Consider the following 54,042-nt stretch of genomic DNA (forward strand, 5'->3'; position numbering starts at 1 on the left):
GTGCCCATGTTTACCATGCAGCCTGTCTTAGCAGATCTTCTGGGAAGCAACCACACCGCTATCCGAATCTCAAGGACACAAACTCATTTGGGATGTGTCCATCTGGTCCAACCTTAGCTTGTCTAGACCAGAGAGCTGACTCCTGGAGAGATGAGATTTGGTCATACCGGCAAGAGGACAGGGCTTCCTAGGTGGTGCTATTGGTGAAGAACCCAGCCTGCCAATTCAGGAGACACACGATAAACGGGTTTGACCCCTGGATTGGGAAGGTCCCCTGGAGGAGGGCATGGCAACCCACTCCAGTATTCTTGCCTGCGAATTCCTATAGACAGAGGAGCCTGGCAGGCTACAGTCCATGGGATCAGAGTCGGACAGGACTCAGCACGCACACGCATCATGCCCCTGGTGCTGGAGATTCCACAAACCACCTTGCATTCCATCCTCCCCACCTTTCAGATCTGAGCTCAAACAATAGCTCCTCAAGGCCTAACTCTCAGACAGGACTGCGCACGCATACAAACCAGGGGCCAGTGTTGAGTCTGGGTGGGTCCGTTTTCCTGCCATCCTGATGCCCTGCTGCTCCTTGCGTGTGTTCCTGCCTTGCTTTTCCTCCGCCTGGAATGGCTCCCCAGACCCTCCCCTGCTTCTCCCGAGTCCCTGCCGATGGGTGAGTGCTCGGAGATGCCTTCCCCATGACCCTGTCACTCTCATCGCTGGATAACCCCACCCAGCTTTTTCTGCTCACACAGGGTTTATTGCCATGCTGCAAGACACTCGCCATCTCTGACCCCCAGCAGAATGTCAGCCCCATAAGAGCAGGGACTCATGTCTCATTTGGCACACCAGAGCCCCAGTGTGTGGGTGTGCTTGGCACAGTAATGACCCCCCCAAAGACACCCACAGCCTAACCCCTGGAACCTGTGGATATGTTACATGGCAAAGGTGAATTAAGAGAACATAAGGGGGCTTCCCTGATGGCTCAGTGGTAAAGAATCCACCTGCCAATGCAGGAAACACATGTTCGACCCCTGACCTGGGAAGATCCCACAGGCCTCAGAGCAACTAAGCCTGGGCACCACAACTACTGAGCCCATGTGCCCCAACTGTTGAAGCTCACCCACCCTAGAGCCTGTGCTCAGCAATGAGAAGCCACCGCAATGAGAAGCCCGGGCAACTCAACTGGAGTACTCCCCGCTTGGTGCAACAAGAGAAAAGCCCACACAGCAACGAAGACCTAGTACAGTCAGAAATAAATAAAAGATTTTAAAGACAGCATAAGGAAGGAAGGTTGCTAACAGGCTGACTTTAAAACCAGATTATCCCAGGTTATCCAGGTGGGCTCAGCATAATCCCAAGAAGTCAGTGTCAGAGTGATGCAGCGTGAGAACAACTCCACCGGCCGTTGCTGGCTTTGAAGATGGAAAGGGCACGGGTCATGGGCTGGAAGTTGGGAAAGATAAGGACGCAGATTCTCTCCCAGAGGCCCAGGAGAAGCAGAGCCCTGCCTGCGCCTTGATGGTTAGCCTGGCGAGACCCATTTTGGACCCCAAATCTAGGTTATAACCTTTAAGACACTAAGTTTGTGGTCATTTGGTCCCCAGCTCTGATCCTGCCCTTTGCCCTCCCTAGGATGAAGTTCGAGCTTCTAGGCTCCCATCCACTGCACTGCAGGGCTGCCCTGTCCTTCTGCTTTCTACAGTGAGGGAAGGCTCTCCATCGGCACTGTCCAGAGCAGCAGCCAGTGGGCACTGGAAGTGCGGCCAGTGTGGCTGAGGAAGTGAATTGTTCATTTCACTGTTGCCAAGTTTTTGTTTTTTGCCACACCGAATGGCATGCAGGATCTTAGTTCCCTGACCAAGGATTGAACCCATCTTCCCTGCAGTGGAATTACAGTCCTAACCACCGGACCACCAGGGAAGTCCTAAAGGTGGTTGTGTTTATTTTGTTTCGTACTTTTTTGGCTGTGCTACATGGCATGCTGGATCTCCCCCAACCAGGGATTGAACCCATGTCCCTGCATTGGGAGCACGGAGTCTTAACCACTGGACCACCAGATAAGCCCCCCATCCCACCCCCAGATTCTCTAACACCCAGGTCAGTTCCCACCTTAAATATGGTGGAGCCTTAAAGGGGGTCTGGGATTTGTGGAGGGTGATTTAAATGCCCCTGCCCTAGCTCTCCCTCCCAAATGTGGTGACGTCAAAGCAGGCCGGAGTTGGTTTCACAGCTACTTCTGAGAGCCCTGGAGAAAGGGAAATGTCCTTGGCCCAGGGGAACTGAGACTTCGAGGGAGGCCACCCCCTGAGCATCCCAGGACCCCCAGAGGGACAACCGAGATACGGGGATGGGGTCCGGGGATCCAAACCAGCTGAGCGGTGGTGCTGAGTGTCAGATTCCCAATCCCCTGCCACCTGCTGCCAAAGCGGGGAGGCACCAGGGAGAGTAACAAGGAGCTCCTCCCCAACCAGGCCCAGGACAGAGAGCTCTTCCGCAGACTCCAGGACAGGAGCCATCAGGTGGCCCACAGACCCGGCCTTCAGAGGCGAGTGGAACTGAACCTGAGACAGAAAGCAGGGAGCCTGACGGGGTTCTCAGAGGCGCGAGCGGAGGGGCAGCTGCTCCAAGCAAAGTCTCCTTTATTAAACTCGTGTGGGTGTGTGTGTATGCGTGCACATATGTGCGTGTGTGTATGCGTCCATGTGTGTGCACACACATTTCATGCCTGGGGCACCACCCCGTAGAGCTGGTGGGGAAGTAACTTCTGCTTCTCGTTGCAACTGTAGATCCAGCGGGGGCGGACGAACACCAGGGACGGGTTGTCCGTCAAGGCCTGCAAGGGGCGGGGGGCAGTGGGACGGGTACAGGCAGGACCGTGTCAGCCAGGAGGGGCTGGGGGATGCGCTGGGGCAGGCGGGGCCTCCCTCTCCCCGCCCCTCCAGCACTCACCTCCTCAAAGCTGGGGTCCCACTCCTGCGCGGTGATCACAAACTGGACCCGCTCACTCATGTAGTCCTCAAGCTCCCTGGCGGGAGACGCGAAGAGGCGGAGAATCGGCGCCCCTTCTCTTGACGCCCTCCTCCCCAACCACTCTGAGGCCGTCCTCTCTCCATGCCCACCCATCGCCCCTGTGGGCCACCCGTGGGTCCCCCACTCCCACGTGCCAGGCTCGCCGTATCCATGAAACCGCCAGCTCCTGCCAGCACCAATCCTTTCATAAGGGCGGTGAGGAGCCTCACTTTAGAGAAGAGGAAATGGGGGTCAAGGGGTCGGGGGTGGGGAGTTTGGGGGTGTGGTGTGGGAAACTATGCATCCAGGGCCCCAGCACAGCGAGCAGGGCTGGCACGGAGCTCCACAGCCTGTGTCGACCCTCAGGGTACATTCCTTCTCCATCTTCCCCATGACCTTCCACCCCCCCACCCCCTGCCCCTGGAGACTGACCCGTTGAAGGCTGTGACATAGCGGCTGAGCGTCCGCCGCTCGTCCCCTGGGAACTCCCCGTAAAGGAAGAAGCGTTTGCCCTGGAAAAAGTCTGCAGGGGAGAGATGGGGCGGGGAGAGCTGACGTGAACCCCTGGAGTCCCGGGGTGCCAGCCAGGAGCCACGGTACACTCAGACTGGACAAGAAGGCAGGCGCAGCGGCTGGATGGGGTGAGGAATGTCCGTGGACACTCTGACTCAGAAGCCATCCCTGACAAGCAGTGGTTCTAGAGAGGCCTAACGGGGTTTTGTTTTACATTGATGGTAAAAGATACTATTAGTGGCAATGTGTTTCTTACACCAGGTCAGTCAGTTCCTTAACTTGGTCTGGGTTGGAAATTTCACATCCTGCCACTTCCTCGACTGGCTGGCCCACTCCTTTTAACCAGTGCCTTCTCTGGTGCTGCCCTTCGGGGTGGCTCTTCGTTCCAGTTTAACATGATTTTCTGTTAAGTTGCCAAGGTCACGTTTGGGGCTTTGGAGGAGGATCAGAGTATGTTCCTGCCCATCACTTGTGAGGAACCAGGTGGAAATGGCTTTTTCCGGTGGCCACAGACCCTCACCTCCACTCAGAGCCTCTGACTGTCCGGCTCTCCTTTCATTCTCTTTTGGCTGCGCCACGCCACACACGGGATCTTAGTTCCTTGACCAGGGATCAAACCTGAGCCCCCTGCACAGGAAACCTGGAGTGTTAACCACTGGACCACCTGGGGAGTCCCTCTCCTTTCATTCTTGACCAGAAGAGGCTCCGCCTGCCCCCACGTCTGGGGTGATAAATAGCAAGGCGGGTCCGAACAGAGATCGGTGCATCTGTATTCCCTGAGCCCCACCCCTCACCGACAAAGCTGAACCCGGGGGTGCAGCCGGGGTACCTGCAGATTCTTAAAGCCCCCGGGTCGGTCTTGAAGCCAAGGGAGTGGGAGGCCCCTGTTGTCAGGGGGTGAGAAGCTAAAGGGGGTCTGGCGGGGGGCTGGGCTGTGAGGGAGGTGGTCACAGCGGAAGTCAGGACGGGACAGACAAGAAAGGATGCTGACAGGAAGGGAACAGGCCTGAGAGGATACGGAGGTGGCAAAGGTCAGGGAGGAGGGCGAGGAGCCTGGGAGACAAGTCAGAGTGGGCAGCGGCCATCCCGGGGGGCCTGGGGCAAGTCACCTCAGACAAGTGACAGGGCAAACCCCACATCGGGAGGAGGGGTTCCCACCTGGGAGCTCGGGAACTGGCAGGTCGGGAGACTCCGGAGGGCCCTCATGGTCCGTGTTCTCATCTGTGGATCCCGCGTACGGGTCCTCACCATTCTCCTCCTGACCAGGGGGCTGCCTTTCTTCCTTCTGCTCGGCCACCCTGGGGAGGCCAAGGAGGGTGGGGAAGGAGCGTGCAGACTGGCTCCCCCTCCACCCAAGGTCGGGGCCACCCTGACCACCCAGCCCCACCCTACCTTCTCAGCTCGTCCTCGGTGTCCCCAGAGTCTTCTGCCCCGTTGTCCTGTCCTTCTGTGAGCAGACGCTTAGTCAGCTTGAGGCCTCTACCTCCCAGCCTCACACCTGAGCACAGGTGGGATGTCCCAACACCCAACTCAATCGGCCCCCAGATTCAGTTGGGGGTGAGGAGGCAGCCTCCCCCCCGCCCCCGAGATCCACTGTCTGGGATCCAGCCCCATCGCGCTGGACTCAGGAGCTCAGACTTGGAACTCCTTCCCCTTTTAGATGAGGGAGTCTGGGTCTTCAGCCGATCCTCCCTCAGACTCTGACCTGACTGCTCCGCCTCAGTGTCGTCATTATCTTCCTGGGCCCCTGGTGAGGCTGGTTTGGTCTCTTCTGGGGTTGGGGGTCTCTGGGGTGAGCTAGGTCCTGCTGCCTGAGGGGGCTTGGCTTTGGTCTGGGGGCGCTGAGGAGGGAGGGTGGGTCAGGGAGGAGGGAAGGGGCAATGAGGGTGTGAGTGTGTGCCCGCAGGAGACAGGAGTAGAGAGTTTGGGGTACCATGTCCCCCCGACTCCACCCTCCCCCATGCCGGGCAGGGGACATGGACCTTTCGGGGAGCCTTGGGGGCTTCATTCCCACTGCCGCCGCTGTGAGAGCCCCCCTCGTCCTCGCTGCTCGAGCCTGACCCAGCCATGAGGTACCTGGGGGAGGGATTGGGCCTCAGACCAACAGCAGACATGTCCTCCAGGGGAGGTGGGGAGGGGGCTTAAGAAGCAGCAGGCGCTGGAATTTACTATCAATAAACAAATCCTCAGGGTGCAGTTGTGGTCTCCCTCCTGGTCTGCCCCTTCTCCCAGCTCCAGAAGGGCCCCGTGGACCTTCAGCCACCCACACCATAGACTACAGCAATCCCTGGTTTCCCCTCCCTCTGAGGGAAGAAATGTCTCATTTCATAAACAAACAAAAGAAATCAGAAATAATTCTCTCCTTAAAGCATCAAAGTCAGTTTCTCATTAGAATGTCTACTGATTAAGGGGAAAATCTCAAAAGCAAATTTCCTATGTGCCAGGCACTGTTGCCAACACTTGACAGGTTCAGAGTCGCTGAATCCTGAAGCGGGTGCTATTTTTAGCCCCATTTTACAGATGAGGAAATGGAGGCCCAGAGAGATCAAGCGGCCCCAAATCCAGGGCAGAGTGCGCACGCAGCAGAAGCAAGTGAACCTGCTGGCGGTGCTGCCCTGGCCCCCACGTTAAGACCCTTCTGCACGTGATATGGTTGTTTCCAGCCTGGTGACACCCTTTTCTGGTAAGTCACCCTCACTGTAGAGCCATGGCTCGTGGGAAGACTCAGAAGGCTTAAAGTGGTGGGGCCTTCCCTGGTGGTCCAGGGGCTCAGACTGCTAAGGGAGCCCCTCCTCCCGACAGACGCCAGGCTGACCCAGCCTCGGCTCCTGCCTCTGCTCAGCCTGGCAAACCTCTTCTCCTCCTGGAAGAACCCTGGCTCACTGCCGTTGTCCCTGTGGGCCCTCCAAAGTATTTCACAATAAGTCTGGCCCCTCATCAAAGTCACAGGCTCTCAAAAGGAGGGACCGATGTCTGGGGTCCAGCGGTGGGCAGCCCAGCCTGACACCGCACAGGGGTTTCAGATGAATGAATGTCAACAGGTCCCAACACTTCATTCTCCGCCCTGAGCCTTTGTGAACGCTGTTTCTCCAGCCTGCAGCCTTTTCCCTTGCTAAGCAGACTTCCCAGAGCCCTCCTGGGACCCCTGGGGACGCCCTCCCTCTCCTCCCCATCTCCCAGCCCTGCCCCTCCTCCTCTGGGAAGTCGGCTGACTCCGGGCTGGCAGGCCACAGCCTCATTTCTCCTCAGATGCCTGGCGCTGCCCGGCACGGGGATGAGGGGCAGGGCTGGGGTGTGCGTGTGCGTGTGTAAACCACACGTGTGCAGAGAGGCCTCACCTCCGCGAGGGCAGCCGCCGCCGCATGCGGTGACAATCCAGCACCCACTCTTTGCGCACGATTCGGCCTCCGAGGCCGAGGACCTGGCTGTACTTGGGGGTGTTGGCAAAGGCACAGCTGGTGGGGAGCAGAATGGAGGGCGGTCTGAGCGGCAAAGGCAAAGAGACAAGGGGCACGGGAGAGAGACAGAGGGGCGGAGGGAGGAAAAGAAAGAGAACAAGAGGCAGAGGATACAGAGAGGCGAGGTGACAGAGAGAGAGCAGGACGGAGCAGATGGAAAAGTCGGAGAAGGGGCAGCGGGGAGTGACGGGAGGGGACGCGGGCCTACATGAGGTGCGTGCTGTCTGGAGTCCAGTCCGGTCGATACTTGGCCCCCAGCTCAAGGGCCTTGTCCCGGAGCTCCGAGCGGAAGGGGTTCTGGAAGCCACTCAGCACCACCACCACACCCTGGAGGATCTTCCCCAGCTCCTGCGGGCCTGCTCGGGGGGCCTTGGGCTCAGCGCCTTCTCCTCGGGGCTTCCCTGGTGCTGCCCCTCGTGCTGGGGCAGGGGTGCGGGGAGTGGCTGGGGTACGGGCAGGAGCTGGCACTGGGGAAGCCAGAGAGTGGATTCAGTTAGAAAATGTAGGGCTACACCCCCCCTCTCCTCTTTCACACCCAGGAGTTCAGGCTCCCAGCACCTCCTCTCTCAGACCCAGGAGTTCAGACCCCCAGGCCCTCTTCCCTCAGACCCAGGATCCCCGCCCCTCTACCCTCAGACCCTCTGTGGGAACAAGGAATCCAGTTTGCTCACATTTGGGTCTTTTGAGGGCAGGGAGTGAGGGCTGAGCTGATGGTTTGCTGGGGGTCTTCTTTTCTTCTTGGTTTAAATCCAGCTTCCTCTTGCCTTTGGGGGACTCCTGAGGCTTAGGGGGTGGGTTGTGCTGAGGCCTCCAGCTCCTCTCCTCCTTTTCTGCTCCCCCAGGGTCTGGTGATCTCACCTTGAAGGTGCTGCCTGCTGCCTTGGAGGCCGGGGAGGCTGAGGAGGCAGCGCTGGAGGCCTGCAGTGTAGCCGCTGCATAGCTGGGTCCTGCCGGGTCACTGGCTGCCACTGCAGAGGGGGAGAGTGGATCCAGGATGAGGGGGCTGGACCCTCAGGCCTTCTGGGTCACAAAGTGTTGTTCCCAAGACCCAGCAGTGACCAAGGGTCCAGGCCCCAGCCCCCACTCCCTCAGGCCCAGGATCCAGGCCCCCAGCCTTTACTTGCTCAGGACCCAGGCTTTCCGTCCTCACCTGGGGGTGTCTTGTTGATACGACTGAAGAAGAGAGCCCCAGGTTTCAGGGAGCTAGCACTCTCATCCTCCTCCTTCACACGGAACTGGCCGAGCTTGGTCACCTTCTAAGGTCCCACAAGGTCAGTGCAGTGTGGAGGGCTGTTGGCAGGTGAGGGTGAAGAGGTGGGGAGAAGGCTCTGGGCAGGGGCAGGCAGAGCTTACCTGGGATGAGACCTCGGCCTCGTCTTTGTCTGGGGGGCTGTGAAACCGTACAAAACTCAGGCCATAGGGGGCATCCTGGGAGAGGAAGGGTGGGAGTCAGGGAGTCTGGCCAAGGACAAAGGCTTGGCCCCCATCCCTTTCGTTTAGAGAAACCCCTTTCTGACTCTTTCCCTCCAATGGATACACACATCTGGGGAGCTGCCTGGTTGACCATGACAAGGATAATAACCACAAGCTGTCACTGAGCCCTAACTTGGGGTCAGGTTCAGCACAAAGCCCTTTATATGCTCAGCCCTTGAGCCTCAGAGCAACTGCCAAAGGCTGCAGGGTGTCTAGGCAAATCCACCCTGCCTGCCAATTTCCTGCCCAAGGAATGGGAAGGAGGGCCGTGTGCCACTTCCGTGAGTCAGAAATGCTCCCGGCTCTTTCCTCCTCTGCTGGATGGATGCAGAACCATGAGATGGAAGGATCCTGGATCCCAGGATGGCCAGAAAGGTGAAGTCACTAGCCTGAGATCACAGAGCTAAGGAGTGCAGCAGCCAGGTTTTAAACCAGCGTTCTGACTCCAGATCTCACGATGCTAACTCTGAGGCCCCGCTCTAAGAAGCCACACATCTCCCACAAGTCAGCAGATCCCCCTCCCAATTCTCGTGAGACCTTGCAGGTCACCCTTCCCAATCTCCCTGCAGGAAGCCAAGATTCCTATATGGGGAGGACGGAAAGCCAATTTCAGAGAACGCAGGGGCCCAGCCTCCTTGTAATTCCCCGGGGAGGCGGACTGTCCGGCCCTCCCAGCCCTCGGGGACTCAGTATCAGCCTCTCGCCTCTCCCGTGGTGCGGGACCAAGGACCCCGCTCCCACCCTGGGTACCTTGCTGTAGGGCTGGCTGCAGACAATTTTGACTCGGTCCCAGCGCTTCTCTGCTGCTGCCCGGACCAGCTTGTCAGGCCCAAAGATACGAACGCGGTTGGAGTTTGAGCCACTGCGACTCTCGGCAGGGGACATGAAAGACGAGGTGACCAGAAGGACCTGGGAAAAGACAGAGTGGCTAAGGACCAGGCCTGGCTGGTGGCAATGACACCTCCTAGGGAATGGAAGAGCGCAGGGGCCTGAGCAGAGACTAGGGGGTCTCCAGACCCAGCTCTACCTCAGCGCTCAAGGCTTTCAGACGCTTCTCTTCTTCCTGGGTGTCCTGTCGGTCATCCCTGACACAGGCCTCAGAGGGATCCTTCTACTCCCAGACCTGAACCACCCTTCTCTAAATTCCTCCAGAGTCTTCCATATCTGGACATGCAGAGGGCTGCACAGCCTTGGGAACCCTCCCAGATCGGCAGGCCCCAGCAGAGGATATTCACAATGACTTTTCAGAAATGCACAACTGAGGGAGCAGAAGGGAAGTGTTAGGGCCCGAAGGAACAGCCCAGAAACCAAAGAGTAGGGGAGACACACTCACTATTAATTGACTGTCTCTGGACTTCCCTGGTGGCCCAGTGGCTAAGACTGCATTCCCAATGCAGGGGGCCTGGGTTCGATCCCTGGTCAGGGAACTGGATCCCACGTACTGTAATGAAGACTGAAGATCTTAGTGTGTCATGACTAAGACCTGGCACAGCCAAACAAATAAATTAATCAATTAAAAAATTTTTTTGACTGTTTCTCAGTTCAGACCCATCTTTGAAAAATAAAAAAATCAAATATATAAAATAATAAAGGAATATAATGGAAAAATCAAAAAGAAGAAAAAATTTAAAAAACTTTTTTTTATATTAAAAAAAAAATTCCACACTGGTGTCTCAGCTCTGGGACGCTGGAGACATTTCTAATTGACAGCTGCTCCTTGTCAGTCTCCGCCAGCAGGGGGAGCTAGAGAGAGACAGAGAGAGGCTGCAAGGCTGAAGAAGGGAGGTGGATTCTTGCAGATCAGGTGGGCAGCATCTCAGGTGTGCTTTGCTGCCGCTTGTGCAGCAGTTCTTCCCGGGAGGTTGGGGGTTGGGGGTGGGGGGTGGGTGGAGGGAGTTGCACAAGTGAATTCAGTTTGCAGCATCCCAGGACCTGCAGAACTAGCCTCACCGCACATTCTCAGGGTAGACCAGAACCAGCTAGGGATCACCCCCTCCTCAGGATCTGAGTTTCAGCCCCAAGGGTTCACCTCCAAGCTTCAAAACACCCACATTTCAACAATTCCAACCTCTTCCTTTTGTTCCTCCAACCCTAAGGGTGGTGGCTGCTCCCAGCAGTTGCTTCTGTGTTCTACCTGTGTCTTCTGGCCTCTTTAGTTCAATACTTAGTTACTAATTCTTTATATTAATTCTCTCTGTTAAACTAACTGGTGTGATTTCTGCCTCCTGGTGGGACCCTGACTGATACAGTGGGTGGCACTCATGTTGGTGTCTGCCTTGTTACTGACTTCAGGTGACAAAGAGCCTGATTGAATCAAAGGGTTCTACACGGCAGGAATACTTTGGCCACCTGATAGAAACAGCCAACTCGGTGGAAAAGACCTTGATGCTGGGAAAGACTGAGGGCAAGTGGAGAAGTGGGTGACAGAGGATGAGGTGGTTGGATGGCATCACCAACTCAATGGACAAGAGTTTGAGCAATCTCTGGGAGACAGTGAAGAACAGGGAAGCCTGGAGTGCCGCAGTCCATAGGGTTGAAAAGAGTCAGAAGGGATTTAGTGACTGAACAACAACGTGATGTGAACAGGGAGAACAGGGAGTTCAAAGCATGAGCTCCAACTCAGGAAGAAAGGCATCTTTAATTACCCCAAAGATGGTTGATTTTATGTAAAATTTTAAACAAGGAGGCCATTAGACTGGGTGACTCTAAAGCCTTAGGTAGCTTCAGTAAATCAATCAAAATTTAAGCAAGAGTCGATGAACTCAAATATAAGAAAATGTAATCAACTAATCATGAACAGCCAAGTCCCTTGATTTTCCCAAGTAAGGCAATCGTTTAAGTTCCAGGGAGGTGGGGTGGACTGGGACATTGGGACCGACATGAGTATCCTCCTGATACCCTGTCGGGCAGAGATGGCTGATGAGATCCTTCTGTACAGCGCAGGGTGCTGCACTCAGGGCTCTGTGCTGACCTCAATGGGGAGGAAATCCAGGAGGGAGGGGATATGTGTGCACGTGCAGCTGATTCACTTTGCTGCACAGTGGAGACTAACACAACATTGGAAAGGAACTGTAGCCCAATAAAAATGATTAATTTTAAAAGTTCACGCTCAAGCCAATTACATAATTGCTCTGCTCTGCTTTCCTGTTTTCGCTCTAAAAACCTTTGTCCTAGCCCACCCACAAAGCACCTCTAATAATTTTTTAGTTTTGGCTACCTAGTTTTTGATTCAAGTTGTCGGCTTAAATAAACTCTTTAAAACATAACGTGCCATCAATTTGCCTTTTCGCACCTTATAAAACCTTTATTATTGTTATTTTTCATCACACTGCACAGCCTGTGGGATTTTAGTTCCCCAACCAGAGATGGATTGAATCTGGGCCCCTGGCAATGACAGTGGCATCGTAAACACTGGGCCGCCACGTGTGCATGCTAACTAAGTCACTTCACTCATGTCCGACTCTTCGTGATCCTATGGACCGTAGCCTTCCAGGCTCCTCTGCCCATGGGACTCTCCAGGCAAGAATACTGGAGTGGGTTGCCATGCCCTCCTATCCTAACCACTGGACCACCAGGGAATCCCCTAGAACCTTTAGAATAAGAATGTGTGTTCAAGGAAAACCTCACTGGTTGGAATGTACCTTGCATGATGGAAAAAGTACTTGATAAAATTCAACACACATATTCATTTAAAAGACTGGCAGGACCTCACTGGTGGTCCAGGGGCTAGGACTCTGCACTTCCAATGCAAGGAGCCTGGGTTCGATCCCTGGTCAAGGAACTAGATCCTGCATGCCACATATGACCACAACTAAGACCTGGCCCAGCGACATAAATAAAGACTGGCAACATCAAGTATAAATAAGGGTGTGGAGCCCATATACTGCTGAAGGGAATGTAAAACGGAATAAACCACTCCGGAAAACTATCCATTTCTAATAAGGCTGCAGAAGGAAATGGCAACCCACTCCAGTATCCTTGCCTGGAGAATCCCATGGACAGAGGAACCTAGCAGGCTACAGTCCACAGGGTTGCAAGAGTCAGACACGACTTTAGTGACTAAACCACCACAATACTAGAAGCTGTAGTCTGGGCTTCCCTGGTGGCTCAGATGGTAAAGCGTCTGTCTGCAGTGCAGGAGACCTGGCTTTGATCCTTGGGTCGAGAAGATCCCCTGGAAAAGGAAATGGCAGCCCACTCCAGTATTCTTGCCTAGAAAATCCCATGGACTGCGGAGCCTGGTAGGCTACCGTCCATGGGGTCGCAAAGAGTCGGACATGACTGAGCGACTTCACTTTCACTTTTCCAATAAGGTTAAAACAGAGATCTACCTGAAGACACTGCAATTCAACTCTTTTAAGTATTTACCCCAAAGAGATCTCTATCCAGAGGCTTGTACAAGAAGGTTCACAGCAGTTGTGTTCATAATAATCAAAAAGTGGCGGGGAGTTCCCTGGCGGTCTAGTGTTGAGGGGACTTTGCACTTTCACTCCTTTGCACTTTGCACTCCTGGGGTCTGCGTTCAATCCCTGCCTGGAGAACTAAGATCCTGAAAGCCGCGAGGTGCGGACAAAAATAGCCACCAAAAAGTGGCCACAGTCCAGAGGCCCGTCAACAAGAGAATGGAGGGAACACGTTGAGATCTCCGCTTCCAGTGAAACTTCTCAGCAATAAGGCGGAACAGGCCGCTAACCTACACACAATATGTTAGACCCTCAAAAACCAGTATAGAGCAAAAGAAGCCAGCCACACACACAGAAATACCTGAAGACGGCATACTGTAACGCCACTTATATGTAATTCTAGGAAAGGCAAAACTAGTCTGCAGTGACAGAAAAGAGGTGTGGCGGCCTGAGCTGAGGGTGGGAGAAGTGACCCAAGTGACACGAGGGAGCTTGCAGGTAGGCCGGTGATGCTCTGTGTCATTTTTCTTTTCTTTTTTTTGGGGCACACTCCAAAGTATGTGGGGCCTTAGTTCCCCAACCAGGGATCGAACCCAGGACTTCTGCAATGGAAGGCAGAGTCTGAACTGCTGGAACACCAGGGAAGTCCAGTGTTTTATGTCTCGATCTGGGGGATGGTTACCCAGGTATGTACATCTGTCAGAACGATGACCTGTGCGTTTTATTATACGCAAAATATACTTCAATTAAAAACAATTTCTCACTGCGAGGAAAAAACCATTTCTTGTAGAAAACAGATTCATTCACTTAAAATTATAAACTCTCTTTTTCACAATATGTTTGCTGCTGCTAAGTGGCTTCAGTCGTGACCGACTCTGTGCGACCCCATAGACGGCAGCCCACCAGGCTCCCCCGTCCCTGGGATTCTCCAGGCAAGAATACTGGAGTGGGTTGCCATTTCCCTCTCCAATGCATGAAAATGAAAAGTGAAAGGGAAGTCGCTCAGTCGCCTCCGACTCTTAGCGACCCCATGGACTGCAGCCCACCAGGCTTCTCCATCCACGGGATTTTCCAGGCAAGAGTACTGGAGTGGGGTGCCATTGCCTTCTCCCACAATATGTTTATTTTTCCCCAAAACATTTGGCTGACTCACCAGCTGGCTCATTATGATCTCCCCAGTCCTGCTTGCATTAATTTAACTCATTTAAAAAAAAGGGATTGGGTCAACATTTAAAATATTCGTAATACAGCAAGAGACTCATACACTTTTGTCACGAATCAAGTAGCTCACAGAGGCGCCCCAAGCAATTTGGAATGTCAATTTGCCGGGACATCTTGGAGAAGTTCTGAGACCAGATAAAAGCAGTTTTGCTCTCAAGCAGGGAAAGGGAAAGTGTTAGCTGCTCGGTCCTGTCCGACTCTCTGCGACCCTATGGACTGTAACCTGCCAGGCTCCTCTGTCCATAGGATTCTCCAGGCAGGAACACTGGAGTGGGTTGCCATTCCCTTCTCCAGTGGATCTTCCTGATCCAGGGATTGAACCTGGGTCTCCTGCATTGCAGGCAGATTCTTTACCACTCAGCCCCCTGGGAAGCCCAAGAATATTGGAGTGGGTTGCCATGCCCTCCTCCAGGGTATCTTCTCGACCCAGAGATTGAACCTGGGCCTCCTGCATTGCAGGCAGATTCTTTACCAGCTGAGCCACTAAGATGCCTGAGTCGTAAAACACAGAGGTGCCTTTGGTTCTTTCTGCAACTGTGATGCCGTTTTGGCACACAGTTTATCACCTGGGTTGGCTCTTTATCTCTTTGAGCCCTGGGCTCCTCTGAAGGGCTGAGGTGGCCCAGGGGCTAGGAAACCCTGGGGTGGCAACGGGGGCATCTGGGGCAGGGATCAGTGGGGGGCACACCTCAAGGCCCAGCTCACCTCATAGTCCTGCTCCCCGGCACCTCCGGCCGAGCTGCCCACCAGTACCTCCACGAAGGCCGAGCCGTCATTCCCGATGTCCACGCTGTGGATCTGTTCCTCCTTCTCCAACTGCAGGGGAGGCAAGGCCCAGGTCAGTGCTGCTCTGTCCCACGCCCCACCTGGCTTCCCTGTGGGACCTCAGAAGATGGACGACCCCCATCCGGGCCACCTTGTCTCATTGCCAAGTCAACTCAGTGACAGAGGGAGCAGGGCTGCAGGCTGCCACCGTGTCCCCTGTACACAGCACAGGATGTGGAGTCAGAGTTGGAAAACAGACGCTGACCGATTGTCTACAACCCGGCACCCACGTTGCCGGCTCCACCAGACTCTGCCTGACCGGCTTCTGACCCGGCACCACGGAGCTCTCCTTGGCGGTGCTATGCAGACAAAGGGCACACCAGTTGCCCCTGCCAGCAATCACACAGGATCCCATGGATGCTCCGAGGGTAGGGGCCTGGTCTGGTTTGGCTCACCACAGACTCTGGGTTTGAGTCCCATCTCTGCCACTCCCTAGCTATAGGGCCTTGTCAGCTCAGCTCTTGGAGCCTCAGTTTCCTCATCTGTAAAGTGGGGATGATCACCCTATGTAGGATTATGCACATAAATACCACATTCACAGGGCATGGCATACAGCAGGCACCCTGTAGCTACCAGTCAGGAAGTGTTATTAGTCACTGCTCAATGATTATTTGTTAAAAAAAGGAAAGAACTGAATTTCCCTGGTGGCTCGGGGGATAAGAGTCCGCTTGCCAGTGTAGGGGTTTGACCCCTGGCTCGGGAAGATTCCACATGCCACAGAGCAACTAAGCCCATGAGCCAAAACTACTGAGCCTGTGCTCTAGAGCCCATGAGGTGCAACTGCTGACCCATGTGCCGTAACTACTGAAGCCTGTGTCCCGTGCTCCGAAACAAGAGAAGCCGCTGCAATGAGAAGCCCACTCACTGCAACTAGAGAGTAGCCCCTGCTGGATGCAACTAGAGGAAGGCCACGCTAAAGCAGTGAAGACCCGGCACGGCCAAAAACAAGAACTGACTGTAGGAGGTCTTCCCCCAAAGTCTCTGACAGTCCCATCTGACGTAAACGCATAGAAAGTCATGTGGGCGTGGAGGCAGCTACAGGGGCTGAAGCAATCTCCTACTTTCTATCCTGGGGCTTTTAATATTATTATTTATTTATTTGGCTAACTTGGGTCTCAGTTGCGACACTGGGGATCTTCATTGTAGGATCCTTTGTTTGGATGACCGAGTTTAGTTACTCCAAGGCACATGGGATCTTAGATCCCGGACTAGGGATCACACCTGTAGCCCCTGTATTGCAAGGATTCCTAACCACTGGACCACCTGGAAAGTTTCTGGGGTTGTTTGATTTGGCTCACAGAATTAGAAGTGACTGTGATCCCCCAAAAGTTCCTAGTCCACCGCCCCACACAGCCAGGAACATGTGATGGCCCAATTTGCAATGTCACCTCCCAGCTGGGAGGTGGCCTGGAGACTCTGCTGGCACCCTGCTACAGACAGGAACGTCCCTACATCGGAGGAAGGAGCCTGGGCTTGTGAGGAGGCCAGCCCGAGTTCAAATCCAGCCCTGCCACTGCCAAGCTGTGCAGTTCTGGGTGACATAAAACCTCTCTGAGCTGCAGTTTCCTCATGAGTGAAGGGGGGGCTCCCCACTTCTGAAAGGAGTTGACGGGACACGGAATGCTAATCATTGCAACGCACAGCCACTGTGGCCGCACCTAAGTGTAAACAGTGTGGCGGCCCTGTAGTACCTGTAAGACCGCCGACACCTCTGGGAGCCAGGATCTATCTTTATCTCCACTTCATAGGCGAGCCACTGAGACAGGAAGCAACTGTGTAACTTACCAGATGTCATGAGGCTGGGCTAAAGCCAGTGACAGCTGGGCTGCCTTCCTTCTAGACATTCTGGGGGAGAATCGTTCCCTCATCTTGTCTGAGCTTCTAGAGCCCCCTGCCCTCCTTGGTGGTGGCCCCTTCCTCCAGCTCCAGAGCCAGCAGTGGCATCGCTCCAGCCTCTGCTTCCATCCCCACAGCTCCTCTCTGGTTCTCCTGTCTCCCTCCTTCCCTGATAAGGACCCTTGTGATGACACTGCTTCCCCCCAATTCATCCAGGCCCGTCCCCCCTCCTTGAGATCCTTACAGGGACTTCTCTGGTGGTGCAGTGGCTAACACTCTGCCCTCCCAATGCAGAGGGTCTGGGTTTGAACCCTGGTTGGGGAACCACATCCCACAAGCTGCAGCTAAGAGGTCACAGGCTCCAGCTAAAGGACTGTGCACACCACAACGAAGACGGAAGATCCCGCACGCCCCAGCTAAGACTCAATGCCGCCAAATAAGTATTTTTTAAATATGCTCACAAAGTCTCTTTCTCCATGTAAAGGACACATGCATAGGTTCTGGGGATTAGGATGCAGACAACTTTGCGTGTGTGCACACTCAGCTGGCCAGTCATGTCCAGCTCTTTGCCACCCCAGGGACTGTAGCCCACTGGGCTCCTCTGTCCATGCAACGTCCCTGGCAAGAATACTGGAGTGGGTTGCTCTTTCCTTCTCCAGGGGATCTTCCCAACCCAGGGATTGAACCTGTGTTTCCTGCATCAGCAGGCAGATTCTTTACCACTGAGTCACCAGCGAAGACTGTGACACCTTTAGGGGGCTGTTATTCTGTCTACCACGCTGAGCAAAGCTCTTCCTGGGCCGGGCATCACTGAATCCTCAAGACCACAATAGGAGGAAGGGTCAGTTAACTCCCCCAGCCTTACGGATGGGGAAACCGAGATGCAGACAGGAAAATCAATGCCTCACGTGTCACACACAGGTAATGACCGGCAGAGAAATTCAGACCAACTGCCAGACTACACGCCAACAGTGCTTTCCAACTCCACAGTTTCAATCCTTGTGGTAAAACCTCAACATCTTGGAACGTGCTTGGTGGTCCAGGGGCTGAGACTCCCACCCTCCCAACACAGGGGACCCAAGTTCCATCCCTGGTCAGGGAACTACATCCCACATCCCACAAGTAAAGGATACTGCACGCCACCAGTAAGACCCAACTCAGCCAAATAAGTAAATAATATATATATTTTTAAAGTCAAAAAACTCCTTGCCACCGCCTCCTCTCCCACTGGAGACATTCCTCACTCCTCCTGACTGTAACATCCTCCCCAGCGCTCGTCATCGGACATACGTTTGACTTACTGATCTGTCAGTCTTCCCTTGCAAATATAAAATCTCCACAGGTCAGATGTTTGTCTTGGGATGTCTGCGGCACTATGTGCCTACAACAGCGCTGGGCCTGCAGAAGGCGCTGCGATGAATGAAGCCACAAATGAATCCATCCACCCTCAAGTCTCCAGGGCCTGTCTCTGCGCTGACAACTCCTACAGCTCTGTCTCCAGCTCCAGGCCCAATCCCTAACTGTCCCTTGGATACTGTTCCTTGTGTGTCCCAAAGCCACGGCAAAGCTGGCATCCAACCAGCGGATGACCTTCTCAGGCTGCCCCCCGGCTCTACGTCCTGCCATGTCCCCGTCGGTCTCCCAGGCCAGAGAAGCCTGAGCCTCGTCTGGCTCCTCTGGCTCTCTCACTCCCCACTTCCTGTCTCTTCTTGCTCCCACTGCAACAGCGGTACAGAATTAAATGAGATGTTCCTGATCATAAAAGAGCCCAGCAAGATCATCCAGTAATACACACGTGAATCCCCCGCTTTACACAAACACCTGCATGGTGACACAGCACTTCTGAAAACATTATGTCACCACATTTTCACGGTAACCCTGGGCTCCCATCACATTATCTTCCACGGACAGATGAGAAAACAGCTTCTGAGAAATGAAACTATTTGCCTGAGGTCACAGGGAGAGTAAGAGGGAGAGATGGGGACTTGAATTCCACCTGAGATTAATTTATCAGCCACCTGCATCTCTCTCTCAGTTGAAAATACCGGCTCTAGGCGAATTGTATAACCTCTCTGGGCCTAGCTTCTTCATCATACAAGGGGATAATAATAGATTGGAGGTGATGGGATTTTTATAAGGATTCAATGAACTAACCCATATGAGGCATTTAGAATGGTAACTGCCAGGGTTTTTTTTTCTGGGGTGGGGGGCATTTTCCCAAGTTGGGCATTGAACCTGGGCCTCGTGGCATGGAGTGGAATCCTAAGCACTGGCCCACCAGGGTATTCCCAAACAGTAGTAACTCTGAATAAACCATTAGCTCTCATAAATCTGACTATACTACCTTAGGGAACTATGAAATATTAAAAGTCCAAAAATAACTCACAAAATCTTGTGACTTTGAGTATAATTCCTGGGAGGAGAATTCTTAGCTTCTCTCTAATTTGCAAAAAGGTTTATGAACCAAAACATTTGCAGAGCCACAGGGTAAGACAGACGATAATATATTTAACACAATCTGGTAGGCCTTGTCCCCAGCATCACTCCCCAAACACCCTTACATTGGAGGGATGAATGCGGCCAAAATCAAGAAGTGGAGGACTTCCCTGGTGGTCCAGTGGTTAATAATCCATGCCTCCAACGGGGCAGGGGGCTGGGGGCAGGTTCAATACGCAGCTGAGGAACTAAGGCTCCAAAGCGTCATGTGGTGTGGCCAAAAATTAAAAAAAGAAAAAGACAGTGACTTCCCAGGAGGTTCAGTAGATACGACTCCATGCTCCCAATGCAGGGCGCCCAGGTTCCCAACCCTGGCCAGGTAACTAGATCCCACATGCCTTAACTAAGACCCAACGCAGCCAAATATGAATAAATATAAAAGAGAAAAGAAGTCAACATATGGACACATAGAAGCAAGAAAAAGGTGTCTAGAGCACCCACACTGGGTTCAGCTCTCAGCACCGCCATGTATGAGGGGTGATAACAGCTCCAACACCATCTGACACCCTGCAGAGCCAGATCACGCAGGGCAACCCCCAGGCAGCCCCTGGGAACACGCTAGCTCGCTTCTCCCACCAGTTCCTTATACCTGATGGGAAGAGCCTGTTGGGAAGTCTGTCACCATCCTGGGTCAAGCTCCCCTTTTCCCTTTGCTCCCTCCAACTTCACCAAGCTTGTACCAAAGCACTCTGCATTCCACAATGGTCACTAAGACTGGCCACTTCACTTTGGCCCTTCCCAGGCCTCAGTTTCCCCATCTTTAAAATGCGGTTGATTGCCTTAGATGATATGAGACACCTTCCAGTCCTAAGCTCAGGGCCTTGAGAAGGCAGAATGCGTGGCAATGGTTTACTCTCTTCCAACTGAGGATGATAAGGCTCTGAAAAGAGCAGCAATCTGCCTGGACCACACACGGATTCATTCCTGGCCTAGTCCTTGCATCACCCATCTCCTCTGCTAAGGGCACAGGGACACTGCTCATTGTCAGGTGAGGTGGTGGGGACCAAAGAGACAGTGCCTCAGCTCACTGCCAGTTAACTCCAGAGTAGAGTCCGGACCCTGGACCTCAGCTTTCTATTAAGGAGATGGAGGGAGGGAGACTTCTCTGGGGGTCCAGTAGTTAAGACTCTGAGCTTCCAGGGCAGGGGGCTCCAGTTTCGTTCCTGGTCAGAGAACTAAGATCCCACACGCCACCCAGCAGAGAGGGGGGGAAAAAAAAAGATGGTAGGGGGCAGCTGGCAGAATCACCTGGAGCACCACAGAGATGGTCTTCTCACCCGCCTTGGCTGCCCGCCATTTACGGTAAGTGTCTGCCTTGAGAAGGTTTTCTGCACAGTAGGTCTGGAGAGAAGAGTAGAAAAGTGAACGTTAGGGTTCAGAGGTTAGAGCTATGTCCCCAGCTCTCAGATTAGTCTGAGAGTTCTCTCAAGCCCTCTGATATCACCGAGGTTTCAGTTTCTTTATTAATCCCCCCACACTCTGGGGTTTCAGGAAGAATGGATACATGTATATGTATGTGTGAGTCCCTTTGCTGTTCACCTGAAACTTACAACATTGTTATCTGGCTGTACCCCAATACAAAACCTTCTAGTGTTAAAATAATAAATCCCCCCACACTCTACCTCGAGTCCCCTCCAACATTCTCCCCTAGAAATTCACCTCTGCTCCTTCCCAGGAAGCAAAACACCCTCCTTTTCTCTCAGCAAATTCCTCTATCCACATCTCTCCAGAATTCCCTATGGCCTCCCAGAAATTCTCCCATGACCCTCCTAGAATTCCACAAAGTCCCCTTTGTGAATGGAAAACCAAAATGAAGTCCGTATTGCTAAAAGTGTTCTCTAAAATTGACCGGGGGGCCACTGAGGAATTCTGACCAAGCAGGTCGCAGCTACAGTGGAATCTGACCTTTTAACCACTTATTGTATTCACACAGGCATCCAGAATATGTGCCAGAACCTCAACGTACGTGTCAGACCCTTACCCTCTGGTAACTCAGGACTGCTTCTTCTTTAAAGCCAAATATTTCTTTCCGTGTATCACAGTCAATTAGAATTCTCTCCACACGGCTTTAACAACCTGCTGACCTCTGTCCTCACAAGCCCCTGATTCCCTCTGCCAACCCTCCGTTTACCGGAACCTGTCTCCCAAACTGCAATTCTTAAGGACCCCAATAAAGCTCTTTCTTAGCACCCCGCATACGGAATATTTTTCAACACCTTTGAGACTCCAAAAGTTCTAGAGCCCGCTGACGAATTCCTTTACTTCTTCCACCCTCCCCCACGCCAGTCCCTCACCGAGTCCTGGCTACTGCAGGACACCACATGGCGGAGGCGGATCTCCGGCATGTCAACGTCGTGTGGGCTTCGCCTGACCCAAGAGATGCACGAAGGTCTGAGTTTGGGGGGCTCACAGGGGGGTGCGCCCCGGGCGGCCTTTACTGCGCAAGCGCAGGAAGCTCGGGCCTTTCAAACCGCGGCGCGCCGGCGGTTACGTCACTAGTGCGCATGCCTAGTTCATCTCTCCGGAGAGCAGCGAGAGGCGCCGAGTTCCCTAGCAACGCGCTTTTCCCGCCTCTCTCTGGCCAACCGCTCTCTCGCCCCTCCTCCCGGTCACTTCCTAGCAACCGGCTTGGCCCGCAGGATTGGTCCCCAGCAGAAATTCGCCATCCTCAGCGCCCCAACTGAAGCCTGAAAAACAAGAGGCCGGCAATCTTGAGTGGATTTTTTCAGGAAGCCGGGAGCCTACCGCAACAGGATCCCCTCCATGACTGGCTGGCTGGCTACCCTCCCCACGCCCAACACACACAGACACACAGACACACACACACACACACACACACACACACACACGAGAAAATCTCTGATCCCTGAAGGTCAGGCCTGAGGCAGAGACAGTGTGTGCTGCTGCTACTGCTGCTAAGTCGCTTCAGTCGTGTCCGACTCTGTGCGACCCCATAGACATCAGCCCACCAGGCTCTGCCGTCCCTGGGACAGTGTGTAAAGGGCCTTAATAAAACACAAAGTATGTGCTCGAACCAGACACACACCCAGCCTTGACTGCTTCCAACCATGCGTCACTTTTCCAGTGTGAACTTGGGCATCTGACCACTACCATCCCCATGCCCTGAACAAGCACCCCTCTGTTCAGTCTCTGAGAGATCCAAGTGCGTCGTGGGGTGGCGTCAGAAATGGAGAGAGACCAAACACAGAAAAGGGAGTATGAGCTATGCATGCCCCCGCAAAACAAGCCTGGACTTGCTGGGCACTCACAGGAAGAGCCTCACCCACACTGGGCACCTCTTGGGGACAGAGAGAAGGGGGAGGGTACCTGAGTCCTAGCAGCTGCTCTACCCTACAGGGAAAAAAATGACCTGATTCTGATCTTGGGCTTCACGTTAGAAAAAAAGGGGGTTAGGGCTGGGGCAGTGGGACCTGAGGGAAGAGAGGGTTGGAAGCCCAGATGTCTGGGGCTGCATGGAGGAGGGGGGTGGGCACAAGATGCCACTGCTCCTTTTGGATTCTGGTTCCCTCTCCCCCACTCAGAGCTGCAGAGACCTACCCCCAGGGCTTACATCATCATTTCTTAGCCTAGGGGTAAGGGAGGTCCAGACCGCCCCATCTCAGCTTCCTATAAGAACAGCTGGGGACCTCAGGCCTTCAGGGTCACTATCCATCCATCATGAAGCCTTCCATGAAACCTGAGACCTTCCTGGTGGCCTCCGCTCTGCTCTGCACCCTCCTGGGTCTGGGTAAGTGACTAGGGCTCTGGACTCCTGGGATCCTTAATACAAGGAGTATGAGAGAACATTCTGCCAGGTCCTCAAGGGAAAAGGGAAAGAGGAGGTGTCTTGGGAGTTGAAATTCATGGAGAAGGCAGAGTGTAAAGGAGAGAAAGCCTAGGTCCCCAAGGGAGGAAGAGCTAAAAAACATGTGGGTTTAAATCTCTGAGAAAAGAGGGGTTTGGATGGGCTCTGGTCCCTTTATCCCAGGCAGTGTCTCAAAATAAGACACCTGAATTCTAGAAAATCACATGAGAGTATGATTAGTATTTTTAATTAGTATGAAAAAAAATGAGGTGAGGTCAAGACATTTCCTTTCTCCCAGGACTCTAAGCAGTTCAGGTCCCCGGTGTCCTCTTCCTTAGCTGTAGGAGTTCAGGCAGCTCCACTTTCCCCAGGACCCAGATGCCTTGTGTCTGGGCCCCCAGTTGCCTCCTCTCTCAGCACCAAGGAGTCCAGGCCCTTATCCTCTTAGTCCTCGATCTTTCTTCTTGACCTGGGATGCAGATCTCCTCTCAGGTACCCCTGCCTGAGCGCTCACTGCCCACCAGACTAAGACAGCCTGGTCCCCACAAGGAAGGTGATCCCACTTCCGAGAACCAGCTGCACCTGAAGTTTCACAAAAGTCCATGAAGGACTTCCACAGGGGTTCAGTGCACAATCTCCCTGCCAAAGCGGGGGACATGGGTGCAATCCCTGGTCCAGGAAGCTTCCACGTGCACTGGGGCAATTAAGACCCTTCAGCACAACTACTGAGCTCATGCTTTAGAGCCTGTGCTCTGCAACAGGAGAAACCAGCACAAATGAGAAACCCCAAAACCGCAAGTAGGAAGTAGCATCTACTCACTACAGCTAGAGAAAAACCAACAGGAAGCAGGCACCCAGCAGAGCCAACAATAGAAAAAAGAAAATTAATAATATAAAAAATATTTTTAAAGTCCATGGTATTTTCAGCAGGATCCCTCAAGGTTTATTATGGGGTCTAGCATTGAAAGTTCCCAGCCTTGTAATTAGATAAACTTGCTCCCTGATTGGAGTTGCTTTCTGTCCTGCCGCAGAAAGCAGCTTTGCTCACAGCACCTTGGCACCCTTGCTGAGCTTCAGACAGATCCCTGTTCAGCGGCCAGTGTCCCACCCATGAAAACCAGGGAGACAGCAGTCCTTCTTCCTTCAGACCCCTCCACCCCATCCCCGTCTGGATTCGGGAGTCATGGCCCACAGACTATGGCACCTTTCACTAGAGCCCCGCTCTCTAACTGCAGGGTACCCACTGAGCTGTGAGGTGTGTGTCAGTGACGGTCCCAGTTGCAGAGGAAAACTGCAGACTTCGCCCCGGATGAGGACTCCTGCATAGTTGTCGTGACTGAGACCAACAGAAGTAAGAGGGCAGGGGCTGGTATCACATGCTGGGGAGGTCGGGGGTGCCTTCACGGTGGCAGGTACCGCCAGGCGCTGGGAGAGACCTTGAGTGATGATTACATCAGGAAAGAGGGAAAGGCGATCTCAGGGTGGGTGGTGGACAGAGAATCTGGTGGAATGACAGAAACCACTGTTGCCAAGGATTTCTGAAGATGAGACTCCAAAGAGAGGATGGGGAAGTGCAGATACAGACTTTCTTACCAAAGAAATAATTAGGAAAGCAAAGGACATGGGGGAAGAGTGAAATCCAGAGAAGGGGGAAATCTAATATGTAAAAGGTGAAGGGATGGGTGTAAAAGAGACTTGGGTGAGTTGCAAAGAATGTGATCAGGTTGATTCTCTGGGGCTGCGAGGGGTCTCCCAGAGATGCGGGCTGCAAGAAACTGTTCCTGACAAGAGAAAGCGGGTGCTACTGGGGCTGGTTGAGTTGGGTGCCAGCTCAGTTGTGTCTGAGTCTTTGCGACCCCATGGAGTGTAACCCGCCAGGCTCCTCTGTCCTTGGGATTTTCCAGGCAAGAATACTGGAGAGGCTTGCCATTTCCTCCTCCAGGGGATCTTCCCCACCCAGGGATGGAACCCGTGTCTCTCTCATCTCCTACATTGGCAGGGGGGTTCTTTACCACTGCACCACCTGGGAAGTCCCAATATTGTCATAGAGAGATACGTACAAGGACAGATGGTCCCTGGGCGCAGTCCATGAAGTCGCAAAGAATCTGGCACAACTGAGCACCCACACACCCAAGCACGGCGGGTAAAGAGCAGAAACCCTAGGCTTGGAGGAGCCCACCCCGTGTATGGTCAGGAAGGGTAAGGCCAGGGAGACTGGAAGAGACCACTTTACGAAGACCTGAGAGTAGCCAAGAAGAGCAGCAAGAGATCATAGCTAGGAAGTCTGGGGAGTGACCCTGGGAAATCTGGAAGTGTCTGCCTTAGATGGAGAAGGAAATGGGTGTTACAGCAGGTGGGGATGGCAGCCCCATCCCAGCATCTGGTGGAAGGAATTCCAGGGGTCAGGGGAAGGCTGAAGACTGGAAGAGACCATTCACACAGGCATGGGGGTAGTCACAGGTGGTCTGGAAAAGACCACTCCAGGTGCGACCTCTGCAGGATGGCAGTGGGGTGGGCCTGGGGCTGAAAGGGCCACCCTGGAGACTCCAGCACAGCCAGGAAGGGGGAGGATAGGCTACATACGTAATGAGCCATTCAGATGATGCCCCAGGCAGAAAAGGGGCTTGAATTTGGGGAGATGGAAGAGACCTCTCTAGACAGCAGTGGGCTGGGGCAACTCTAAGGTGGGGGAGACACCCCAGGGCAAGGGTCCAGACCAGGGGCCACTGAGCCCCTGGCCCACGGCCATCCTGCAGAGGCCTCCTTGGCAGTGACCAGCTACAAGGGATGTGCGAAATCCAGCCAGTGTGAGTCCGGATTCTTCGGCATCACCATGAACCCTGAGAACTACATGGGCTCCAAGAGGCGCTGCTGCCAGAAGGATGGCTGCAACCAGGACCCCCTGCCCGGTAAGCCCCAGCTGAGCCCCATGGCTGGAGTCCCTCCCTGCCCACCCCTCCCCTGCCAGAGCCAGCTGTGGGCACCTGTCACTGACCTGCGCTGTCACCGGGGCAAGCGTCTTCCTTGCGCTGAGCCTCGGGTTCTTCTCCTGTAAACTGCAGCGTCCAGGGACTTCCCTGGTGGTCCACTGATGAAGCCTCCACGCTCCCTATGCAGGGGTTGGATCCCTGGTCAGGGAACTCGATTCCACAGGCCGCAATTAAGATCCAACACAGCCAAATAAAGATTGTTTTCTGAAAATGCAGTGTCCGTTACCAACTGCTGTCCCCTGAGTGGTTGGGAGGTTGGGAAAGGGACTCACGTCTCCGATTACCTTACCCTCCACCCTCCTCTCATACAGAGAATGGCCTTCGGTGTCCTTCCTGCATCACTGCCTTTACGGAAACATGCACTGCAACTGCGGAAGCACTCTGCATTGGCGAGGAAACCCACTGTGTCGCTGTGTCTGGCCTCATGTGGCCTGGTAAGGGGCACCTGGAATTCGGGAGGAGGGCACAGGGGTTCCAGACAGGCCGAGAACTGGAGCTTCATGTTTCCAGATTCTAAGGGAGAGAGTGGCTCCAAAGATCTGGGGGAGAAGGTGGCTGGGGCATATGACCCTGGTCTAGGAGGAGGGAGGCTGGGGATCCTGAATCTAGTCTAAAATCCCCTCCAGCAGGTGACAAATTTGCCGTCCAGGGCTGTGGTACCAAGACCGCCTGCCACAGCAAGCCCGGGACCCTGGTGCCCTCAGGCGCTCGTTTGTTCACCATCAACAGGACCAGCTGTCTTTGAAGCCCCCAGGCTTCTGGCAAGGCTGAGTGAAGAACTGAGGCCCATGCAGTGTTTGGCCTCCATTCCTTCTCAGCTACGGTTCTAGAAATTCCTACGGTTCCCACGTGTCTATAAACTAAACAAGTTAACAGAACAATCCTGAGTCTGTGATGTGCTGTGTTTCGGGGATATGGGATGCAAAAAGCGGGGGTCTGAACCCTTGGGAACCCTCTCTTTGGAAGAAAGAAAGGGACGATGCTGCCTTTTCTTAAGGGGTTACTTCCTGCCTGGTCCCCATGCTAAGTGTTTTCCATGCGGTACCTCATTTCATAATCACAGCTCAGTGACGCTGAAAGTATTGCCCCCATTTCACAGAGGAACACACTGAGGCACGGACTGTGGTGTCACTTGCCTTTGGTCAAAGAGCTGGGAGGGTCAGACTCCAGAGTCCATGATCACCTCTCCTAGCTAACCTGTTTTTGCCCCAGAGTTCTCGTTCGTAAAATGTGGATATAATACCTATAACCTCAAAGGGCTGTCTTAAGAGTCAAATGAAAGAAAACGAAGAAAGGACTTAGTGCACCTTTCAGGGGCTTCCCTGGTGGCTCAGACAGGAAAGATTCTGCCTGCTAATGTGGGAGACACGGGTTCGATGCCTGGATCTATAAGATCCTCTGGAGAAGGGCCTGGCAACCCACTCCATTATTTTTGCCTGGAGAATCTCATGGACAGAGGAGTCTGACGGAGTCACAAAGAGTCAGACCCCACTGAGTGGCTGAGCACACTGCACTAGCACCTTTAAGACAGTGTGGGCTCTGGAGACAATGTGTCTGGCCAAATACTTAACGACCCTAATAGCCACTATTTACTCAGTAGCCATGTTTGGCAGCTGCCAGACCTTGGCATCTATCAAGATAGTCTGGATTATGCTATAGGAACAAACAAGTCCCTAAACTCAGTGGTTTCAAACAACAAAGTTCTATTAGTCTGTTCATGCTGTACTAATGTGTGTAACAAACCATGCCCAAACTGAAACTTGTAAAAAGAAACATTCTTCTTCCTAAGGGTTTGTAGGTATTGAGGTGGCTCTGTTTCTGGCTGTGGGCTGGTGGGTTTGGCTTCAGTTTGGGAAGGGGGCTCTAGTTCTCCTCCGTGGGTTCCAGAGCCCTCTGGGACTGTGACTCCCTGGTTAACGTCCTTCTCATGGCAGATGACAGGGGCACAGAACCCAAGTGCACCAAAGGTCCCTGCGGAGGTTGGGGTGAACAGGAGTTCTATCCTGCACACAACCCCAGCATCCCTCCTCTCCAGGGACCCAGGACTCCTCACCCTGGATCCCTCCTCCCTCAGACCCAGAAGTATAGGCTTCTAGCTCACAGAATCCCAAGTATCTTCCACCCCCTGAAACCCCAAAGACAGACCCACAACAGAATTTCTACTTTTTTATTCACTCCTTCAAAAAACACCACAGGCAAAGCACCCCGTTGATTCTCCCAGAAGTATAGGCTTCTAGCTCACAGAATCCCAAGTATCTTCCACCCCCTGAAACCCCAAAGACAGACCCACAACAGAATTTCTACTTTTTTATTCACTCCTTCAAAAAACACCACAGGCAAAGCACCCCGTTGATTCTCCGGGCTTCATGGTTCCCTACCTCAGTGGACACACATTTATCGTTATCCAGACAAGGAGGAAATTCAGCTAAGCTGATGAGGCTTTTGGACCTCCTCTGCTTCTGCCAGTGGCAACACTGAATTTCTTTACTTGAATTTCTGCCTTCAAGGGCCTGCCAGCCTGCAGGTGCCCCATAGACTCACCCTGAGGTCAGCTAGTGATCCCTCAGCAAGGGAGTCTTCTGTCTTTTCTGTTTGGGTGCTCCCAGACAGAGATGCCTCGCTACCAACTTGCAGATGGAATTCCTACTCCCCAAGAAGGACCAAAGGGTCCCCGGTTCTCTCACACAGATCCCAATTCCCTCCTCTCCATGGAGACCTTTCACCAGCCATGAATTACGAAGCAAGGACCACAGCCTCCTGGGGAGCCAGGAGTCTGAGACTCAAAGAACTGTCCTTCCCCCAAAGAAGACTTAAAGCCCTCTTTTGGATACAGGCCTATCCCCCAACCCTAGAAACCTACATCGTATACCCTTTGTGGCTCAGAAGCCCAAGGATTCCAGCTCCCTGGGGAACCCAGAGCCCCCCTCCTTCATATCAGTATCCCAAGTGTGAAGGAGACCACCTTCATCAGCAATTAGGCGTCCACCTCCTCCTCCGCAGGGGGACTAGACACCTATTAGATCTACTTTCTACTCTTGAGAGACCAAGATAGCCCCATTCCAGGAGTCCAAACCCTCAACTCCCTTGAGGAGTTCCATAGTCTGATGGTGGTCCCCAGAGAAATAAGGAATCCCGTTCCTAAAACTCTATTTCCCTTCAAGACCCAGGAACCCTGGTGACCAGATGTCACCCACTCCAGCCCCTAATCAGAGTCCTCATTCCCTTCAAGCACCCAGGATTCTGACAGCCAAGCCTTCACTCTGCGATCTCTCAGGCCCAAACTTCCCATGCTAGAGTCTGGACCCCGTGTCCTCTCCCTCTCACTGGGTTTTGAGTCCTCAGCCCCTGGCAGAGCCAGGCACCTAGGGCCCTGGGCACACACGGAAGCCCAGGCCCTCAGCCCACCTCTCACTACACGGGCACCTGCAGCGCCAGCACTGCCTTGGCGTCCGCGTGCATCTTGACCAGCCTGCACCAGGACGGCCAGCGCTGCGTGCCCTGGATGCTGTGGGATGCTGGCACAACTCTAATCTCCAGCTGTCCCTCGACAGGCTCCGCCAGCAGGGGGAGCGAGAGAGAGAGAGCCTCAGCTGCTGCGAGGCTGGTGGAGTGAGGCTGGATTATGCAGGTCACGTATTCAGCACCTAAGGTGTGCTTGAGGCCGCTTTGGTAGTGGGGTCAGCGGTGGGGGCGGGGTCGCGCAGGTGAATCCAGATTGCAGTGTCCCAGGACCTGCAGAACTAGCCTCACCGCACATTCTCAGGGTAAGACCAGAATCAGCTCGGGATCACCCCCTCCTCAGGATCTGAGTTTCAGCCCCAAGGGTTCACCTCCAAGCTTCAAAACACCCACATTTCTGTAATGGCAGCCTCTTCCTTTTCTTCCTCCAACCCTGAGGGTGGTGGCTGCTCCCAGAACTTGCTTCTGTGTTCTACCTGCGTCTTCTGGCCTCTTTAGTCAATGGTGGTGCTTTAGTCACGAAGTCCTGTCTGACTCTTTGCGACCCCATGGAATGTAGCCCGCCAGGCTCCTCAGTCCATGGAGTTCTCCATGCAAGAATACTGGACTCGGCTGCCCTTTCCTCCTCCAGGAGATCTTCCCACACCAGGAATCCAACTTGTGTCCCCTACATTGAAGGCAGATTCTTTACTGACTGAGCCACCTCCTTACTAATTAATATTAATTCTCTGGTAAACTAACTGCTGTGGTTTCAGCCTCCTGCTGGGACCCTGACTGATACAATGGGTGGCACTGATGTTGGTGTCTGCCTTGTCACTGATTCCAAGTGGCACAGAGCTTGATTTTCAAAGGGCTCTAGGTGGTGGGAATACTTTGGCCATTGGATGTGAAGAGCTGACTCAATGGGAAAGCTCCTGATGCTGGGAAAGGTTGAGGGCAGGAGGAGAAGGGGGAGACAGAGGATGAGATGGTTGGATGGAATCACCAACTCAACAGACATGAATTTGACCAGTCTCTGGGATATAGTGAAGAAGAGGGAAGCATGGCGCACTCCAATCCATGGGGTGTCAAAAAGGCGGACAGGACTTAGCGACTGAACGACAATGTGGTGGGAGCAGGAGAGGACTGGAAACAAAGCATGAGCGCCCACTCGGGAAAACAGGCCTCTCAGAGGCTGCCCCTGAACTCTCAGGAGTGCAGAGAGCGGAGCTCCCCTACTGTGGGTAAATGAAGGAGAAATGTACCTTGTGGGGGGAGTCCGTGGGCGGCCTTAGCTCTGCAGGGACAAGAGACAAAACATGAAAACTTCTTTCTGCCTCTCTGCAGACTCCTAGCCAATAATGGCTTCCCTCAGGGCTCTGATGGTAAAGAATCTACCTGCAATGCAGGAGACCTGGATTTGATCCCTAGGTCTGGAAGACCCCCTGGAGAAGGGAACAGCAACCCACTGCAGTATTCTCATCCATGATCTCTACTGTCAACGATTTGGAGCAAAAATCCTAACTAGTTGTCAGTGCGGAAAGACCCAAGTTGAAAACTCTAAGTGGTGCCATATATGTAGTATCACTTGGTGCCAGGGCACATCGTCTTTGGAGGACTGTACTTCAAACCAGGCCCTCAAATAATTTCCACCAATATATTACCCAAAGTGGAATTAACACACACACACGCACACACACACATACCATTGGGCATCAGGAAATAGGCTGCCATGTTTAAGGGTCGGTAGAAACCACAAACTGCAGACTCAGACACACAATGATTGTATATATTGATTATGAAAAACTGGAAAGAGTGACAGACTGTATTTTCTTGGGCTTCAAAATTGCAGGGACGGTGACTGCAGCCATTAAATTAAAAGACGCTTGCTCCTTGGAAGAAAAGCTATGACACACCTACACATCGTATTCAAAAGCAGAGACTTCACTTTGCTGACAAAGGTCCATATAGTGAAAGCTATGGTTTTTCCAGTAGTCATGTACGGACGTGAGGTTTTGACCATAAAGAAGGCTGAGCACCAAGGAGCTGATGCTTTCAAACTGTGGTGCTGGGGAAGACTCTTGAGAGTCCCTTGGACTGCAAGGAGATCATTCTAGTCAATCCTAAAGTAAATCAACCCTGAATACTCATTGGAAGGACTGATGCTGAAGCCCCAATACTGTGGCCACCTGATGTAAAGAGGTGACTCATTGGAAAAGACCCTGATGTAAGGAAGGCTTCCTTGGTGGTCTGATGATAAAGTATCCACCTGCAATGCGGGAGACCTGGGTTTGATCCCTGGGGTGGGAAAATCCCCTGCAGAAGGGAATGGCTGCCCATTCCAGTATTCTTGCCTGGAGAATTCCACAAACAGTCAATGGGCTTGGAAAGCGTCATACACAACTGAGTGACTTCCACTTTCACTGATGCTGGGAAAGAGTGACGGCAAAACGCGAACAGGGCAGCGGAGGGTGAGAGTTCAGATGGCATAATGGACTCACTGACTCAATGGACATGAGTCTGAGCAAACTCCAGGAGCCGGTGAAGGACAGGGAAGCCTGTCTTGCTGCCCTCCATGGGGTCGCAAAGAGCCAGCCACGACTAAGGTACTGAACAAGAAACTGATATTATGAAACACACAATATACAAATAAGTGGGTAAGAACCCACCTGCCAGTGCGGGGCTCTCAGTTTCCACCCCAGGTCTGGGAAGATCCCACATGCCTCAGGGCAACTGAGCCCGAGCACAACTACAGACTCCAGGCACCAAAGCCTGTGCTCCGCAGTAAGCAAAGCCTTTGTATGAGAAGCCCGCACACCACAACGAGAGTAAACTCCACTCGCTGACACAGAGAAAGCGCACGCGCAGCAGTGAAGACCTGGTGCAGCAAAACTGATAAATAAATTGTAGTAATTGGAGGGAATGATGCTAAAGCTGAAATCCCGTACTTTGGCCACCTCATGAGAAGAGCTGACTCATGGGAAAAGACTCTGATGCTGTGAGGGATTGGGGGCAGGAGAAAAAGGGGACAACAGAGGATGAGATGGCACCACTGACTCGATGGACGTGAGTCTGAGTGAACTCCGGGAGTTGGTGATCGACAGGGAGGCCTGGTGTGCTGCACTTCATGGGGTCACGACTGAGTGACTGAACTGAACTGAAATGAAAAATAATTAAAAGAAAACTCAAGGGAATGGCAGACTACTGACATAAGCCTTTCTAGCCTCTGCAAACATAAAGTCCTGAGCTGACCATTCCACTTTTCTAGGTAGATAAGATGTGAATAATAAAGATCCACATACCAGATTAGATAGAGTTTTAGCGAAAAATGCACTGACTCTTCTCATAATTAAAAGGTGGAATTTTGATCTGAATCTGTTTGCCAAGAAGTTTTTTTTCTTTTTAATTGCCCCAAGATGGTTGATTTTATGTAAAATTTTAATCAAGGAGGCCATTAGACTGGGTGACTCTAACGCCTTAGGTAGCTGCAGTAAACCAATCAAAATTTAAGCCAGAGTTGGAACTCCAATCTAAGAAAATGAAATCAACTAATCGTGAACAGCCAAGCCCCTCGATTTTCCCAAATAAGAAAATTGATTAAGCTCCAGGGAGGTGGGGTGGACTGGGACATTGGGACCGACATGAGTATCCTCCTGATACCCTGTCCGGCAGAGACGGCTGAGATCCTTCTGTACAGCGCGGGGCGCTGCACTCAGGGCTCTGTGCTGACCTCAATGGGGAGGAAATCCAAGAGAGAGGGGATCTGTGTGCACGTGCAGCTGATTCACTTTGCCACACAGTGGAGACTAACACAACATTGGAAAGGAACTGTAGCCCAATAAAAGTGATTAATTTAAAAAGTTCACGCTCAAGCCAATTACATAATTGCTCTGCTTCCATGTTTTCTCCTAAAATCCTCTGTCCTAGCCTACCCACAAAGCACCTCTAATCATTTTTCAGTTTTGGCTGTCTGATTTGAATTGTCTGCTTACATGAACTCTTCAAACTATAACGTGCCGCAGTTTACCTTTTACAACTGATAGGACCTTTATTTTATGATTATTATCAATCTTTTTGGTCACACTGCACAGCTTGTGGGATTTTAGTTCCCCAGCCGGGGGCTGATTGAATCTGGGCCCCTGGCAATGAGAGAGTGGTGTCCTAACCACTGCACCGCCAGGGAATTCCCTAGGACCTTTAGAATAAGAATATGTGTTCAAGGAAAACCTCATTGGTTAGAATGTCCTTTGTAAGGTGGAACAAGCACTGTTTAAAATTCAACGCACGTCACTTAAAAGACTTGTGGGTCTTCCGTGGGGGTCCAGTGGCTAGGACTCCACACTTCCAGTGTAGGGGGCCCTGGTCTGATCCCTGGTCAGTGAACTAGACCCTGCTGCCATGTGCAGCTACAACTAAGACCTGGCCCAGCGAAATGAATAAATGAAGACTGGCGATGTCAAGCATCAGTGAAGGTGTGAAGCTCACATACTGCTGAAGGAAACGTGACGTGGAACAACCACTTTGGAAACCAGTCCATTTCTAATAGGTAAAACAAATCTGCCTGCATGCTAAGTCAGTTCAGTGGTATCCAGCTCTTTGTGACCCTATGGACTGTAGCCCACCAAGTTCCTCTGTCCATGCGGCTCTCTAGGCAAGAATACTTGAGTGGGTTGCCATGCCCTCCTCCAGGGCATCTTCCCAACCCAGGGATCAAACCCGCCTCTCCTGTGTCTCCTGCATTGCAGACAGATTCTTTACTACTGAGCCAACAGGCAAGTCCTGGATCTAAGGACTGAAGATCCTGCAATTTGACTCTCTTAGATAGTTACCCCAAGAGATCTCTGTACAGAGGCTTATACAAGAAGGTTCACAACAGCTGTGTTCATAATAGTCAAAAAGTGGTGGGGAGTTCCCTGGCGGTCTAGTGGTGAGGGCTTTTCACTTTCACTGATGGGGTCTAGGTTCAATCCCTGCCTGGAGAACTAAGATTCTGAAAGCCACGAGGTGTGGACAAAAACAGCCACCAAAATGTGGCAACAGTCCAGAGGCCCGTCAACAAGAGAATGGATGAACACGTTGAGATCTCCGCTTCCAGTGAAACTTCTCAGCAATAAGGTGGAACAGACCGCTAACGTACACACAATATGTTAGACCCCGTGTTCCTGGCTCCACCAGACTCTGCTGGATGGGCTTCTAACCTGGCACCACAAGCTCTCCTCGATGGCGCTATGACAAATTGCCTATCTGTCACCCCTGCCTGCAATCACATAGGACTCTGTAGATGCTCCCTGAGGGTCGGGGCCTGGTTTGGTTTTGTTCACTACTGGTTCCTGAGCTTGGGCCCAGCTCTGCTGCACACTAGCTATAGCACCTTGTTGGCTCAGCTTTTGGAGCCTCAGTTTCTTCGTGTGTAAATTGGGGATGATCACCCTATGTAGGATATGCTTTACAGATGGGGAACCGAGATGCAGACAGGAAAATAATGGCTCAAGTGTCACACACAGGTAATGACTGGCAGAGAAATTCAGACCAGCTGCCGGACTACAAGCCAAGAGTGCTCTCCAACTCCACAATTTCAATCCCTGTGGTAAAACCTCAACATCTTGGCACTTCCCTGGCGGTCCAGGGGTCAGGACTCCCAGCTTCCACCGCAGGGGGCCTGCGTTTAATCCCTGGTCAGGGGACTAAGAGCCCACTGCCACATGGCACGTCCAAAAAAAAAAAAAACCAAGACTCAACACGTCTGCCTCGCCCACATTAAAAGCATGGGACCCTCCATCCAGTAGAACATATCCCTTTGTATTTTAATGACTAATTCTGATTTCACATACAACTACTTCTACTTTTAACACACACTGATGCTCCCTTGTCTTGTCTTTCTTATGACAAACAAAAAATTTCTGATTAAAAAATATGGTAACAACCCAAATGTCCATATGAATGGACATACACTGCATGATTCCCTACAGTGGAACAGTGAAAAGGTAAGTATCAGTCACTCAGTCAGGTCCTGCGCTTTGTGACCCCAGGGACTGTAGCCTGCCAGGCCCCTCCATTCATGGGATTCTCCAGGCAAGAACACTGGAGTGGGTTGCCATTTCCTTCTCCAATGCATGAAAGTGAAAAGTGAGAGTGAAGTCGCTCAGTCGTGTCTGACTCTTCGCGACCCCATGGACTGCAGCCTACCAGGCTCCTCTGTCCTTGGGATTTTCCAGGCAAGAGTACTGGAGTGGGGTGCCACTGCCTTCTCCGACATATACACACTAATATAAAGTAAATAACCAAAAGGACCTGCTGTATAGCACAGAGAAGGACACTCAATATTTTGTAATAACGTGTAAGGGGAGAGAATTAGAAAAACAATATATATACACACACATGTATAAATAAATGAATCACTGCTATACACCTGAAAGTACCGCAACACTGTAAATCAACCCTACCTCAAGCTTTTAAAAAAATCAGAAAAAGAAGTTTAGACTAAACTAAGCATATAGTTTTTTACATATAGGATGTAAATATTATGATTTAAATATTAAAAAGGTTAATATCAAATGTTGATTTAAATATACAGCAGCAAAGCTAAATTCAGATTAATTCAAGAAATTCGTTTGAGTAAAAAATAAAAAATTAACAACTGAATTTCACGTTTTTTGCTTTTTTAAAAACGTACATCAGCAGTTGCTAAGGGAAACTGTGGGAAGACGGTAATAGGGAATGACCACTTAATGGTTCTGGGGTTTTTTGGGGGGCGGGGGTGATGAAAATGTTCTGGATTAGTCGCTGCAATGAATGCTGCACGCTGTAAATATACCAAATCCCCTGAATTACACACTTTCAATGGTTAACATAATGAACTTATGTTACATGAATTTTATCTCAAGAAGAAAGAAGAGAGTATTCGGTACCTATCAGTCGTTAGGAGAAAGGCTTAAGCGCACGCTGACTCATCTGGGGCCCAGGTCTGAGTGCACCTGTCTCAGGAAGACAGGATTCACGACAGTGGCATAAATGAGACATGGAAGGTCTGCAAACACTGAGACATCTTGTTAAAAAAAAAAAAACTGTTCCAAGATAAATATCATATGATATTGTCTCTATGCGAAATCTAAAAAAAAATACTCAAAAAACCTTATCTACAAAACAGAAACAGACACACAGACTCAAGAGAATGAATTCATGGTTATCAGGGCAAATGTAGAGGCGGAGGAGGGACAGATAAGAGCTTAGGATCGACATGAACACAGAGTTATATTTAAAATAGATAACCAACAAGAACCTACTGTACAACACAGGGAACTCTACTCAGTACTCTGTGAGAACCTGAGTGGGAAATAACTTTGACAAAGCATAGATGCATGTATATGCATAGCTGAAAGGCTTTGCTGTACATTTGAAATTAACACAACATTGTTAATCAACTCTACTTCAACATAAAATAAAAACTAAAGGCACTTTCCTGGTGATCCAGTGGTTAAGGCTCTGAGCTTCCAGTGCTGGAGGCACAGTTCGATCCCTGCTTGGGGAACTAAGATCCTGCATGCTGCCCACTGTGGCCAAAAATTTAAAAATTGAATTAAAATTTTAAAACAAGGTTCCACATCCATGAAAGGCAATCTTATGCACCATTCAAAAGAATAAGGGAGAACTTGATGCCATGACAGTGGACCTCTAAGATATGGTTTCTTGGAAAAAGCAAGGGTACATGTACATATTTTGTACTTTAAAAAAGGGGGTTTGGGTGAATATATATGCCTGTATGTGGACAGAGGGACCTGGGGAACCACCTCGGAAGCTGCTCACAATGATTGCCTAGGAAGGAAGACCTGGGCAGCAGGAATGGGGGCGATGGGGCAGGAGGGGACTGAAGCAGGTGGCCTGTGATGAGGACTCCTTTTCAGTGTAAAGCCTCCCTTTTGTGCTTTTTTGAGTTATGGACCACATGAGCCTCGGCTGGCTCCTCTGCTCTCTCACTCCCCACTTCCTGTCTCTTCTTGCTCCCACTCCAACAGCAGTGCAGAATTAAACAGGATGCTCCTCATCATAAATGAGCTCAGCAAGATCATCCAGGAATACACATGTGAATCCCCCGCTTTACACAAACACCTGCGTGGTGACACGGCACTTTTGCAAACATTATGTCACCAGATTTTCATGGTAACCCTGGGCTCCCATCACATTATCTTCCACGGACAGATGAGAAAACAGCTTCTGAGAAATGAAACCATTTGCCTGAGGTCATAGGGGGAGTAAGAGGGAGAGATGGGGACTTGAATTCCACCTGAGACTAACTTGTCAGCCACCTGCATCTCTCTCTCAGTTGAAAATACTGGCTCTAGGCAAATTGTATAATCTCTCTGGGCCTAACTTCTTCATCATACAAGGGGATAATAATACATTGGAGGTGATGGGATTTTTCTAAGGATTCAATGAACTAACCCATATGAGGCATTTAGAATGGTAACTGGCAGTGTTTTTTATTCTGGGGTGGGGGGCATTTTCCCAAGTTGGGCATTGAACCTGGGCCTTGTGGCATGGAGTGGAATCCTAAGCACTGGCCCACCAGGGTATTCCCAAACAGTAGTAACTCTGAATAAACTGTTAGCTCTCATTATTCTGACTGTACTACCTTAGGGAACTATGAGATATGTAAAGTCCAAAAATCATTCACAAAACCTTGTGGCTTTGTGTATAATTCCTGCGAGGAGAATTCTCATCTACTAATTTGCAAAAAGGTCTATGAACCAAAACATTTTCAGAACCACTGGGTAAGACAGACAATAATATATTTAACACAATCCGGTAGGCCTTGCCCCCAGCATCCCTCCCAAATACCCTTACATTGGAGGGATGAATGTGGCCAAAATCAAGAAGTGGAGGACTTCCCGGGTGATTCAGTGCTTAAGAATCCGTGCCTTCAACGGGGCTGGGGGCTGGGGTTCAATCTGTGACTGAGGAACTAACACCCCAGAGTGTCATGTGGTGTGGCCAAAAATTAAGAAAAAAAAAAAAAAAGACAGAGACTTTTCAGGAGATCCAGGAGCTACAACTCCATGCTCCCGATGCAGGGCGCCCAGGTTCCCAACCCTGGCCAGGTAACTAGATCCCACATGCCGTAACTAAGACCCAACATAGCCAAATATGAATAAATTTTAAAAAGAAAAGAATTCAACATTCGGACACAAAGAAACAACAAAAAGGTGGCTAGAGCACCCACACTGGGTTCAGCTCTCAGCACCGCCATGTATGAGGGGTGATAACAGCTCCACAACCGTCCGACTCCCTGAGAGCAAATCTCGCAGGGCAACACCCAGGCAGCCCCTGGGAACACACTAGCTCGCTTCTCCCAGCAGTTTCTTATGCCTGATGGGAAGAGCCTGTTGGGAAGTCTGTCACCATCCTGGGTCAAGCTCCCCTTTTCCCTTTGCTCCCTCCAACTTCACCAAGCATGTACCAAAGCACTCTGCATTCCACAATGGTCACTAAGACTGGCCACTTCACTTTGGCCCTTCCTAGGCCTCAGTTTCCCCATCTTTAAAATGAGGTTGATTGCCTTAGATGATAAGAACCTTCCAATCCTAAGCTCAGGGCCTTGAGAAGCAGGATGTGTGGCAATGGTTTACTCTCTTCCAACTGAGGATGATAAGGCTCTGAAAAGAGCAGCAACCTGCCTGGACCACACACGGATTCATTCCTGGCCTAGTCCTTGCATCACCCATCTCCTCTGCTAAGGGCACAGGGACCACACTGCTCATTGTCAGGTGAGGTGGTGGGAACCAAAGAGAAAGTGCCTCAGCTCACTGCCAGTTAACTCCAGAGTAGAGTCTGGACACTGGACCTACAGATTTCTATTAAGGAGATGGAGGGAGGGAGACTTCTCTGGGGGTCCAGTAGTTAAGACTCTGAGCTTCCAGGGCAGGGGGCTCCAGTTCCGTTCCTGGTCAGAGAACTAAGATCCCTCATGCCACCCAGAGAGGAGAAAAAGAAAAAGATGGTGGGGCGGCTGGCAGAATCACCTGGAGCACCACAGAGATGGTCTTAGAGGCTGCCTGCCATTTACGTTAAGTGTCTCCCTTGAGAAGGTTTTCTGCGCAGTAGGTCTGGAGAGAAGAGTAGAAAAGGGAACGTTAGGGTTCCCCAGCTCTCAGATTAGTCTGAGAATTTTCTCAAGCCCTCTGACATCACCCAGGTTTCAGTTTCCTTATAATCCCCCCAAACTCTGGGGTGTGGGGAAGAATGGATACATGTATATGTATGAGTCCCTCTGCTGTTCACCTGAAACTTTCCCAACGTTGTTATCTGGCTATGCTGTTGCTGCTGCTAAGGCCCTTCAGTCGTGCCCGACTCTGTGTGACTCCATAGACGGCAGCCCATCAGGCTCCCCCGTCCTTGGGATTCTTAAGGCAAGAACACTGGAGTGGGTTGCCACTGCCTTCTCCTATCTGGCTATAACCCAATTCAAAAACCTTCTAGTATTAAAATAATAAATCCCCCCACACTCTACCTCGAGTCCCCTCCAACATTCTCCCCTGGAAATTCACCTCTGCTCCTTCCCAGGAAGCAAAACATCCTCCTTTTCTCAAAGCAAATTCCTCTATCTCACATCTCTCCAGAATAACCTATGGCCTCCCAGAAATTCTCCCATGACCCTCCTTAGAATTCCACAAAGTCCCCTTTGTGAAAGGAAAACCAAAATGAAGTCCGCATTGCTAAAAGTGTGCTCTAAGATTGACCGGGGGGGCCACTGAGGAATTCTGACCAAGCGGGTCACAGCTACGTGGAATCTGACTTTTTGACCACATATTGTATTCACACAGGCATCCAGAATATGTGCCAGAACCTTAACGTACGTATCAGACCCTTACCCTCTGGTAACTCAGGACTGCTTCTTCTTTAAAGCCAAATATTTCTTTCCGTGTATCACAGTCAATTAGAATTCTCTCCACACGACTGTAGTAACATCCTGCGACCTCTGTCCTCTTATAAACTCCTGATTCCCTCTGCCAACACTCTGTTTACCGGAATCTGTGTCTCCCAAACTGCAATTCATAATAACACCAATAAAGCTCTTTCTTGGCACCCCGCATACGGATTATCCTTCAACACCTTTGAGACTCCAAAAGTTCTAGAGCCCGCTGACGAATTCCTTTACTTCTTCCACCCTCCCCCACGCCAGTCCCTCACCGAGTCCTGGCTACTGCAGGACACCACATGGCGGAGGCGGATCTCCGGCATGTCAACGTCGTGTGGGCTTCGCCTGACCCAAAAGATGCACGACGGGCTGAGTTTGGGGGGCTCACAGGGGGTGCGCCCCGGGCAGCCTTTACTGCGCAAGCGCACGAGGTTCGGGCCTTTCAAACCTCGGCGCGCCGACAGTTACGTCCCGACTGCGCATGCCTAGTGCGTCTCTCCGGAGAGTGGCCAGAGGCGCCGAGTTCCCTAGCAACGAGCTTTTCCCGCCTCGCTCTAGGCAACCACTCTCTCGCCCCTCCTCCCGGTCACTTTCACACCAGGCTCTCCTAACAACTGGCTTGGCCTGCAGGATTGGTCCCCAGCAGAAATTCACCATCCTCAGTGCCTCAACTGAAGCCTGGAAAGCAAGAGACCAGTAATCTTGAGTGGATTTTTTCAGGAAGCCGGGAGCCTACCGCAACAGGATCCCCTCCATGACTAGCTGGCTGGCTACCCTCCCCACGCCCAACACACAGACACACACAGATATTCACACTAACACACACACACGACAAAATCTCTGATCCCTGAAGATCAGGCCTGAGGCAGAGAGAGTATGTGTTGCTAAGTCGCTTCAGTCGTGTCCGACTCTGTGCGACCCCATAGACGGCAGCCCACCAGGCTCTGCCGTCCCTGGGATTCTCCAGGCAAGAACCCTGGAGTGGGTTGCCATTTCCTTCTCCATTGCGTGAAAGTGAAGTCGCTCAGTCGCGACCGACTCGTGGCGACCCCATGGACTGTAGCCCACCAGGCTCCTCCATCCATGGGATTTTCTAGGCAAGAGTACTGGAGTGGCTTGCCATTGCCTTCTCCAAGAGAGTATGTAAAGGACCTCAATAAAACACACAAAGTATGTGCCCGAACCAGATACACACCCAGCCTTCCTTTTCCAATGTGAACTCTGGGCATCTGTCCCCTACCATCCCCATGCCCTGAACAAGCACCCCTCTGTTCAGTCTCCGAGAGACCCAAGTGAATCGTGGGGTGGGGTCGGAGATGGAGACAGACCAAACACAGAAAAAGGAGTATGAGCCAAGCATGCCCGGCAAAACAAGCCTGGATTTGCTGGGTACTCACAGGTAGCCTCACCCACACTGGGCACCTCCTTGGGGAAGGAGAGAAGGGGGAGCGTATCTGCGTCCTAACAGCTGCTCTACTCTACAGAAAACAAAATGACCTGATTCTGATCTTGGGCTTCACCTTAGAAAAAAAGGGGATGAGGCCCAGGGCAGTGGGACCTGATGGAAGAGAGTTTAGGAAGCCCAGATGCCTGGGGCTGCATGGAGGAGGGGCTGGGCACAAGATGCCACTACTCCTTTTGGATTCTGGTTCCGTCTCCCCCACTCAGAGCTGCAGAGACCTACCCCAGGTCTTACATCATCCTTTCTTAGCCTAGGGGTAAGGGAGCTCCAGACCCGCCCCTTCTCAGCTTCCTATAAGAACACCTGGGGACCCAGGCCTGCAGGGTCACTCATCTAGCCATCATGAAGCCTTCCATGAAACCCGAGACTTTGTTGCTGGCCACCACGCTGCTCTGCACCCTCCTGGGTCTGGGTAAGTGACTAGGGCTCTGGAATCCTGGGACCCTCAAAACAAGGAGTATGAGAGAACATTCTGCCAGGTCCTCAAGGGAGAAGCGAAAGAGGAGGTGTGCTGGGAATTGAAATTCATGGAGAAGGCAAAGGGTAAAGGAGAGAAAGCCTGGGTCCCCAAGGGAGGAAGATATAAAAAACGTATGGGTTTAAATCTTGGAGAAAGGAGGCGTTTGGATGGGCTCTGCTCCCTGTATCCCAGGCAGTGTCTCAAAATAAGACACCTGAATTCTAGAAAATCAGATGAGAATATGATTAGTATTTTTCACTAGTATGAAAAAAAATGAGGCGAGGTTGAGAGATTTCCTTTCTCCCAGGACTCTAAGCAGTTCAGGTCCCTGGTATCCTCCTCCCTTAGCTGTAGGAGTTCAGGCAGCTCCACTTTCCCCAGGACCCAGATGCCTTGTGTCTGGGCCCCCAGTTGCCTCCTGTCTCAGGACCAAGGAGTCCAGGCCCTTATCCCCGTAATCCTGGATCTTTCTTCTTGACCTGGGATGCAGATCTCCTCTCAGGTGCCCCTGCCTGAGCGCCCACTGCCTACCAGACGTAGACAGCCTGGTCCCCACAAGGAAGGTGATCCCACTTCCGAGAACCAGCTGCACCTGAAGGCTCACAAAAGTCCATGAAGGACTTGCCGACTGGTTCAGGGCACAATCTCCCTGCCAACGTGGGGGACATAGGTGCGATCCCTGGTCCAGGAAGCTTCCACGTGCACTGGGGCAATTAAGACCCTTCAGCACAACTACTGAGCTCATGCTCTAGAGCCTGTGCTCTGCAACCAGAGAAACCAGCACAAATGAGAAACCCCAAACTGCAACGAGGGAGTAGCGTCTACTCACTACAGCTAGAGAAAAACCAACAGGAAGCAGGCACCCAGCAGAGCCAAAAATAGAAAAAAGAAAATTATAACTATTAAAAAACTTTTTAAGATCCATGGAAAGCTTCAGAAGAACCACTCAAGGTCCCCAAGCTGTATCAGAGGATCTAGCATCCAAAGTCCCCAGCCTTGTAATTAGATAAACTTGCTCCATGAGGGGAGTTGCTTTCTGCCCTGCGCCAGAGAGCAGCTTTGGTCCCAGCACCATGGCATCCCTGCAGAGCTTCAGACACATCCCAGTTCAGTGGCCAGTGTCCGACCATGAAAACCAGGGAGACACAGGTCCTTCTTCCTTCAGACCCCTCCACCCCATCCCCGTCTGGGTTCGGGAGTCATGGCCCACAGACTACGGCACCTTTCACTAGAGCCCCGCTCTGTAATTGCAGGGTACCCACTGAGCTGTGAGGTGTGTGTCGGTGATGGTCCCAATTGCAGAGGAAAACTGCAGACTTGCGCCCTGGATGAGGACTCCTGCATAGTTGTCGTGACTGAGACCAACAGAAGTAAGAGGGCAGGGGCTGGTATCACATGCTGGGGGCTTGGGGGCTGCCTTCACGGTGGCAAATACCGCCATGGGCTGGGAGGGACCTTTGAGTGATGATTATCAGGAAAGAGGGAAAGGCGATCTCAGGGTGGGTGGTGGACAGAGAATCTGGTGGAATGACAGAAACCACTGTTGCCAAGGATTTCTGAAGATGAGACTCCAAAGAGAGGATGGGGAAGTGCAGATACAGACTTTCTTAACAAAGAAGGAATTAGGAAAGCAAAGGACATGGGGGAAGAGTAAAATCCAGAGAAGGGGGAAATCTAATATGTAAAAGGTGAAGGGATGGGTGTAAAAGAGACTTGGGTGAGTTGCAAAGAATGTGATCAGGTTGATTCTCTGGGGCTGCGAGGGGTCTCCCAGAGATGGGGGCTGGAAGAAACTGTTCCTGACAAGAGAAAGCGGGTGCTACTGGGGCTGGTTGAGTTGGGTGCCAGCTCAGTTGTGTCTGAGTCTTTGCAACCCCATGGAGTGTAACCCGCCAGGCTCCTCTGTCCTTGGGATTTTCCAGGCAAGAATACTGGAGAGGCTTGCCATTTCCTCCTCCAGGGGATCTTCCCCACCCAGGGATGGAACCCGTGTCTCTCGCATCTCCTACATTGGCAGGGGGGTTCTTTACCACTGCACCACCTGGGAAGTCCCAGTATTGTCATAGAGAGAGAGATGTACAAGGACAGATGGTCCCTGGGCGCAGTCCATGAAGTCGCAAAGAATCTGGCACAACTGAGCACCCACACACCCAAGCACGGCGGGTAAAGAGCAGAAACCCTAGGCTTGGAGGAGCCCACCCCGTCTATGGTCAGGAAGGGTAAGGCCAGGGAGACTGGAAGAGACCACTTTAAGAAGACTGAGAGTAGCCAAGGAGAGCAGCAAGAGATCATAGCTAGGAAGTCTGGGGAGTGACCCTGGGAAATCTGGAAGCGTCTGCCTTAGATGGAGAAGGAAATGGGTGTTACAGCAGGTGGGGATGGCAGCCCCATCCCAGCATCTGGTGGAAGGAATTCCAGGGGTCAGGGGAAGGCTGAAGACTGGAAGAGACCATTCACACAGGCATGGGGGTAGTCACAGGTGGTCTGGAAAAGACCACTCCAGGTGCGACCCCTGCAGGATGGCAGTGGGGTGGCCCTGGGGCTGAAAGGGCCACCCTGGAGAGTCTGGGGGCTGGGGGAGGATGGGTTGCATACCTAATGAACCATTCAGACAATGCCCCAGGCAGAAAAGAGATCTGAATTTGGGGAGCTGGAAGAAACCTCTCTAGACAGCAGTGGGCTGGGGCAACTCTAAGGTGGGGGAGACATCCAAGGGCAAGGGTCCAGACCAGGGGCCACTGAGCCTCCTGCCCACGGCCAACCTGCAGAGGCCTCCTTGGCAGTGACCAGCTACAAGGGCTGTTCGAAATCCAGCGAGTGTGAGTCAGGACTCTTCGGCTTCACTGTGAACCATGAGAACTACATGGGCTCCAAGAGGCACTGCTGCCAGAAGGATGGCTGCAACCAGGACCCCCTACCCGGTAAGCCCCAGCTGAGCCCCACGGCTGGAGTCCCTCCCTGCCAGCCCCTCCCCCGCCAGAGCCAGCTGTGGGCACCTGTCACTGACCTGCACTGTCACCGGGGCAAGCGTCTTCCTTGCGCTGAGCCTCGGTTTCTTCTCCTGTAAACTGCAGCGTCCAGGGACTTCCCTGGTGGTCCACTGACGAAGCCTCCACGCTCCCTATGCAGGGGTTGGATCCCTGGTCAGGGAACTCGATTCCACAGGCCGCAATTAAGATCCAACACAGCCAAATAAAGATTGTTTTCTGAAAATGCAGTGTCCGTTACCAACTGCTGTCCCCTGAGTGGTTGGGAGGTTGGGAAAGGGACTCACGTCTCCGATTAGCTTACCCTCCACCCTCCTCTTCAGTGTTCGTGAGAAACCATACAGAGAATGGCCTTCGGTGTCCTTCCTGCATCACTGCCTTTACGGAAACATGCACTGCGACTGCGAAAGCACTCTGTGTTGGCGAGGAAACCCACTGTGTCGCTGTGTCTGGCCTCATGCGGCCTGGTAAGGGGCACCTGGAATTCGGAAGGAGGGCACAGGGGTTCCAGACAGGCCCAGAACTGGAGCCTCATGCTTCCAGATTCTAAGGGAGACAGTGGCTCCAAAGATCTGGGGGAGAAGGTGGCTGGGGCATATAACCCTGGTCTAGGAGGAGGGAGGCTGGGGATCCTGACTGTAGTCTAAAATCCCCTCCAGTAGGTATCAAATTTGCTGCCCGGGGCTGTGGTATGAAGACCGCCTGCCACACCAAGCCTGGGACTCTGGTGCCCTCAGGTGCTCGTTTGTTCACCATCAAGAAGACCAGCTGTCTTTGAAGCCCCCAGGCTTCTGGCAAGGCTGAGTGAAGAACTGAGGCCCATGTAGTGTTTGGCCTCCATTCCTTCTCAGCTACGGTTCTAGAAATTCCTATGGTTCCCATGTGTCTGTAAATTAAACAAGGTAACATATCAATCCTGAGTCTGTGATGTGCTATGTTTTGGGGAGATGAGATGCAAAAAGCAGGGGTCTGAACCCTTGGGAACCCTCTCTTTGGAAGAAAGAAAGGGAAGATGCTAGCTTTTTTAAAGGATTACTTTCTGCCTGGTCCCTATGCTAAGTGTTTTCCATGCGGTACCTCATTTCATAATCACAGCTCAGTGACGCTGAAAATATTGCCCCCATTTCACAGAGGAACACACTGAGGCACGGATTGTGGTGTCACTTGCCTTCGGTCAAAGAGCTGGGAGGGTCAGACTCCAGAGTCCATGATCACCTCTCCTAGTTAACCTGTTTTTGCCCCCGAGTTCATGTTCGTAAAATGTGGATTTAATAGCTATAACTTCAAAGGGCTGTCTTAAGAGTCAAATGAAAGAAAACGCAGAAAGGACTTATTTCAGTGCCTAGCTCCTTTCAGGGGCTTCCCTGGTGGCTCAGATGGGAAAGAATCTGCCTGCGAATGTGGGAGACGTGGGTTCAATGCCTGGTTCTGTAAGTCCTCTGGAGAAGGGCCTGGCAACCCACTCCATTATTTTTGCCTGGAGAGTCCCACGGACAGAGTAGTCTGACAGCCTACAGTCTATGGAGTCAGAAAGAGTCAGACCCCACTGAGTGGCTGAGCACACTGCACTAGCACCTTTAAGACACTGTGGGTTCTGCGCACAATGTGTCTGGCCAATACTTACCATCCTAGTAGCTACTACTTACTCAGTTTCCATGTTTGGCAGATGCTAGACTTTGGCATCTATCAGGATAGTCTGGATTATGCTACAGTAACAAACAAATCCCTAAACTCAGTGGTTTAAAACAACAAAGTTGTATTAGTGTCGGGGCCTTTAATGGACTGGGACCTGGCAGTCCGGAGACAATGATAAAAAAGTTAAATAGAGAAGGAGGCTGATACTCCCTGGTTTACAAAGAAAACCAATAAAATCCTTGACACAGGACTTGCGTCTCTCACGAAGGCACCGGGCGCCCTCTGGAGAGGGGATGAAGGAAGAGTGGAGAGAGTCTTAGAAGCCCTGGCAGGAGAGTGAGCCTTAAGGTCTCTGCGCTCCAAGGGATCAGCCGAGGAGAGTGTGAGAGAGAGAGAGAGAAAGAAAGAAAGACATGGGGACCCAAGTTCTGATGGAGCAAAGGCGATTTAATCATTTCTCTGTGAGTATATAAAGGCTGTGGTACAGGAAGTTTCTTTCGACAATGATAAAGATCAGAAAACCAAATGTACAGCAACTGTCACCAAGGGAACAAGGGATTAATAATGGTCACAAGGTCAGGAGACAATCCATATCTCAAGAAAGGAGATGGAGACTAAGCGGTTTTGTTGTAAAGAGAATGTTTACTAAAGGAGATTCAAGCCTGTCTCACATGATGACCTCAGTTCCTGGGAGCAGCTGTTCCGCTTAAAAAGGAACAAACGACTTGGAGAAACAGCAGGTAGGAATCCACCTGTTAAACATTCCCTGACATTTCCCCCTTATTTATTTATAATATTTGTAAAAAGAGTTCTGACCATTAGAGTTTGTTTAGTTTTAACAATCTTGGCATGAATCTTGGCAGCGGTAGATGACAAATGTAATTGTTATGAGAATCACCAAAATTACAGTTTTAGACCCAATGCTGTGAGTAATGCTTTGAAGCCATCTGCATGGGTCTAGCCCAGATAATTGATCAGCCAGTTGTTCAGCTAAAGTTTCCAAATTGGTGGAAGAGGGCAGATTATTACAAAAGGTTTCAAATATATTTTTTGTAATTATTGTACTTGCAGAGAGACATTATCATGTATGTTTTGTAAGTGAAATTTGATTTGTTCCTAGTTGTAGGCATTATTATTGAAATGAACAGGAGTAACACAAAATTGAGTAGAATTCCAATCACATTTTAACATCACCTGTTTTTGTACATCTATTAATTGATCTCCAACCCATCTGATGGCTGTTTTTAGTTCCTGTATTTCATCTTGAATATCCTCATCTATCTGAGCCTGAGTGGCCTGCATAGTATGAGCATCTCTTGTCCAATTTTGAATAAAATTATGTGTTTGAATTGAGGTTTGTAAAACAACACCAGTGACAGCAGCAGTGGTACAAATAGCTATTAATCCCAAAATGCCAAAAATCAGCCATCCAATGAATCGTTTAGATCATCGGAGCAATTTATTAAGTAACCAGGAAGCAAGTCCAGCCATGGGACCCTCTTCTCAGGGCCACTGGAATACCAATAAATCTATTGGTAACCACAGATTATGTCGAGATTGAAGAATCAAAAGGGAGCCATTTCTCAAGGAAATAGAGAAGTTAAGACAAGTATATAATTTACAATTTATGCAAGTTACAGAACATAAAGTCTTATTGAATTGTAAATTTCCTATAGCTACAACAAAAGGAAGTGGAACATAGGCTTGTATAAAATATGATTGATTATACTGAAAGAAACAATGGCTACAGCTATGACTAGTCCCTGTGAAATGTCCAGTCCAAGTCCCAAGTTCCTCGGTGTTTGCAGCAAGTTTCCAGATGTCCCACTGCTTAGGCCCAATCTGTTTATCAAGAACGATTTGAGGATGAGGGGGGACCTTTCCACTATCAAACCATCCAAGAAGTCCTCTGTCATGGTAATGCTCCATTGTAGTATTAGTAACTTTCCATGCCGTTTGAGTAACATAATCATACACAGTTCTATTACTATCATCTGAGCAGTTAGATAACCACATACCATGGGGTCTCCAATCGACAATTGTATGATTAGCCATAAACATTAATTTTCCTGAGTGGCCTGACATTTGTCCCAATGAACAGGAATATATTTAAAGTTCTTATTAGTAAACCCTTTGCATAGTGTTCTTTGTTCTTTCCTTAACTCTTTCCCTAAAGTTTCAGTAGTATAAACATGGTTCACAGACAAAGAAAGGGCAGTAAATAATCCAAGCAGTGTCCGAAAGTCCTCTTTTAGAGGCAGGGCGAGAGCCCAAGTTTGTCGGCTAACATTTATGCATAATTTTATTGGGCCCATATACAAAGGAAGGACTTCATAACCTAGAGAGATATTAATTAGTTTTTTCAGGATGAGAGGGCCCCTCCAAGTTCCAAGAAGGGGGCATATGTGTTATTAGTAGATACGATTGGTCCTATATCTGTCCATTCTATAACCTACAATAGAAAAGAGGGGTTAGGTATATAAGCCCAATAAGTGTGATCAATCAAGTCAGCCTGAGCGGGGGAAGCAAAAGCAAGCAAAGCAAGCATAGCGAAGAAAAATATTTTCAGGATTCCGAGGCATTCCCTGCTGAGAAATCAGATTTTCAGTTTGATTAGTAAGGGTTTTTATCTGTCCCCAAGTAGGGAGATCATAAGGTTGATGACGTTGAGTGCAGTGTTTTTTGGAAATTTTTAAAATCGCCATGGCTTGTATTAGAATTCCTTCCTCCTGAGGTTTTTGTTGTTTCGCTTCTAGTCTGAATGCTGGGGGGCCCCCTTAGGTTGAATCTTCTGAAGAGGAAGCCATGTGAGTTCGTTGGATCCATCTGGAGAAATAGAAGCATATCCCTTTCCCTGCAAGATTAGTTTCTTAGATTTCCATAGATTAGTTAGTCCATCTTGATATCAAATGGGCAAAGGAAGGGAGGTGTCCTTTAATGTTTCAAAATGTTTTTCTGCTTTTGTCAAAATATCTCCTTGCAGTAAGTTTAAAAAATTTAAAATAAATAAAGCTATATTAATAATAGTTATAGAAAGAAAGGAAAGCAATAATGATGAAAACATTCTTAGGAAATATTTCAGTCCAAAAGAAAAAAAAATCATCTAGAAATCTGTTTGGGACTGGTATTTGGCTGTGGTTTTGAATAAATGGGTTGATTTTCTCTTCATTCAATATATACATTTTTCCTGATATAAAAAGAAATGGGATCTGACTGTGTTTTAAGTGGTTTGTGTTATTTGGGGCAAAGGATTAGGAGCAAACATTCAAATATTTTTTCCTAAGTGAAATTATTGAAAGTTGATGCAGAACAACTTGATAAATGAAATGTTGCTCATATCCAAATATATTTGACCTTGTCCTTGGAAAAGAAATGCAGCCTGGCAGCTGTTGAATCTCTCTGTTCAGTGTGTCAAGGAAGATGATTATATTTTCAAGACAGACCTGAAAAGCAGGTGAATATTTTGCACTTTTGATATTCTTAGGAACAAATAACTTATTTGGCAAATGGTGTCATTTTTACATTGTTTTTGTTTTGTGTTGTGAAACAGGCATTGAAGTTGATGTTATTTTAAGAATCTTACAGACTGGAAATAGAAATAAAGCTATATTAACCGTAATATCGGAGAAGGCAATGGCACCCCACTCCAGTACTCTTGCCTGGAAAATCCCATGGACGGAGGAGCCTGGTAGGCGGCAGTCCATGGGGTCACTAAGAGTCGGACATGACTGAGCGACTTCACTTTCACTTTTCACTTTCATGCATTGGAGAAGGAAATGGCAACCTACTCCAGTGTTCTTGCCTGGAGAATCCCAGGGACGGGGGAGCCTGGTGGGCTGCCATCTATGGGGTGGCACAGAGTCCGACACCACTGAAGCGACTTAGCCGCAGCAGCAGCAGCAGCAACAGTAGTTATAGGCTTAAAAAATATATTGCATTAGAATCTAGTAATGTCTGCTCTGGTAAGAAAACAAAAGTGTTCCTGTGTATTTTTCTTTATTTAATTTTCCATTTGTAGTTACAGTGTGCAATGTGTTTGTTTAATTATGTCTTGTGTTTATGGATTATAAGGAACATTTGTAATCTGTTTAATAGAGAATGAATGTAAAAATTGTTTGAATTGTTTAGAAATATAGGCAGGGCCATTGTCTGTTTTTATGGAATTAAGTGTTCTCAGTATTGTAAAGTAAGCTAATAGGTGGGTTATAACATGTTGGGTAGTTTCACCTCGGAGAAGTGTGGCCCCTATAAAAGAAGAATTTGTTCACGCTCAAGCCAATTAGATAATTGCTCTGCTTCCGTGTTTTCTCCTAAAATCCTCTGTCCTAGCCTACCCACAAAGCACCTCTAATCATTTTTCAGTTTTGGCTGTCTGATTTGAATTGTCTGCTTACATGAACTTTTCAAACTATAACGTGCCGCAGTTTACATTTTACAACTGATAGGACCTTTATTTTATGATTATTATCAATCTTTTTGGTCACACTGCACAGCTTGTGGGATTTTAGTTCCCCAACCAGGGACTGATTGAATCTGGGCTCCTGGCAATGAGAGAGTGGCGTCCTAACCACTGCACCGCCAGGGAATTCCCTAGGACCTTTAGAATAAGAATGTGTGTTCACGGAAAACCTCATTGGTTAGAATGTCCTTTGTAAGGTGGAAAAAGCACCATTTAAAATTCAGTGCACGTCAGTTCAAAGACTAGTGGGACTTCCCTGGCTGTCCAGTGGCTAGGACTCCGCACTTCCAGTGTAGGGGGCCCGGGTCCGATCCCTGGACACTGAACTAGACCCTGCTGCCATGTGCAGCTGCAACTAAGACCTGGCCCCGCAAAATGAATAAATGAAGACTGGCGATGTCAAGCATCAGTAAAGGTGTGAAGCGCACATGCTGCTGAAGGAAACGTAAAGTGGAACAAGCCCTTTGGAAACCAGTCCATTTGTAATAGGTAAAACAAATCTGCCTGCATGCCTAATCACTTCAGTGGTGTCCGACTCTTTGTGACCCTATGGACTGTAGCCTGCCAGGCTCCTCTGTCCATGGGGCTCTCAAGGCAATAATACTGGAGTAGGTTGCCATGCCCTCCTCCAGGGCATCTGCATCTTCCCAACCCAGGGATTGAACCTGCCTATCCTGTGTCTCCTGCACTGCAGGCAGATTCTTTACCACTGAGCCAACAGGCAAGTCCTAGATCCAACTGAAGACCCTACAATTTGACTCTTTTAGATAGTTACCCCAAAGAGAGCTCTATACAGAGGATTGTACAAGAAGGTTCATAGCAGCTATGTTCATAATAGTCAAAAAGTGGTGGGGAGTTCCCTGGCGGTCTAATGGTGAGGCCTTTTCACCTTTTGACTGCTGGGATCTGGGTACAATCCCTGCCTGGAGAACTAAGATCCTGAAAGCCGCGAGGTGCGGACAAAAATAGCCACCAAAAAGTGGCCACAGTCCAGAGGCCCGTCAACAAGAGAATGCAGGAACACGTTGAGATCTCCGCTTCCAGTGAAACTTCTCAGCAATAAGGTGGAACAGGCCGCTAACCTACACACAATATGTTAGACCCCGTGTTCCTGGCTCCACCAGACTCTGCTGGACGGACTTCTAACCTGGCCCCACAAGCTCTCCTTGATGGCGCTATGACAAACTGCCTATCTGTCACCCCTGCCTGCAATCACACAGGACTCTGTGGATGCTCCCTGAGGGTCGGGGCTTGGTTTGGTTTTGTTCACTACTGGTTCCTGAGCTTAAGCCCAGCTCTGTTCCACACTGGCATTAGCACCTCGTCAGCTCAGCTTTTGGAGCCTCAGTTTCCTCATCTGTAATTGGGGATGATCACCCTATGTAGGATTTATGCACGTAAATACCACGGCCACAGGGCACAGCTCATGAAGGGCACCCTGTCACTGCCAGTCAGGAGGTCGCTGCTCAATTACTGTGTTGAAAGAAGAAAAGAGCTGGACTTTCCTTATCACAAGGTGGATTAGAATCTACCTGCCAGTGCAGGGGACAGGGGTTTGATCCCTGGTCTGGGAAGATTCCCCATGCTACAGAGCAACTCAGCCCATGAGCCAAAAGTACTGCGCTTGTTCTCCAGAGCCCTGGAGCTGCAACGACTTAGTGCACATGCCATAGCTACTGAAGCCCGTGTCCCGTGCTCTGCAACGAGAGAAGCCCACGCACTGTAACTGGAGTGTAGCCCCCACTCCCGGCAACCAGAGAAAGCCGATGTAAAAGCAATGAAGACCCAGCACAGACAAAAGTAAGTAAACAGATGACTGTAGGAAGGCTTCTGCCAAAGCTTCCGCATTCTGCCTGAATAAAGGCACAGAAGACCACATGAGGGCGGAAGGCAGTTACAGGGCCCGAAGCACTCTGGGGCTCTTTTTCTAAATTTATTTATTTGGCTGCCTTGGATCTCAGTTGCAATACTTGGGATCTTTGTTGCAGGATCTTTCATTTGGGTGACTGGGCTTAGTTGATCCCAGGCATGTGGGATCTTATTTCCCTGACCAGGGGTCAAATCCATGCCCCCTGCATTGCAAGAAGGATTCTTAACCACTGGACCACCTGGAAAATTCCCTAGGACTCTTTTATCTGGCTCACAGAATGACAAGTGACTATGACCCCCAAAGGTTCCTAGTCTGCCAGCCCACACAGCCAGGAACATCCGATGACCCGATCTGCAATGTCACCTCCCAGCCGGGAGGTGGCCTGGAGACTCTGCTGGCACCCCGCTACAGACAAGAAGGTCCCCACAGTGGAGCAAGGAGCCTGGGCTTGTGAGGAGGCCAGCCTGAGTTCAAATCCAGCCCTGCCACTGCCAAGCTGTGCAGCCCTGGGTGACATAAAATCTCTCTGAGCCACGGTTTCCTCATGAGTGAAGGAGGGCTCCCCACTTCTGAAAGGAGTTGAAGGGACACAGAATGCTAACCATCGCAACGCACAGCCACTGTGGCGGCACCTAAGTGTAAACAGTGTGGCAGCCTTGTAATACCTGTAAGACCGCGACACCTCTGGGAGCCAGGATCTATCTTTATCTCCATTTCACAGGTGAGCCATTGAGACAGGAAGCAGCTATGTAACTTCCCAGAGGTCACGAGTTTGGGCTAAAGTGAGCGTCAG

At 50.9% G+C, this 54,042-nt stretch overlaps 3 protein-coding genes across 19 annotated transcripts; 2 read left to right on the forward strand and 1 right to left on the reverse strand.

The window, feature by feature from the left end:
• Nucleotides 1-2,619: 2,619 nt before the first annotated feature.
• On the reverse strand, nucleotides 2,620-21,674 carry XRCC1 (X-ray repair cross complementing 1). Of its 9 annotated transcripts, none has more exons than XM_086352887.1 (17): nucleotides 21,526-21,674; nucleotides 20,480-20,572; nucleotides 14,780-14,890; nucleotides 9,201-9,359; nucleotides 8,331-8,405; nucleotides 8,128-8,233; nucleotides 7,836-7,945; nucleotides 7,649-7,754; nucleotides 7,186-7,444; nucleotides 6,858-6,974; nucleotides 5,502-5,595; nucleotides 5,225-5,360; nucleotides 4,912-4,963; nucleotides 4,678-4,817; nucleotides 3,439-3,529; nucleotides 2,947-3,022; nucleotides 2,620-2,830 (listed from the first exon to the last, which is right to left on the reverse strand). In XM_086352887.1, exons 1-17 carry the CDS (start codon nucleotides 21,574-21,576, stop codon nucleotides 2,717-2,719), a joined length of 1,890 nt encoding a protein of 629 aa, XP_086209013.1. In that variant the 5' UTR covers nucleotides 21,577-21,674; the 3' UTR covers nucleotides 2,620-2,716. The 9 variants fall into 9 exon arrangements, with proteins under 9 accessions (XP_086209013.1, XP_086209012.1, XP_086209011.1 ...); XM_086352886.1 differs by having other exon boundaries at nucleotides 4,912-4,966; XM_086352885.1 differs by having other exon boundaries at nucleotides 7,649-7,760.
• Nucleotides 21,675-21,791: 117 nt separating this feature from the next.
• On the forward strand, nucleotides 21,792-26,907 carry LOC147353968 (phospholipase A2 inhibitor and Ly6/PLAUR domain-containing protein-like). Of its 4 annotated transcripts, none has more exons than XM_086352910.1 (5): nucleotides 21,792-22,979; nucleotides 24,272-24,387; nucleotides 25,793-25,945; nucleotides 26,338-26,460; nucleotides 26,653-26,907. In XM_086352910.1, exons 3-5 carry the CDS (start codon nucleotides 25,870-25,872, stop codon nucleotides 26,769-26,771), a joined length of 318 nt encoding a protein of 105 aa, XP_086209036.1. In that variant the 5' UTR covers nucleotides 21,792-22,979; nucleotides 24,272-24,387; nucleotides 25,793-25,869; the 3' UTR covers nucleotides 26,772-26,907. The 4 variants fall into 4 exon arrangements, with proteins under 4 accessions (XP_086209036.1, XP_086209037.1, XP_086209034.1 ...); XM_086352911.1 differs by having other exon boundaries at nucleotides 26,656-26,907; XM_086352908.1 differs by having other exon boundaries at nucleotides 21,886-22,979; nucleotides 25,808-25,945.
• Nucleotides 26,908-40,901: 13,994 nt separating this feature from the next.
• Nucleotides 40,902-46,199, forward strand: LOC147353969 (phospholipase A2 inhibitor and Ly6/PLAUR domain-containing protein-like). Of its 6 annotated transcripts, none has more exons than XM_086352901.1 (5): nucleotides 40,902-42,250; nucleotides 43,552-43,668; nucleotides 45,067-45,219; nucleotides 45,609-45,752; nucleotides 45,945-46,199. In XM_086352901.1, the coding sequence occupies exons 1-5, from the start codon at nucleotides 42,181-42,183 to the stop codon at nucleotides 46,061-46,063; spliced, it is 603 nt and encodes a 200-aa protein (XP_086209027.1). In that variant the 5' UTR covers nucleotides 40,902-42,180; the 3' UTR covers nucleotides 46,064-46,199. The 6 variants fall into 6 exon arrangements, with proteins under 6 accessions (XP_086209027.1, XP_086209029.1, XP_086209028.1 ...); XM_086352903.1 differs by having other exon boundaries at nucleotides 40,912-42,250; nucleotides 45,082-45,219; XM_086352902.1 differs by having other exon boundaries at nucleotides 40,933-42,250; nucleotides 45,948-46,199.
• The last annotated feature ends 7,843 nt before the right edge of the window (nucleotides 46,200-54,042 follow it).

Source organism: Bos grunniens, chromosome 18 (genome assembly GCF_055505025.1).
Source record: "Bos grunniens cultivar Pamir isolate PY7600 chromosome 18, Bosgru_T2T1.0, whole genome shotgun sequence".
Taxonomy (NCBI): domain Eukaryota; kingdom Metazoa; phylum Chordata; class Mammalia; order Artiodactyla; family Bovidae; genus Bos; species Bos grunniens.

Excerpts from the sequence above, each read along its gene's own strand:
- LOC147353968 (XM_086352908.1), top strand. Across the intron at positions 25,946-26,337 it reads CAACCAGGACCCCCTGCCCG|AGAATGGCCTTCGGTGTCCT; the intron begins GTAAGCCCCAGC and ends CCTCTCATACAG. Across the intron at positions 26,461-26,652 it reads GTCTGGCCTCATGTGGCCTG|CAGGTGACAAATTTGCCGTC; the intron begins GTAAGGGGCACC and ends AATCCCCTCCAG.
- LOC147353969 (XM_086352901.1), top strand. The coding sequence starts at position 42,181 with ATGAAGCCTTCCATGAAACCCGAGACTTTGTTGCTGGCCACCACGCTG. Across the intron at positions 43,669-45,066 it reads CGTGACTGAGACCAACAGAA|AGGCCTCCTTGGCAGTGACC; the intron begins GTAAGAGGGCAG and ends GCCAACCTGCAG. Across the intron at positions 45,220-45,608 it reads CAACCAGGACCCCCTACCCG|TGTTCGTGAGAAACCATACA; the intron begins GTAAGCCCCAGC and ends CCTCCTCTTCAG.
- XRCC1 (XM_086352881.1), bottom strand. The coding sequence starts at position 21,576 with ATGCCGGAGATCCGCCTCCGCCATGTGGTGTCCTGCAGTAGCCAGGAC. Across the intron at positions 4,818-4,911 it reads ACCGAGGACGAGCTGAGAAG|GGTGGCCGAGCAGAAGGAAG; the intron begins GTAGGGTGGGGC and ends TGGCCTCCCCAG. Across the intron at positions 3,023-3,438 it reads TATGTCACAGCCTTCAACGG|GGAGCTTGAGGACTACATGA; the intron begins GTCAGTCTCCAG and ends GTCTCCCGCCAG.